Source organism: Mus musculus, chromosome 17 (genome assembly GCF_000001635.26).
Source record: "Mus musculus strain C57BL/6J chromosome 17, GRCm38.p6 C57BL/6J".
NCBI lineage: Eukaryota > Metazoa > Chordata > Mammalia > Rodentia > Muridae > Mus > Mus musculus.
In genome coordinates, this window is record NC_000083.6 from 94625308 (window position 1) to 94697396 (window position 72089).

The following is a 72089-nucleotide window of genomic DNA, read 5'->3' on the forward strand; positions in this document are numbered from 1 at the left end:
ATATTGGAACAAAGTGAGTTATCAGTGTAGAGAAAGGAGCTCCAAGGAAGCTTTAAGAAAAATGAATTGAAAAATTATGTCAGGTAAAGATTGAAATTTTGAAGTAAACCACTATCTGGATGGGCTTAAAAATAGATTGGACATAGCAAGATAAAGAATGGTGAACTTGTAGATAAACCAAGAGGATTACCAAATATGGTGAACCCAGAGATCAGACAATCAGCAATAGATTATACCAAATACTAGAGTCCTTTGAAAGAATAACATGGGATTGGAAAAGACAGACTACGAAAGGAGAAATATGAAAAGACAATAGGCAGGGCACAGAGTTGGCAGGCTCCCGCAAGGTCTTCTAGAGGACTCTCCATGCGATCTTTGGACCACCTGTGAGTGGAACACAACTTCTGTTCCAATCCAATCGCACAGGACCTGAGAGAGCATTAGGGAAGCAGAAAAGCTGACCTGACCAGGGTCACAAATCCCTTCCGGTCTGCTGGAGTCGGCAGACACCCCCAAGGTCCCTAGAGGACAACTTCTGAGGCAGACCCCATTTTGGGTTCCAGACATCCGGGCACTTTCCCTGCCAGAGGAGAGGTGTCCAGCCCACCCAGGAGGGCTTTGCCAGAGCACCTGGGGGCACTACCTTGGTTCCCAAATCCCTCTGAGACTAGTCTGCGCAGGTGAGAGTGTGGAGTACAAAAGCTAACAGCTTCTGAGACAGACAGAAGCGACACAGCTTCTGGGACAGACCCTGTTTCAGGCCTTTGTCTTCTGCCAGGAGGCAGGTCTGAACTCCAGATATCTGTGCACCTTCCCTTTAAGAGGAGAGCTTGCCTGCAGAGAGTGCTCTGACCCCTGAAACTCAGAGGTGAAAGCTAGTCTCCCAGGTCTGCTCATAGAGGCTAACAGGATCATGAGAGGAACAAGCTCTAACCAGAGAGAAATATAACAACTAACTCCAGAGAATACAAGATGGCGAAAGGCAAACACAAGAATCTTACTAACAGAAACCAAGATGACTCACCAACATCAGAACGCAACACTCCCAACTCACCCAGTCCTGGGCATCCCAACACACCCGAAAAGCTAGACCCAGATTTAAAAGCATATCTCATGATGATGGTAGAGGACATCAAGAAGAACTTTAATAACGCACTTAAAGAAATACAGGAGAATACTGATAAAGAGTTACAAGTCCTTAAAGAAAAACAGGAAAACACAACCAAACAGGTAGAAATCATTAAAGAAAAACAGGAAAACACATCCAAACAGGTGATGGAAATGAAAAAAACCATACAAGACATAAAAAGAGAACTAGACACAATAAAGAAAACACAAAGTGAGGCAACGGTGGAGATAGAAAACCTAGGAAAGAGATCTGGAACCATAGATGCGAACATCAGCAACAGGATACAAGAGGTGAAAGAGAGAATCTCAGGTGCAGAAGATTCCATAGAGAACATCCCCACAACAATCAAAGAAAATACAAAATGCAAAAAGATCCTAACTCAAAACATCCAGGAAATCCAGGACACAATGAGAAGACCAAACACACAGATAATAGGAGTAGATGAGAATGAAGATTTTCAAATTAAAGGGCCAGCAAATATCTTCAACAAAATTAAAGGAGAAAACTTCCCAAACCTAAAGAAAGAGATGCCATGAACATACAAGAAGCCTACAGAACTCCAAATAGACTGGACCAGAAAAGAAATTCCTCCTGACACATAATAATCAGAACAACAAATGCAATAAATAAAAATAGAATGTTAAAAGCAGTAAGGAAAAAAGGTCAAGTAACATATAAAGGCGGGACTACCAGAATTCACCAGACTTTTCACCAGAGACTATGAAAGCCAGAAGATCCTAGACAGATGTTATACAGACCCTAAGAGAACACAAATGCCAGCCCAGGCTACTGTACCCAGCCAACCTTTCAATTACCATAGATGGAGAAACCAAAGTTTTCCATGAAAAAAAAAAACAAATTCACATATTATCTTTCCACTAATCTAGCCCTTCAAAGGATAATAACAGAAAAAAACCAACACAAGGATGGAAACCACGCCCTATAAAAAGCAAGAAAGTAATCCCTCAACAAAACCAAAGAAGACAGCCACAAAAACAGAATGCCAACTCTAACAACAAAAAAAATAGAAAGCAACAATTACTTTTCCTTAATATCTCTTAATATTAATGGACTCAATTCCCCAATAAAAACACATAGACTAACAGACTGGCTACACAAACAGGACCCAACATTCTGCTGCTTACAGGAAACCCATCTCAGGGAAAAAGACAGACACTACCTCAGAGTGAAAGGCTGGAAAACAATTTTCCAAGCAAATGGTCTGAAGAAACAAGCTGGAGTAGCCATTCTAATATCTAATAAAATCGACTTCCAACCCAAAGTTATCAAAAAAGACAAGGAGGGACACGCCATACTCATCAAAGGTAAAATCTTCCAAGAGGAACTCTCAATTCTGAATATCTATGCTCCAAATGCAAGGGCAGCCACATTCATTAAAGAAACTTTAGTAAAGCTCAAAGCACATATTGCACCTCACACAATAATAGTGGGAGACTTCAACACACCACTTTCATCAATGGACAGATCATGGAAACAGAAACTAAACAGGGACACAGTGAAACTAACAAAAGTGATGAAACAAATGGATTTAACAGATATCTGCAGAATATTTTATCCTAAAACAAAAGGATATACCTTCTTCTCATCACCTCATGGTACCTTCTCCAAAATTGACCATATAAATGGCCACAAAACAGGCCTCAACAGATACAGAAATGTTGAAATCGTCCCATACATCCTATCAGACCACCAAGGACTAAGGCTGATCTTCAATGACAACATAAATAATAAAGAGCCAACGTTCATGTGGAAACTGAACAACACTCTTCTCAATGATACCTTGGTCAAGTAAGGAATAAAGAGAGAAATTAAAGACTTTTTAGAGTTTAATGAAAATAAAGCCACAACGTACCCAAACTTTTGGGACTCTATGAAAGCAATTCTAAGAGAGAAACTAATAACTCTGAGTGCCTCCAAAAAGAAACTAGAGAGAGCACACACTAGCAGCTTGACAACACACCTAAAAGCTCTAGAAAAAAAAGGAAGCAAATTCACCCAAGAGGAGTAGACAGCAGGAAATAATCAAACTCAGGGGCAAAATCAACCAAGTGGAAACAAGAAGAACTATTCAAAGATTCAACCAAATGAGGAGCTGGTTCTTTGAGAAAATCAACAAGATAGATAAAACATAGCCAGACTCACTAGAGGGCACAGGGTCAGCATTCTAATTAACAAAATCAGAAATGAAAAGGGAGACATAACAACAAACCCTGAAGAAATCCAAAATACTATCAGATACTTCTGCAAAAGGATATACTCAACAAAACTGGAAAACCTGGACAAAATGGACAAATTTCTAGACAGATACCAGGTACCAAAGTTAAAACAGGATCAAGTTAACGATCTAAACAGTCCTATATCCCCTAAAGAAATAGAAGCAGTCATTAATTGTCTCCCAACCATAAAAAGCCCAGGACAAGGTGGGTTTAGTGCAGAGTTCTATCAGACCTTCAAAGAAGATCTAATTCCAGTTCTTCACAAACTATTCCACAAAATAGAAGCAGAAGGTACTCTACCCAATTCATTCTATGGAGCCACAATTACTCTGATAAATAAACTACAGAAAGATCCAACAAAGATAGAGAACTTCAGACCAACTTCCCTTATGAACATCGATGCAAAAATACTCAATAAAATTCTCGCTAACCGAATCCAAGAACACATTAAAACAATCATCCATCCTGACCAAGAAGGTTTTATTCCAGGGATGCAGGGATGGTTTAATATATGGAAATCCATCAACGTAATCCATTATATAAACAAACTCAAAGACAAAAACCACATGATCATCTCGTTAGATGCTGAGAAAGCATTTGACAAAATCCAACACCCATTCATGATATAAGTCGTGGAAAGATCAGGAATTCAAGGCCCATACCTAAACATGATAAAAGCAATCTACAGCAAACCAGTAGCCAACATCAAAGTAAATGGTGAGAAGCTGGAAGCAATCCCACTAAAATCAGGGACTAGACAAGGCTGCCCACTTTCTCCCTACCTATTCAACATTGTACTTGAAGTCCTAGCCAGAGCAATTAGACAACAAAAGGAGATCAAGGGGATGCAAATTGGAAAGGAAGAAGTCAAAATATCACTTTTTGCAGATGATATGATAGTATATATATATATGTGACCCTAAAAGTTCCACCAGAGAACTCCTAAACCTGATAAACACCTTCGGTGAAGTAGCTGGATATAAAATTAACTCAAACAAGTAAATGGCCTTTCTCTACACAAAGAATAAACAGGCTGAGAAAGAAATTAGGTAAACAACACCCTTCTCAATAGTCACAAATAATATAAAATACCTTGGCGTGACTCTAACTAAGGAAGGGAAAGATCTGTATGATAAAAACTTCAAGTCTCTGAAGAAAGAACGTAAATGAGATCTCAGAAGATTGAAAGATCTCCCATGCTCATGGATTGGCAGGATCAATAGAGTAAAAATGGCTATCTTGCCAAAAGCAATCTACAGATTCAATGCAATCCCCATCAAAATTCCAACTCAATTCTTCAACGAATTAGAAAGAGCAATCTGCAAATTCATCTGGAATAACAAAAAACCTAGGATAGCAAAAACTCTTCTCAAGGATAAAAGAACCTCTGGTGGAATCACCATGCCTGACCTAAAGTTGTACTACACAGCAATTGTGTTAAAAAAAAAAAAAAAACCCTGCATGTTACTGGTATAGCAACAGACAAGTAGACCAATGGAATAGAATTGAAGACCCAGAAATGAACCCACATACCTATGGTCACTTGATCTTCGAAAAGGGAGCTAAAACCATCCAGTGAAAAAAAGACAGCATTTTCAACAAATGGTGCTGGCACAGCTACTGGTTATCATGTAACACAATGCAAATTGATCCATTCCTATCTCCTTTTACTAAGGTCAAATCTAAGTAGATCAAGGAGTTCCACATAAAATCAGAGACACTGAAACTTATAGAGGAGAAAGTGGGGAAAAGCCGCACAGGGAAAAAAATTCCTAAATAGGACAGCAATGGCTTGTGCTGTAAGATCGAAAATTGACAAATGGGACCTGATAAAATTGCAAAGCTTCTGTAAGGCAAAAGACACCGTCAAAAAGACAAGAAGGCCACCAACAGATTGGGAAAGGATCTTTACCTATCCTAAATCAGATAGGGGACTAAAATCCAATATATATAAAGAACTCAAGAAGGTGGACTCCAGAAAATCAAATAACCCCATTTAAAAATGTGGATAAGCGCTAAACAAAGAATTCTCGCCTGAGGAATACCGAATGGCTAAGAAGCACCTGTAAAAATGTTCAGCATCCTTAATCATCAGGGAAATGCAAATCAAAACAACCCTGAGATTCCATCTCTCACCAGTCAGAATGGCTAAGATCAAAAATTCAGGTGACAGCAGATGCTGGCGAGGATGTAGAGAAAGAGGAACACTCCTCCATTGTTGGTGGGATTGCAGGCTTGTACAACCACTCTAGAAATCAGTCTGGTGGTTCCTCAGAAAATTGGACATAGTACTACTGGAGGATCCCGCAATAACTCTCCTGGGCATATATCCAGAAGATATTCCAACCAGTAAGAAGGACACATGCTCCACTATGTTCATAGCAGCCTTATTTATAATAGCCAGAAGCTGGAAAGAACCCAGATGCCCCTCAACAGAGGAATGGATACAGAAAATGTGGTACATTTACACAATGGAGTGCTACTCATCTATTAAAATAATGAATTTATTAAATTCCTAGGCAAATGGTTGGACCTGGAGGGCATCATCCTGAGTGAGGTAACACAATCACAAAAGAACTCACATGGTATGTACTCACTGATAAGTGGATATTAGCCCAGAAACTTAGAATACCCAAGATATAAGATACAATTTGCAAAACACATGAAACTAAAGAAGAACGTAGACCAAAGTGTGGACACTATGCCCCATCTTAGAATTATGAACAAAACATCCATGGAAGGAGTTACAGAGACAAAGTTTGGAGCTAGACAAAAGGATGGACCATCTAAAGACTGCCATACCCGGGATTCATCCCATAATCAGCCTCCAAACGTGACACCATTACATACACTAGCAAGATTTTGCTGAAAGGACCCTGATACAGCTGTCTCTTGTGAGACTATCCTGGGGCCTAGCAAACACAGAAGTGGATGCTCATAGTTAGCTATTTGATGGAACACAGGGCCCCCAACGGAAGAGCTAGAGAAAGTACTTAAGGAGCTAAAGAGATCTGTAATCCTATAGGTGGAACAACAATATGAACTAACCAGCATCCCCCAGAGCTCGTGTCTCTAGCTGCATATGTATCAGAAGATGACCTAGTTGGCCATCAGTGGAAAGAGGGGCCCATTGGTCTTGCAAACTTTATATGCCTAAGTACAGGGGAACGCCAGTGCCAAGAAGTGGGAGGGGGGACGAGAGTGACAGGGAGGGCATGGGGGACTTTTGGAATAGCATTGGAAATGTAAATGAAGAAAACACCTAATTTAAAAAAAGGCGGGGTGAAAGACGATAGGCAATCTTTACTCTGTTAAAATAATTTTAAACATTCATAATGCTTAATAAGCATCATCCCAGAATATATAGAGAATATTTATGGGTATCATACTGAAAACAAAATAAAAATTGAAAATCTAAAAAGCATCCAGAAGAAAGACACTAAGAGAACCAATGACATAGGAGTAACATCAGCAGCTACGAAAAACTATAGAGGAGGTGTGGACAGAGCTGGGTATCAAACATAGATCCACACAAGTATTGAGTCCTAGGGTCTTAGCTACTGTGATGAGCTGTCTCTCTTCTAAAAAAAACCACTTAACACATAACATGATACATCAAAGACAAGAATACAGCTAGAGTTCTCATGCTGTGGCAGACATCAAAGTAAACTTCTGTGAGGTGATCAATAGTAAAACACTGTAAGATTTTTCAATAGGAGCACTTGAGCAGGATGTAAAGTGAAATGAATAAATAAATAAATAAATAAATCCAAGGTCTTTGTTGTTACTGTTTATTTTTTACGTGTGTCTCAAATCTACTAATGAAATCCTTTTTGTTATTATCTGTCAACAATTATTGATATTGACATGAGATTTTTAGAGGAATAAATGTGTTTTGCATTACTGCGGAATTAAATTGATTTTGTGCTCATCTTTTTTACAATTGGCCTTGGGTGAACTTACCATTGGGAAAGCCTATACTCAAATAGGCTTATACTAGACATCAAAATAGTGATCAATAGCATCAGCTTCCTTTGTTTTAGTTGTTAATAAAGTGGCTAATATAAACCATATCTGTATAATAGGAACATTCACAATGAAATAATCTTAGTAACATATCTATACACATATATGTTGGGTATTATGCTCCAATTATTCATATATCAAATTTATACATTGGTGTGTTGATTCCATTTCTTACCTCGTTAGAAACCATCTGAAACTAGTTGATTTTTCAACTCTAAAACTGGTATGGTTTACTACATGAACTTTTGTGGGCCTCATTTATAAAATAACCTTATTAAAATCAGATTTTTAAAAACTTAAACTTTTAATCTAATTGGACTCTAAGCAGTTATTCGTTGGGATTGAATGAATGTGGGAAAAATTGCAAGATTCAATCAGTTGATTCAGAAAAAGGTCATCTTAGGTGGGATTAAAACAAGAAAAACTATAAACATGCTAATCTTCATAAAGAAAACAACTGTTTAATATTTTTAATTTGTCCTAAGAATGCTTAATAAATATTTCATTGAAGGCTTGATGTTTGTACCAGCTCAAGGACACAGGAAAGCATATTTAGTTAATACAAAGAAGTGAAACAATCACCAATAACTTCTGTTTAATTCCATTTGCAATTTATGAATAGTTAATCTCTGGCTTTGATGATTGAACCCTTTCTTATCACAGTAGCGACAGTGTTTTTATTTCCCTGTGTGTGTGTGTGTGTGTCTGTGCTCATATGTATGCACACTTTGACACATCCAGACTTCAGTTGTGTGTGTTCACATGTGTGCTCACATGGATTCACATGTGTGCTCACTTTCACACAACCAGTCCTCAGTTGCCCTTGGGTGTCTTCCCCAGTTGGTCTCTGCCCTACTTTTTGGGATATTGTCCCTCACTGGAGCTCACTCACTTGGTTGAAGCAGGACTCAGGTAATCTCCTGTCTCAACATCCTTAGCTCTAAGATATTTTAGGCACTCAACACTCTGCCTAGCTTCTTATGTAAATTCTGTGACTCCAAACTCAGGTTCTCATGGTTACATACCAAGCACTTTTCCAACACAACAGCTAGTTTTAAACTTGAACTTCAGTTAATCACGTAGCTAAGAAAACTAAGATTGAAAAATGCAATGAAAGCAATCATTAAAAATATGTTTCTTATAGGAAAGAAAAGAGATGAAAGACATTCTGAAAAAAATAAACTTTAATTTCAGAGAACAAGTAGAAGAAGGGGTTCAAACAATAATAAAAGAAAAGCACTGGAGGGGCTGGTGAGATGGCTCAGTGGTTAAGAGCGCTGCCTGCTCTTCCAAAGGTCCTGAGTTCAAATCCCAGAAACCACATGGTGGTTCACAACCACCGGTAATGAAATCTGATGCTCTCTTCTGGAGTGTCTGAAGACAGCTACAGTGTACTTATATATAATAAATAAATAAATATTTTTTAAAAAGCACTGGAAATCTACAAAATTAAAAAGAAAAGTGCTTTAGTTTCTTCTTGGTCAGATGACCCATTTGTACTTTTATTTTATTTTCAACTAAGTATTAAAAAATACAGCTCTTTAATGTTGAAATAGAAAAACATCCTATATTTATTATTAAATAATCAAAAAACACATGTATTTGTGAACATTATTATAGGAAATTACTTTAACCAAACCAACTTATCAATGCAAAGATAAATATCTGGCAGAATGTACACTCAGCTATAAGAAACTTTTTTTCAAAGAAGAGAATCTGGATCACTGTAATAAAGCGAAAGTTCAGTGCTTACTCTAGGCAATTCTTTTTTATTTGACTTTTCAATAGAACTCTTTTATGTAATTCCTACCAATTTACCTAAAAATTCTAGGTGTCTAAATGTGTGATGAATGTGCTCAACCTTTTTGTAAATGGGTAGTGCTATCAGCTAAAGGTCACCAAGGCTACATTCCAGCCCACTGCAGAGCTGTTTAGAATCCAGTCCCAGACCACGTAGGCATATGCATGTGTTATCAGATCAAGATCTACAAAACTTCAAAGTCATGCTTAGAAAAATAAAGTTAATGAATTCAATAATATCATTGACTTTTCTGCATACGTTTTACTACAGAGAGGAAGATTCCAGTAACTTTTCCAGCTACTGTTTTCTTAAGGAATTTCAAATCCTTTTAAATGGTTCATAATTATTTTGATAATTTAAAATGTTCCAATGCCTTTTATGTGTATGAGTGTTTTGCCTTCATGTATATCTGTGTGCCATTTGTATGCCTAATAGCCAAGGAGGCTATAAAGAACAACAAATCAGCCAGAAATTAGAGATACAGACTGCTATAAACTTCCATGTGCATTCTGAAAATCAAAGCTGTGTCCTCTAGAAGAGCATCTGGTGCTCTTAACTACTAAGACATTGTACCATCCCAGTCCCAACTTTTTATACACACTTAGAGGAAACACATATATACATACTACCTTCTGCACAAACTTAGAGGAAACATACATATACATACTGCCTTCTACACACACTTACAGGATGTACATATATACACTGCCTTCTAAACACACTTAGAAGATGCATACACACATACTCCTTTCATGAAGACCTTGAGATCAAGATCACCTTCTAAAGCCTCCTGCAGCCTTACCTGCAGGACTTACAGAATTTTTTATTAAACTGGTTTAGATAAAGCCATCTTTATTCAAGTGCATCATATCCTTGAAGCATACTCCCCAACCCCACAACACTCCCATCTGTCACTTCTCCTTTCATGACACTCCATTCTTCCATAGGATGACTTTACATTCATTATCACATCATTTGTACATGCGTGATTTTTTTTGTAATTACATAAACGGAGGACTCGCAAATTAGAGAACTATGTGACATTTGTCTATCTGACACACTGTAAATATGAAGAATATGTATCTTTTTTTAGAAATATGTTGATGCTTGCAGCTATGAATATGATGATAGATAGATAGATAGATAGATAGATAGATAGATAGATAGATAGAGATAGATAGATAGATAGATCTCACAATGGATTTTTTATTGTGTTCATTATAAAGAAATAACTCATTTGAGGTGACAAACGTTGATTTTATGATTGCACAATAGACTAGCAATGTGGCTCAACAGGTAAAGGCTCCTGCCTCCAAGTCTGATGACCTTATCCCTGGGACCTACATGCTAGAAAAACAAAACTGATTCCCACAAGTTGTCCCTAACCACCACCTTGGTACACATTCGCACATTAAATCAGCAGCAGTAGCAACATCGCCATCACCATCATCATCTTCATCATACTAATAATAAAGTTGAGCATAGTGGTCAATACCTTGAATGCCAGCATTTGGGAGGAAGAAGAGTTAAGCAGATCTCTGAATTTGAGATCAGCCTGGTCTATGGAGTGAGTTCCAAGACAGCAAGGGCTATACAGAGAAACACTATCTCCAAAAAAACAAGTAATAATAATAATAATAATAACAACAACAACAACAACAGCAATAATGCTGCTGATGTTTACGATAATGACGGTGGTGTCCAATCAGTGAGACCACTTCAATGTGAGAGCCTGTCTCAAATAATAAGATAGAAATCAATCAAGAAAGAGACCCAACACACACACACACAAACATACACACACACACACTCTCACACATACACACACACATAAACACACAAACATACACACACACTCACACATACACACACAAACACATAAACACACAAACATATACACATACACTCTCACACATACATACACACACTCACACATACACACACACACACTCTCACACATACACACACACACACAAACATATAAACACACAAACATACACACACTCCCTCTCTCTCTCTCTCTCTCTCTCTCACACACACACACACACACACACACACACACACACATATACACATACTCCTGCAAACATTATATACACAGAATGAAATAGGATTCAAAAGAAGGTTCAGGACACCCTCAGCTACATAGCAAGTTCAAGACCAGCCTGCATTACACAAAATCCTGCCTCAGATAGCACCAACTTCCAAGTTAAATGGCAGACAAGAAGCTGCATCTGAATGAATAGATTAATGCAGAAAAGTAAAAAAAAAAAAAAAATGCAAAAGATCCATAGAGAAAGACAGAAGCAGAGAAACAGAGAGGGGCAGGAGAGAAGGAGGGCAGGAGGGAGATACAATTAGTAAAGTGCACAAGACTTGCACAAGTTCAAGCCACACAAGGTCCCAGCATCAGATTGGAGAGTGGACACAGGGTTCCACCTCTAGCCACAAATTTATTTGCAACTGATACCAGCTCGCAAAAGTAAAATCAGTTTTCTCCAATGGAGTGCCACTGGGGATATTACCCACACTCAAGGCAGGTCCCACATCCCACAGGAGTCGGCCAACAAGGTAAAATCCATGTTTGTTGGTTGGTTTGTTAATTTTGTTTTGTATTTTTGTGAGGGTTTTTTTTTTCCTGAAAGAGAGAACATAAGAACATAAAGGGAGGGAGGGAGGACAGATCTGGGAGGAGTTGGGAAATGGAAAAACATGATCAAAATATATCACATGAGGGACTTGAAGTGCCAGGATGAGTGAATAACCAAGGGAAGGCACCCACTCAGAGGAGAAGGGGAGGGGAGATGGAGGAAGGATTGTGGGAAGGGGTGACGAGGATGAAGGGCAGTGAGTGGATATAAAGTAAATAAGTAAAAAATAAAAATACACACACACACACATTGTATGGAAATTTTTAAATGAAAACAAATTTTTACAAGAATTTTTTAAAAGGGTAGGGTTTTTGGGTTTTGGGTTTGTTTTAAGTATATTGTTGTACACAGTAGAGCATGCTTGTCATCACAGCACTCAGGATCCTGAACCAAGATCATCATATATTTAAGGCCAGCCTGGGCTACAGAGTATAGAGTGAGATGCTAGCTCAAAATACCAAAAAAAAAAAAAGAAAAGGGAAATTAAAAATAAAGCATCAGCCAGACCTGATGGTATCCCAACACTGGATGCAGAGGCAGTTAAGTAGGGGAAAGCCTGAGGTAGAAAAATTATGAGTTTGTGATCAGCTTAGCCTCCATAGCAAAACCCTATCTCAAAAAAAAAAAAAACAAGCCAAAATATATATAAATACCTTGCACATAACAGGCCTAGAACTGTTAGCTCCATGAATGTAAATTCATTTTCCCTCTCCTACATTGCTGAACGCTAGTAAATAAATAATGTGGAATTTTAAATATTTTTTTAAACATCAGTCTTTGCTATAGAATTTTAAACAGTATGCTAAAACCTCTATTGATTGCAAAATAAATAATTCACAAATGGAAAAAAATCATTATCGTTATCCCTATCCCATAAATGACTTTCTTAGCCAGGACTTCCAGTTAAGGTAGAATCATAAAAGTATTCACCTCACTCAAAATCACAGTCGCAGCAAATCCCATTCATAGTATATGAGTTTCAACGAAATTCCTTGCTCAAAGAAGCAAATTCCTTTGGTTGTTCATGGTGTCTTAAGAATATAAGACTGTAAGGATCCAGCAATACCTCTCCTGGGCATATATCCAGAAGATGTCCCAACCGGTAAGAAGGACACATGCTCCACTATGTTCATAGCAGCCTTATTTATAATAGCCAGAAGCTGGAAAGAACCCAGATGCCCCTCAACAGAGGAATGGATACAAAAAAATGTGGTACATTTACACAATGGAATACTACTCAGCTATTAAAAAGAATGAATTTATGAAATTCCTAGCCAAATGGATGGACCTGGAGGGCATCATCCTGAGTGAGGTAACACAATCACAAAGGAACTCACACAATATGTACTCACTGATAAGTGGATATTAGCCCAAAACTTAGGATACCCAAGATATAAGATACAATTTGCTAAACCCATGAAACTCAAGAAGAATGAAGACCAAAGTGTGGACACTGTGCCCCGTCTTAGAATTATGAACAAAACACCCATGGAAGGAGTTACAGAGACAATGTTTGGAGCTGTGACGAAAGGATGGACCATCTAGAGACTGCCATATCCTGGGATCCACCCCATAATCAGCTTCCAAACGCTGACACCATTGCATACACTAGCAAGATTTTGCTGAAAGGACCCAGATATAGCTGTCTCTTGTGAGACTATGCCGGGCCTAGCAAACACAGAAGTGGATGCTCACAGTCAACTATTGGATGGATCACAGGGCTCCCAATGGAGGAGCTAGAGAAAGTACTCAAGGAGCTAAAGGGATCTGCAACCCTATAGGTGGAACAACATTATGAACTAACCAGTACCCCGGAGCTCTTGACTCTAGCTGAATATGTATCAAAAGATGGCCTAGTCGGCCATCACTGGAAAGAGAGGCCCATTGGACTTGCAAACTTTATATGCCCCAGTACAGGGGAATGCCAGGGCCAAAAAATTTGGAATGGGTGGGTAGGGAAGTGGGGGGGAGAGTATGGGGGACTTTTGGGATAGCATTGGAAATGTAATTGAGGAAAATACGTAATAAAAAATATTTTAAAAAAAAAGAATATAAGACCGTGTTTACACAAACAAAAGAAGCAAAAAATAAAATAAAATAATAGTGGCAAGCGGCCAGACCTAGCTCAACACTGAAGTCTCTGGAAAGAGGACACAAATCACTAAGGCTTGGGGTTTAGTAAGTCCTAGACAATGAGGAAGAAAAAAGGCATGAGGAATGATGGGAACACAATGAATCTTTAGATGACAATGAAATGAGAGGAAACATCTGGATGAAGGTGTGAATGAAGGGAGACAGAGGCAGGCAGATTTCTGAATTCGAGGCCAGCCTGGTCTACAAAGTGAGTTCCAGGACAGCCAGGGCTATACAGAGAAACCCTGTCTCAAAAAAACAAAATATAAATAAATAAATAAATAAATAAATAAATAAATAAAGAGTTAGGTTCAAATTGAGGTGTGCCTTCAGTGGGTCGGTAGACAGCTGTGGACTATAGCTCACAAACTTAGCACTCAAAAAAAGCCTGGGATCCAAAGGAGAGAGGTGTGTTTACAAGTCCAGACCCGAAGACCCCCAGCAACAATGAACTCCCAGAGTCCACAGGCAAGAAACACTGAAACCACCCAAGAAAACAAATTCAATCTGTGTTTTCTTCTAAAGAAATACCTACAGTAAAGGGGAGAAAAGGAATCTTGCTCCAGAGTAGCAAGCAGCTGGTCTGTGACCTTCTGCTATGAGCTACTCTAGTCTATCGAAGCTGATCACAGAGGTGACTCTTCATTACATTTCGTTTCCTAAGTGCTTTACAAGCACTGTATTAGCTAATTAATGGTGGTAACCTGATGTTTCTTGGAAAAGACTTTTTTTTCCCAGCTTTTAGGTGAACATTTCTTTTTAAACTTTGAGATATGAAATGTATATTAGTGGATGATATTTTAGTGTTTCAAACTAATGATTACAGCAAGAAACTCATTCTGCTGGTACCTCTAGAGTTAGGCTCCAATTAATAATGACATGAACAAACCACCTGAAGAGAGAAGCAGTCTCACTCCAGCTCATAAAAGCCCAGGTGTGAGGATCAGTGAGTTCTTCAAAAGATGAGCAACGGCAATCTGGAGGGTGTCATTGTTGCCATGGTGGCCACATCCTCCAGAAGCATATGGAGGAAAGATGTCTATCCCCACCTGTAGTGAGAAATCTAAAATTTTGGTTTCTTTTTTTTTTAATATTTTTTATTATTATGTATTTTCCTCAATTACATTTAGAATGCTATCCCAAAAGTCCCCCATACCCACCCCCCCACCTCCCTACCCACCCATTCCCATTTTTTAGCCCTGGCATTCCCCTGTACTGAGGCATATAAAGTTTGCATGTCCAATGGGCCTCTCTTTCCAGTGATGGCCGACTAGGCCATCTTTTGATACATATTCAGCTAGAGTCAAGAGCTCCGGGGTACTGGTTAGTTCATAATGTTATTACATCTACAGGGTTGCAGATCCCTTTAGCTCCTTGAGTACTTTCTCTAGCTCCTCCACTGGGGGCCCTGTGCTCCATCCAATAGCTGACTGTGAGCATCCACTTATGTGTTTGCTAGGCCCCGACCTCATTTTCAAAATTTTGGTTTCTTAAAAAAAAAAAAAAAAAAAAAAAACACGGGCCCTTTCAGTCAGCGCCAGCACCGGGTCAACCTTGGGCGCGGAGTTGGCAGACACCCCCAAGGTCCCTAGAGGACTCTCCACGCGACTTTAGGACCTCTGGTGAGTGGAACACAACTTTTGTTCGAATCCAACCTCGTGGGACCTGAAACAGCATTAAATAGGGAAGCAGAAAATCCGGCCTGACCAGGGTCACAAGTCCCTTACCAGCCATGGGGCACCTTGGGCTCGGAGTCAGAAGACACCCCCAAGGTCTCTAGAGGAATCTCCACACCATCTTAGGACCTCTGGTGAGTGGAACAAAACTGCCAGGAGGCAGGTTCGAACGCCAGATATCTGGACACCTTCTCTGCAAGAGGAGAGCTTGCCTGCAGAGAGTGCTCTAACCACTGAAACTCAGAGAAGAGAGCAAGTCTCCTAGGTCTGCTGATAGAGGCTAACAGAATCACAAGAAGAACAAGAACTAACCAGAGACAACTATAACAACTAACTCCAGAGAATACCAGATGGCGAAAGGTAAACACAAGAATCTTACTAACAGAAACCAAGATGACTCACCAACATCAGAAAGCAGCACTCCCAACTCACCCAGTCCTGGGCATCCCCACATACCCGAAAAACTAGACTTGGATTTGAAAGCATATCTCATGATGATGGTAGAGGACATCAAGAACGGCTTTAATAATGCACTTAAAGAAATACAGGAGAACACTACTAAAGAGTTACAAGTCCTTAAAGAAAAACAGGAAAACACAACCAAACAGGTAGAAGTCCTTAAAGAAAAACAGGAAAACACATCCAAACAGGTGATGGAAATGAACAAAACCATACAAGACATAAAAAGGGAAGTAGACACAATAAAGAAAATCCAAAGTGAGGCAACACTAGAGATAGAAACCCTAGGAAAGAAATCTGGAACCATAGATGCAAGCATCAGCAACAGAATACAAGAGGTGAAAGAGAGAATCTCAGGTGCAGAAGATTCCATAGAGAACATTGGCACAACAATCAAAGAAAATACAAAATGCAAAAAGATCCTAACTCAAAACATCCAGAAAATCCAGGACACAATGAGAAGACCAAACCTACGGATAATAGGAGTAGATGAGAATGAAGATTTTCAACTTGAAGGGCCAGCAAATATCTTCAACAAAATCATAGAAGAAAACTTCCCAAACCTAAAGAAAGAGATGCCCATGAACATACAAGAAGCCTACAGAACTCCAAATAGACTGACCAGAAAAGAAATTGCCCCCGACACATAATAGTCAGAACAACAAATGCACTAAATAAAGATAGAATATTAAAAGCAGTAAGGGAAAAGGGTCAAGTAACATATAAAGGCAAGCCTATAAGAATTACACCAGACTTTTCACCAGAGACTATGAAAGCCAGAAGATCCTGGACAGATGTCATACAGACACTAAGAGAACACAAATGCCAGCCCAGGCTACTATACCCAGCGAACATTTCAATTACCATAGATGGAGAAACCAAAGTATTCCACAACAAAACCAAATTCACACATTATCTTTCCACTAATCCAGCCCTTCAAAGTCTTGGAAAGATCAGGAATTCAAGGCCCATACCTAAACATGATAAAAGCAATCTACAGCAAACCAGTAGCCAACATCAAAGTAAATGGTGAGAAGCTGGAAGCAATCCCACTAAAGTCAGGGACTAGACAAGGCTGCCCACTTTCTCCCTACCTCTTCAGCATAGTACTTGAAGTCCTAGCCAGAGGAATTCGACAACAAAAGGAGATCAAGGGGATGCAAATTGGAAAAGATGAAGTCAAAATATCACTTTTTGCAGATGATATGATAGTATATATATGTGACCCTAAAAATTCCACCAGAGAACTCCTAAACCTGATAAACAGCTTCAGTGAAGTAGCTGGATATAAAATTAACTCAAACAAGACAATGTCCTTTCTCTACACAAAGAATAAACAGGCTGAGAAAGAAATTAGGGAAACAACACCCTTCTCAATAGTCACAAATAATATAAAATATCTTGGCGTCACTCTAACTAAGGAAGTGAAAGATCTGTATGATAAGAACATCAAGTCTCTGAAGAAAGAAATTAAAGAAGCTCTCAGAAGATGGAAAGATCTCCCATGCTCATGGATTGGCAGGATCAACATTGTAAAAATGGCTATCTTGCAAAAAGCAATCTACAGATTCAATGCAATCCCCATCAAAATTCCAACTCAATTCTTCAACAAATTAGAAAGAGTAATCTGTAAATTCATCTGGAATAACAAAAAACCTAGGATAGCAAAAACTCTTCTCAAGGATAAAAGAACCTCTGGTGGAATCACCATGCCTGACCTAAAGCTTTACTACAGAGCAATTGTGATAAAAACTGCATGGTACTGGTATAATGACAGACAAGTAGACCAATGGAATAGAATTGAAGACCCAGAAATGAACCCACACACCTATGGTCACTTGATCTTTGACAAGGGAGCTAAAACCATCAAGTGGAAGAAAGACAGCATTTTCAACAAATGGTGCTGGCACAACTGGTTGTTAACATGCAGAAGAATGTGAATCGATCCATTCCTATCTCCCTGTATTAAGGTCAAATCTAAGTGGATCAAGGAACTTCACATAAAACCAGAGACACTGAAACTTATAGAGGAGAAAGTGGGGGAAAGCCTCGAAGATATGGGCACAGGGGAAAAATTCCTGAATAGGACAGCAATGGCTTGTGCTGTAAGATCAAGAATTGACAAATGGGACCTCATGAAACTGCAAAGCTTCTGTAAGGCAAAAGACACCGTCAATAAGACAAAAAGGCCACCAACAGATTGGGAAAGCATCTTTACCTATCCTAAATCAGATAGGGGACTAATATCCAATATATATAAAGAACTCAAAAAGGTGGACTTCAGAAAATCAAATAACCCCATTAAAAAATGGGGCTCAGAGGTAAACAAAGAATTCTCACCTGAGGAATACCGAATGGCTGAGAAGCACCTGAAAAAATGCTCAGCATCCTTAATCATCAGAGAAATGCAAATCAAAACAACCCTGAGATTCCATCTCACACCAGTTAGAATGGTTAAGATCAAAAATTCAGGTGACAGCAGATGCTGGCGAGGATGTGGAGAAAGAGGAACACTCCTCCATTGTTGGTGGGATTGCAAGCTTTTACAACCACTCTGGAAATCAGTCTGGTGGTTCCTCAGAAAATGGGACATAGTACTACCAGAGGATCCCACAATACCTCTCCTGGGCATATATCCAGAAGATGCCCCAACTGGTAAGAAGGACACATGCTCCACTATGTTCATAGCAGCCTTATTTATAATAGCCAGAAGCTGGAAAGAACCCAGATGCCCCTCAACAGAGGAATGTATACAAAAAATGTGGTACATTTACACAATGGAGTACTACTGAGCTATTAAAAAGAATGAATTTATGAAATTCTTAGGCAAATAGATGGACCTGGAGGGCATCATCCTGAGTGAGGTAACACAATCACAAAAGAACTCAAATGATATGTACTCACTGATAAGTGGATATTAGCCCAGAAACTTAGTATACCCGAGATATAAGATACAATTTGCAAAACCCATGAAACTCAAGAAGAACGAAGACCAAAGTGTGGACACTTTGCCCCTTCTTAGAATTGGAAACAATCACCCATGGAAGTAGTTACAGAGCCAAAGTTTGGAGCTGAGACAAAAGGATGGACCATCTAGAGACTGCCACATCCAGAGATCCATCCCATAATTAGCCTCCAAACGATGACACCATTGCATACACTAACAAGATTTTGCTGAAAGGATCCTGATATAGCTGTCTCTTGTGAGACTAGGCCGGGTCCTAGCAAACACATAAGTGGATGCTCACAGTCAGCTATTGGATGGAGCACAGGGCCCCCAATGGCGGAGCTAGAGAAAGTATCCAAGGAGCTAAAGAGATCTGCAACCCTGTAGGTACAACAACATTATGAACTAACCAGTACCCCGGAGCTCTTGACTCTAGCTGCATATGTATCCAAAGATGGCCTAGTCGGCTATCACTGGAAAGAGAGGCCCATTGAACACACAAACTTTATATGCCCCAGTACAGGGGAATGCCAGGGCCAAAAAATGGGAATGGGTGGGTAGGGCGGGGGGGGGGGGTTATGGGGGACTTTTGGGATAGCATTCTAAATGTAATTGAGGAAAATACGTAATAATAAAAAATATTAAAAAAAAAAAAAGAGCAGCACTAATCCTACCAGTGGAAAGATGGAGCAAAGACAGGAAAATTCCAGTTCTTGCCAGCTAGGTCAGCCAAAACCGTGGACTGAGTACTGCAGCAGTAAAGGAACATCCCAGAATTCAGCCCCTGATGTCTACATTTGTTCTCACAGCCAAACACTCATGTGACTGTAAGTCACACACACAGAAGAGGGAGACAGAGAGAAACAGACAGAGAGAGACAAAGAGACAGAGAGAAACAGAGAGAGACAGAGAAAGGCAGAGACAGAGGAAAAGAGAGACAGAGAGAGAGATCAAGGTACTCCCTTTGAACACAAACATCTGGTAAGATGGCTCTGTGGGTAAAGGTACCTACTGCCAAGCCTGAAGTCTAATCCCTGGGACCCACATTGTAGGAGAAAACCAACCTCTACAAACTGTCTCTGACTTCTATAACCATGCTCTGTCCTACAGGCACCCACACACATACACACAAACATGAAACAGCAAATAAAATGTAATTTGAGGGCAAATGAATTTGTGCAAATGTCTATTAAAGGCTCAGTAATGAATAAGATTGAGGCGGTCAGGGACACTCATTCCAACTAGCATAGACTGAGGTTTACAATGGCAAGGTCCCATAAGCAAGGATGACACTTGTTTAGTATAAGGATGGTCATCTGTCTAATATAAGAGCTGGGTGATTATCAGGCATGCCTATACACCTCCTCTCTGCTCATAAAACTCCTGTCTGTCAAGGCCAAGTTCAAATCCCCATTGCAGAGAAAAGCTTCATCAGATACAAAAGACAGCCTTGAGATGGGCTCTTCACATAATGCTGATTCAGTACACACTTAGGAAGGTTTTCTTTTTACCCTTGTGAACTTGATTCCTTATAGAAAGTGGAAACAATGTTTCAATAGCTGTATAAGAAGAATCTGTATGTAGAGTAGGACTGACTTTGTTCCTTGCTCTGTTATCTTGTGCCTTTAATTTAAAAAAAAAAGTTTTTCATTGTTATAATGCTAATGTGGTAGCTACTGCTGAAATGTCAAGTCTGGCAACAACTTACTCAATTATTATAGATATTAAACAAAGTACTATAATTTAAAAATGCCAATGATGCACTGTATATATTAGATTTAGAGTCAGGTAGACCTGGTAGAAATCCTCACTATAGCGGGGTATGGCACATACCTTTGATCCTAGCACTGGGGAGGCAGACACAGGTGGGTGGATCTTTGTGAGTTTGAACTCAGTGCACATAGTGAATCCCAGTACAACCAGGGCTTCATGGAGAGACCCTGTTTCAAAAACAAAAAACAAAAAACAAAAGGAGAGAAAGAAAAGAAGGGAGGAAAGGAGGGAAGGGAGGGAGGCGAGGGAAGGGGAAAGGGAAAAGGGGAAAGGGGAAGGGGAAAGGGGAAAGGGGAAGGGGGAAGGGGAAGGGGGAAGGGGAAGGGGGAAGGGGGAAGGGGAAAGGGGAAAGGGAAAAGGGGAAAGGGGAAGGGGAAAGGGGAAAGGGGAAAGGGGAAAGGGGAAGGGGAAAGGGAAGGGAAGGGAAGGGAATCCTTGTCATTTCTGGATTGTGGTGGTACACAACTATAACTTCAGTACTTGGGAGGCTAAAACAAGAGGATCATACGTTTGAGACCAACTCATCTCCAAAAATAAAAACAAAAATAACTTTGCAATACTTAGTGAACATGAGCCATGTATCCGCACCATGCTCCATTGATTTTCCCCTGCATCATTCATAATGTTTAATATATACAAATATTAAATATTTGCTCAGTGACATTGACTTACTCTCATAAGTATACATTACATATGTTTATGCATGCATAGGACAAGATTGGAACTCAAATACTCTGTAATCTGCCTCCTCCAGCTGTATAGAAACAATCAAGTTCTAGAAGAGCCTTTGAGATCTTGGTAAAATTAGCCCTCAAAAATAATCGGGGCATATAGATATTAATTTAACATCTGTGAAGTATACCCATTATGGGCTCAGCATCTTCACAACTCAATGCTAGGGATAGTATTAAACCTGCCCTTACCCCATGACCTTAGCTTTAAAAAATAGGTACAGTGAGCCAGCAAGATGGCTCAATGGGTAAAAAGCATTTAGAGCCAAACCAGACAACCTGAGTTAAATCCATGAAACCTATGTGGTAGAAAGAGAAAAATCTACTCCCAAACACACTCCTCTGATCTCCACATGTATGCGATTATATACACATGTCTATACATCTGCATGCATAAACATATATACACACAAAATAAATGTTTTTTAAAAAAGAATACAGGTACAGCAAGCTTTAGAAATCTTGGAATTCTCTTTATCTCAGGTTATTTATATGCATGTCCAACTTCTTATTTGTGTGTATGAGTGTTTTGCTTGAATGTACATCTATGTACCTCACTTGTAGACCATCACTGAATCACTTGTAGACCAGAAGAGAGTGTCAGATTTTCTGCTGCTAAAGTTAAAGGTGATCCTGAGCCACCATGTGGGTTCTCAGCCAACACGGGCTTTCTGAAACAGCAGCAAGTGTTTCTAACTGCTGCGCCATCTCTCCAGGCCTGCTATTCCAATTTTAAGGAACATTCATTCTGATCTCTGCTTCTGCACCCTTCAAGAATTTATTCCAAAGGCCACAACAGCAAACACAATGAACATAGTAAATATTTTCCCAGAATAGCTCTTTTTCTCAGTCTGCCCAGTCATCCTTTAATCAAAACGAGGCCTGAGCAAATATGCACAAATTCCAGTTTGCTCTATTCAGGCAAATGTGAAATCCCTCTTGACTATTCCTAACTTTTTTATTTATATTTATGATACAATATTAGTTATATTTGTATACATATAGAAAAGAGCAATTGCAAAAAAAATACATCAGGAATTCTCTTTGGAGAACTGTTCTCATAATAAGCAAAATTGCTAGCATCTATCACCTGTGATGTAATCGTATAAAAGCCTCTTCTAGCTTTATCCCCAGAAGGTACTTCTCTCTATTCCATTATCATGACAAATGGAGAGGTGTTTGCACAACACTGGGCCATTACAGAATTCTACAGGGACTACTAGAACAGCACCAATGGCTCCTGATACCTACAACTAAGTCAGCCTCATGTGCAACCGATGGCCTTCACTCACAGTATTTCTTTCTGGAAAAACAACCCACAACTAAATTCAACTGTATCCTAAGGTCATCACAAACATGGGTCCAGGAGTAAATAAATCACTGTGTGTTAGAACAGATAGTGGTCAAATATTCATCTTTGGGGATGAATTCGACAGTTTGTCTCAGGTTACAAGAGTCATGTTAGTCTATCCTGCCATGTAGCAAACTCCTGATGACACCTCACGATCACATAAGAGCAATTAGGATTTGGAGGTGAAGCTCAAATGTGTATTAGCTTACAATATAATCCAATCATCCTTTTTTTTTATCACCTCTGGTAAATACAAATGTTGACTACTTCACCTTTCAACCTGTGTCCTACTTTCTCCCACCCTCACATTATATATCATTCACTCTTTTCCGAGTGATATTCTTAGCTCTAGATGCAATAGTGTGGCATGCTTCTCTTGGTTACAAAGAATAAATTTTTATGCTAAAACAAAATATTTTGTGCATTCCTTTAGAGAATTTTCTCTGGGTCTTTATTAGTTTTCGTTTTTATAATTTAAGAGTGAATCCTTATCTTTCAGAAACTCTTTTTATCCACTTGATGGTTTTTATACCTTTCCTGGGGCTCTTGTCTGTGAAGAGCTGCAAAATCTGCCATACCCAAATCTGCCACTTTGGTATAAGCATTATTTTTGATGACAGTTGAGAAGAAATAGATACAAAAAGAAGAAGGTCCCAGGTACCCTTCTACTTTGCAGCCCAAAAGCACAACAAAAGTTTGTTAATGTGTCCCTCTGCATCCATCAACACAGGAGGGCAAAGTTTGGTCACCTAACTCAGTATTCTCAGTCTGTAGATGATGTCACAGAGAGTAATACAGAAAATAGTGCCAAGTAGCCTGCATCCACTTAGTTTCCAAAGTACTAACCCTCCCACATCACTGGCCCTGAGACTCAGGACTTCTTTGCCTTATCACTTACCTGTAAACATATTGTTCTTTATTGAAGACTGCACATAAACCAGAATCTTGGGCCATCTCTATGAAAGGAGCTCATTCTGTGCATACTTCAATCCTCGTGCTAATGACTCTGTTTCTTGCCATCTCATTTGTCTTTTGTCACAGGGAATCCTAAAATCTACACATATTCCCCAAGACTTAAGTTCTCCATGATAGCCTTATAATAGCTAGCATCTGTGGGATGTTTAACCTGAGCCATCCATGATGACTCACTTGCTGGACGCATGTGAAGACCAGAGTTGAGATCTCCAGAACTCACACAAATGCCAGGTGGGCATGACAGCCTCTGTAATTATAGCGATCAAACAGTTCAGACAACTCCCTGGAACAACTCAGCTAGCTAGACTAGTCCACATCCATGATCTCAGTGTTCATTTGAGAGATTGCCTCTATTAATACAGTAAAGAGTACCTGAAGATAACTCCTCATGTCAGTCTTGGGCCACCACCTGCTGACACATACACATATACTCACACACACGCAAACACACATACTCACATGTTGACCATACATATATACACATGTTTTTAAAAGTTTTAAAAAATATGTATCCGCTTATTAGACAGAGAATTAAATGACCTCCTCCAGATGCTGAGAGAAAAACAACTGAAGTACAGAAGCGAATGAAGGTGAATCCATTTCTAATCTTACTGTTTGAACCTTTTCTGTGCTTGGTATGCCTTAGTAGCTTACCTGCTTTGAGTGTAGCTTGATCTCCCAGATAAGTATCACTGGCATGCAAAAAACCAAGTCATGTATTAAAGGTAACATAAGTAGGGCTCAGAAACACAACTGTATGGGCAAAAGCGGCTGGGACCAACCCTGATATCCTGAGTTCAATCCCTGAGACTCATGTGGTAGAAGGAGAGAGTTGACTTCCCCTTGTTGACTTCTGATTTATACACGTGCTGTGGTACAAAGCACATACACATGCTCACACACAGACACACATGCAGGCACACACACAAGTAATAATATAGAAAGAAAATATATCTAACATACCTACCCTTCCCATGCTATAGCTTAGCAATGTAGCTTGATGTAGAGAGTACCAGCTGTTTATCCTGTGATTATGTGACTGGCTGCAATTTTCTACTGATAGTACCCAGAGGCACAGGAGATATTGTGCTGTATGTCAGTACCAGAAAGCAGACAGACTCAAAATGTAAATTCTTGTTGCTTTGGAAACAATACTTAAAATCTTAAATCAGACCATCACAAGTCAGGAGCTAACTGATTACTCATGGCATATATATATATATATATATATATATATATATGTATAACACATGAGTATCTAAATATACATGATAGATACAGATGTATCCAAGTGCAGGGATAAAGTGCCCTCCAGAGGGGTAACTGTTGAGAACAAAGGCTTGTGCCCTGGTTCTGGGATACGACACTATGAATAGTTACAGCCTAAGTTCTAGCCCATCCCTAATCATTAATCCATATAGTATATAGAGATAGGCACTAGCCCATTAAAATTATATCTAAGAGCTTCAATAGTTCACTTGAATTTCAAAGCCTCTTGCTATGCTATTCATCCCCTAAAAATAGGAACCCTGTTTGTGCTGAAGCCCTAACTAGGCAGAAAAGCAAGGCCTCTGGCAACTCCTCTCGTAGTGAGGACATGACAAAGATGACAAGGGACCCAAATGGAGTAGAGAACGACAGGGGTAGAGCAATTTAGAAGGTTTTAGGCAAGAAGAGAGTTTGGAAGGTAGGAATGGCTCCCAGCTACTAAAATCTTGCTTTAAAGGCCATAGGCACTATGCTTTCCATAGGAAGGTACCCTGTCCCAGATCATTTCCACTCCTCCTCTCTTCCTGATGATCCTATTATAGCTCCTCCTCACATCCAGTCTTTGCATCTCTCTTTCCAACCTCTGACAATACAAAGCAATGCTTTTTAGTAAAAGGAGCTACACACTGCACTGTAGAACATCAGAGGGGGTTGAGGGGTGGTTTTTTGGGTTTGGGGGTTTTTGGGGTTTTTTGTTTTGGTTGGTTGGTTTTGTTTGATTGATTGATTGATTTTTTTTTTTTTTTTTGCTTCAGTGATTTTAACTATGCCAAACTCCAGCCAGGAGGTGTGGCACACTGCTGCAGACCCTCTCGGTCCCTTGTCTGCATAGAACGGGTCTCTGGTTACAGGTGGACAAGGAGTCAAATGAATGACAGACAGATGCAACACAGGAGATTATGTAGAATCTGAATGTAATTTGTCAAATCGAGCATCGAACTTTTTATACAGAAGAATAACAAGAAACCAGGCGAGATACATCTGCCGAGTTACAGTGACACAAAACATAAGGAATGTATACATCAAAAGAAGGTGGGGACCAGGCCACTGCCACTAAGAAGGGGGCCAGGTATAATGCTAGTCTATTGTTAAACCCACCACCAGGGGTTCTTAGTAAATGCCTGATTTATGCTGTTTCTTTGGGCCTAGTGAAGAAACCTGTCTCAGGGGGATTCCCTAACTCTTTCATGGTAAACCCACCTATTCGCTAGGCCATTGTGAATTCCTTTGTCCGGGTAAGACTGGCTATTGTCTCAAGTAAACACTCTGCAGACCAGCCCTGAGCTATTCCCGCTCAGTTCTTTGCAGTGCCTAATTAGTTTCACCTTCTCTACTAGAAGTAAATTTGAATGTTACTGAATAGGTAACCTTCTTACTGAATTCCTACTGAATTCCAAGTTTGTTGGCTTCAAGGATTTTTCTGGGACATTGGAACACTGGCAAAGACTTAACTATGTCAGAATTCAATCTTAAAAGGCACTTATAACAAAATAATACTAAAAGAGAGCCCGTGGATCCATACACCGACTAACTCGGGGATAGCGTATGAGTATACAGGTTATGAGAATGCCAAGGTTCCAGGAGGTGAGTTTTTCTGAAACTCTTTGCCTCGTGAGTGCTCCCAGGCCTCTCAGCCTGCCAAGCAAACTACACTGGAGCGTGTGTAGCAGCACACCAAAGCATCAAGTATAAAAGCAACAGCTACTGAAAATCATCCTGCAAAACAGATATGCGTTTCATGTATGTGCTCAAACAGCATTGGAATGTACATGTTTTTCTGTTCGCAAGTTTTCACAATCCTAGTTCTGATCTTACTCAAGCAGCAGGGGTGGAGAACAGGATTGAAAAGTTTTTCTGAAGACCAATTTTTCCCAGCCAAAAAAGAAACAATAGGAAGAGCTCTGCTTCTCCTCCTGAGGTGACTGAAGGATCTCCAGAAGAAAGATGGGTGCAGAGCAATGCAGACTGAAGAGTATGCTAAAGGGGAGATACACATCAAGAGCCCACAGTGGAACCAGGGATCAGAAAGCACTGGTGTAAACACACAGACACAAGCCCAGAAACCTCCACAAAGGGAGCACCTGTGGTCACAGCTGAGCTGCATCCTGTAGGAACTTGAAATGTTTGAGTCCAGGAAAGCTTCTACTGCCAAGTAGCTTACAGTGTAAAGTACATACACGTCCAAACATGCTTCATCGCAAACCCTTTCCCAGAGCTACTAAACATCACTTCCCAATCTTCTCCATCTTTGTTTTCAGAAGGCATCCTTGAAATGTGTGGAAAGGAACATCTCTACTTACACCTTCTACTGGCTCCTTGGGATTCTGCTATCATGTTAAATGTATTACTCTGTTTAATGCTAAAAGAATCGTGTCCCTCCCTGACTCCAGTCTTGCTATTAGGCTCAGGCTTGCATCAAACTTGGAATATTCCTACATCTGTGATGCAAGTGCTGGGATTATAGGCAAGTGCTACTACTTTACCCATTTCTTTAAATAAGGAAGACTGTGTGAGTGAAGATAGAATTAAAATGCCAATAGAATTTGCCTCTTCTCCATTTACCATTTTGCTCCAAGTCAAGAATTCCAACATCAATAGATAGAGCCTCTGCTCATTTCCACCCTTGATTTTTATTTTTTTTTCTTTTTTGTCTACTGCCAAAATTTCAAAGCAAAAAAAAAAAAAAAAATACAGTTAATGAAAAGTTATTCAGTATCTCCAATTATTTGTGGACTGGCAAATCAGTAGTTAAATTTTAATGATTACACAAAGCACCAAGCACTTCCAGTTTGCCACTAGCCATTGTTTGTTCCTAATAATTCCTGCACTAGAACCCCAACATTTCAACTCTTTTCATCCAAAAAAAAAAAAAATATCTTCACTACCTCCCCCACTTAGGAGCAAAGAAAAAAAAAGAATCTTTGGCAAAGTCATGAAATATAAGAATCAGAGATTTTCTTTTCATATCCCACCAAGACTCATGTTAACGGGACATCTAATTTTCTGGAACTCAGAATGTGACCGTACTTGGAAATAGGTACTTTACAAGGGTAATCAGTTGCAATTCCAGGTGACTGTAGATTATGTTAAATTGACAAAAACTAACCAGCACATTCACAAATATACTCAAGATATGGGGGAAATGTATCGATAGGTAAATGAATAGAAAAATGTATCAGATATTTATTGTGTGAAAATTGCTTAGTTCTTAAAAAGGAAAGAATCTTTTTATTTACAACCACAACAATCAGCCTGGGGAACATGATAACTAAGTTAGTCACAGAAAGATAAATATGTGATAATCTCCTGTGTATGTGTAATCATAAGAAGATATAGTTCACAAAAACAGAACACAGAATGACAGTTATCAGGGCTTGGAGGGTGACAGAAAATTGAGAGGTGTAACCAAAAAATAGAAACTTTTAGCCAAAATGCTTCGGTTCTTGTGACTTTGACAAACTGTAGTGAAACAGTTAAACCTACATTTCCTAAGAGTATGGATAGGACCTACAAAATTATACATATGTAATATTTTTAACCTAAAATCTATCATTAAACTAACTAGCTTGAGTGTGATCATCATTGCAAAATGCATATACATATCAAAGCATCATTTTGCAAAGAAATCAGAAGAAAAGGCATCACTTTGTATACCTTAAATATGTACAAATTTTGTGTATTAATCATAACTCAATAAATTATAAAAAGGAAAATCAAGTTGTGTAATTACAGATTTAGAGCTAGAAAGATGAGCCCAGGTGGGAGGATGGGTGTGTATGTGCACTTTTACAGGTTAAACACGTGCAAATATTTAAGCAAAGGCTCACATTCATATCACAATCATCACCACAAGGGTCAATTACATACTCTGCTTTTTTGGATCCCAGCATTTCCAATAGGAAACACTTGTTAACCTAAAGGTGTGCATGTTTCACAAACAGACCCTGAGAGAGAAAAAAAACCAAATGGCTTTGTAGAAGATGGCAGTACCTGTCCCTTTGGGAAGCACCAATACTTTAGCCTCTTGTTCCTGTTCCCTGAGAAACTGTCAGGACTAACATGTGAAAGGTCCTCCACCCACAACTCACCTCTGTCCTAATCATAAAGTAACCTTAGCATTAGTCCCTCTCTGCTTCCACAGAGCAGACACGATGCTGCCACACTCCTGCTGCTGTGTATTTTGTACCCTCAAGCCATGAGCCACAGCAAACCTTGCTCTCCTTAGTTTCTTTTGTCACATAGATGAGAAAAGAACCAGCAACTCCTTTTCCCTTCCGAAGAGCGACACGCTATTTCACTGACAGCCCTACGCTGATCAAACTGAACAAGCTCTACCTGTGTGGCTAAGGCATTTGGCACCACTATTCAGAGTGGTGAATAATTTTGTTTAAACATTTCTATCCAGGCATGTTGGCATATGCCTACAATTCAAGCACTCAGCTATAAACACTTGAGATAGGAAGACTTTGAGTTTAAGACCAGCCTCGGTTGCATAGCAAATTTGAAGTATATCTGAGTTATCTCACAAGTCTGAGGCCAGCTTGGGTTGTAGAGTGAGTCTCATAGAAAATCAGTTAAATTCCTAGCAGTCCAATAGTGTGGGACATGTCGAGTTGTCCCTCCAAGGCGAAAATGCATAGCTGCATTTGACCCTTCTAAATGCCAAAAGGGAGGCCTAAGGAATAATGACCCCAATGTATTCTGCAGGAGTCAATGTTTTCCTCCTTTGTATATGGTACTGTGATCCACTTACCAAGGAGCCCACGTAGCTGCAACGTTTGAATAAGGCAGAAGGCTCTGAAGTAGGTCCAGGCATGTTCTCCAACAAAGTGACTGAGCCATGAGGAGGCCAGGTGTTTTGTCAATTATATTGTCATGGTGCATCTGTAAGGATGTTGCTGGGTGAAGTGAACATTTGAGTCAGTAAACTGAGTAAAACAAGACTAATCTTTGTAGTTTTAATGAGCTTTATCAAGTCCTTTGAGGGAGTTCACAGACAGAAAGGCAGAGTGTGGTAGAATTTATTCTTTCTGCATACTACCTTAAAGCTAGGACATCGACTCTTTTCTAAAAATATATTTTATTTCTATTTTATGAATATGAAGTCTTTGCCTACCTACCTGTGTGTCTATGTACCACATGAATGCACTGCCCATGGAGGCCAGAAGAGGGCGAGAGATACCATGAAATGAAAGTTACAGGTAGTTGGGAGTCCCCATATGGGTGCTTATAACTGAACTTGGGTCCTCCTTGAGAGTAAGGAGTACTCAACAGCTGAGTCATCATCTCTCTAGCCCCTTTTTCTCTTTTTTTACAGCTCTTGTGTATTCTGTAGTTAGTCCCTTTCATACAGTAGATATTTATTAAATTCTTCTCTGTGAGATTGGGGGGGGGGGGGCCACAGAGGAATGAAATAATGTTTATTACCTCACCCCTAATAACTACTTCATATAAATGTCATTGATGCAAACTAAAGAGATGATACTGAAATTAAATCGTAAACACCGGAGCCAAAAAACCAAAAAACAAAAAACAGATCTTACAGTATTCATGGCTCTGTGTGACATGGTCCCCTTCTCTATTCCTTCCAGTTTCTGCTTTGGGCTTTCATTTTAGTCTGCTGTTCATCTGTGCCGTCAGGGCTTGGGATCAAATTCAGGATTGCTGCTGTAAAATGGAGCTTTTTGTCCTCATTTATCTCCTAGGAAAGATAGTTCCTCTTTCACTGAGTCAAATAGTACACTCTGCCTAGACATTGGTCTCTAAAGGTTTGGGCTCTGGAAAGTGGAAGAGTCACATTCGTCTTCTCTGAAAAGGTTAAACCGCATGCTACTGGGGAGTGATTTATTAGAGACTTGGATTCTGAATGAAACAAAGTCAGGAAACCAAGCCTGGGGACCCTGGGAAAAGGGCAGGATAGGGCAGAATCTCCAACAAGGCTCATTCTGATTCCTCAAAAAGATGTCAAATGAACGGAGCGAAAGAAACACCAGATGTGTGCACAGTGCCCAAGGACCAAATGTGTGCACAGTACCCAGGCACCAGATGTGTGCACTGTGCCCAGGCACCAGATTTGTGCACAGTGACCAACGACCAGATGCATGTGCTATGTTCTGGCACCAGATGTGTGCACTTTGCCCAGGCACCAGATTTGTGTACTGTGCCCAAGCAACACTGCATTACATCACCTCCAGGGTATTTCACCATATCACAAAGACACTCTGTCACATTCTCCAAATACAACAGCAGAGGGGCAAATTAAAGTCAGTAGTGAAAACAGGGAAAGAACACAGAAGGGTCCTTGATTTATCTGTGAGTAGATACAAATGGCATCTTTTCCAGTAAGGGGTGTTTATGAAATTGGTTTTTAATGAGAACAAACCTTTTATTCTTCTACCAAAAAAAAAAAAAAAACTTGAAAGTAAATATGACCCAGCCATGGGGGACAGCCCTTTAATCCTAGCACTTCAGAGTCCAAAGCAGGTGGATCCCTCTATGAATTGGAGACTAACCAGGGATTAAAAAGCCTGACTCAAAAATGTCAATATTCAAACAGAAATAAGTCCATGTGTTATGGATAGATGTTAATGATATTCTTTCCTAGTGGCAAGGATATATATTTTTTGTTTATGTGTTTCTGTTTGGTTCTTTCTTTGTTGGTTTCCTTTGGCTTGAGTTTCCTGGGGGTGTTGTTTGTTTGTTTGGGTTGGTTTTTTTTGTTGTTGTTGTTTTTGGTTTTTTTTTTTTTTTTTTGTCTAATGTTGCCAAAATTGGTCTTAGACCCCTTATCTCAAGTAATTCTCATGCCTCAGCTTCCCACGCAGCTGGAACTACAGGTGTATTCCATACCACCTGCTCAAGAGCAGGCCTAGATTAAGGCATGGGTTATTAATGAAAATCTAAGTGCCAGGCACAGGCTATCTCCTTATGAATTGTTTCTCAGTGAAGTCCAGCACCTCTACAGGTTATTCCCATTGCTCTTAGTTTCCCACATTAACTATGTGGTAAGACTCTATTGTTTCCATTCCTCTGTTGAGGGGCATCTAGGTTCTTTCCAGCTTCTGGCTATTATAAATAAGGCTGCTATGAACATAGTGGAGCATGTGTCCTTCTTACCCATTGGGACATCTTCTGGATATATGCCCAGGAGAGGTATTGCGGGATCCTCCGGTAGTACTATGTCCAATTTTCTGAGGAACCGCCAGACTGATTTCCAGAGTGGCTGTACAAGCTTGCAATCCCACCAACAATGGAGGAGTGTTCCTCTTTCTCCACATCCTCGCCAGCATCTGCTGTCACCTGAATTTTTGATCTCAGCCATTCTGACTGGTGTGAGGTGGAATCTCAAGGTTGTTTTGATTTGCATTTCCCTGATGATTAAGGATGCTGAACATTTTTTCAGGTGCTTCTCAGCCATTCGGTATTCCTCAGGTGAGAATTCTTTGTTTAGCTCTGAGCCCCATTTTTTATGGGGTTATTTGATTTTCTGGAGTCCACCTTCTTGAGTTCCTTATATATATTGGATATTAGGCCCCTATCTGATTTAGGATAGGTAAAGATGCTTTCCCGATCTGTTGGTGGCCTTTTTGTCTTATTGACGGTGTCTTTTGCCTTACAGAAGCTTTGCAATGTGGTACATTTACACAATGGAGTACTACTCAGCTATTAAAAAGAATGAATTTATGAAATTCCTAAGCAAATGGATGGACCTGGCATCATCCTGAGTGAGGTAACCTAATCACAAAAGAACTCACATGAAGAGCTGGTGAGATGGCTCAGCGGTTAAGAGCACCAGCTGCTCTTCCTAAGGTCCTGAGTTCAAATCCCAGCAACCACATGGTGGCTTACAACCATCTGTAATGAGACCTGACTCTCTCTTCTGGAGTGTCTGAAGACAGCTACAGTGTAATAAATAAATAAATAAATAAAGCCGGGCGTGGTGGCGCATGCCTTTAATCCCATCACTCGGGAGGCAGAGGCAGGCAGATTTCTGAGTTCGAGGCCAGCCTGGTCTACAAAGTGAGTTCCAGGACAGCCAGGGCTACACAGAGAAACCCTATCTCGGAAAAAAAAAAAAAAAAACAAGAACTCACATGATATGTACTCACTGATAAATGGATATTAGCCCAGAAACTTAGAATACCCAAGATATAAGATATAATTTTCAAAACACATGAAACTCAAGAAGAACGAAGACCGAAGTGTGGACACTTTGCCCCGTCTTAGAATTTGGAACAAAACACCCATGGAAGGAGTTACAGAGACAATGTTTGGAGCTGAGATGAAAGGATGGACCATCTAGAGACGACCATATCTGGGGATCCATCCCATAATCAGCTTCCAAACGCTGACACCATTGCATACACTAGCAAGATTTTGCTGAAAGGACCCAAATACAGCTGTCTCTTGTGAGACTATGCCAGGGCCTAGCAAACACAGAAGTGGATGCTCACAGTCAGCTATTGGATGGATCACAGGGCCCCCAATGGAAGAGCTAGAGAAAGTACCCAAGGAGCTGGGGGGATCTGCAACCCTATAGGTGGAACAACAATATGAACTAACCAGTACCCCCCAGGGCTCGTGTCTCTAGCTGCATATGTATCAGAAGATGGCCTAGTCGGCCATCAGTGGAAAGAGAGGCCCATTGGTTGTGCAAACTTTATATGCCTCAGTACAGGGGAACGCCAAGGCCAAGAAGTGGGAGTGGGTGGGGAAGCGTGTGGGGGACTTTTGGGATAGCATTGGAAATGTAAATGAAATAAATACCTAATAAAAGAAGACTCTATTGTTAAAGACACCACATGTTTTAGTTATTGGATACAGGGAAATAAATCTTGAACTGACCCCGCTGAATATCCCAGTGGCAGAAGGTGCTACCATGCAGGTTCTTTGAGGACAAAAGACATCAATAGTTTTATCCAGCACTTTAATACCAACCCATAATACCCTATGCACTTTAATACCAACCCACCACACAAGAGGTGCCCACTGGTATGATAGTCACATGACTATGTTACCACCTGTTTTCTTGATTGGATTTGAGTCACACTTTTAAGGCAAGAATTTACGCATAATATTATAAGCAAAGTCAAAACTCATGGCTAGGCCCTAAAGAAGAACCTATTGAAGTTCTTCTCTAAGTCACGGTATTATCAAAATACCTTCTAAATACATGTGCATGGATTTGTGAGTTTCCTAGTTTGAGAATGTTCTATTGAAGTGATTAATACAGAGACTCTTACTGTTGAAAGTTCTGGGAAAACATGACAAGTGAATGTTCAGCCTATAACATGCTGTCCCCTTGATATGACATAACTGCTGTACACATGAACTCACAACACTATGGCTATCTACACTAGATAAAGCCAGTTAAAATTCCAGCACAGAATGGAAAAGAAATTTCTAAGACACGACTCCTAGTTGAGAATCTATTTGCAGTTGATGGTTGCTGAGGAAGGGAGAGTCATTTTTCTTTGGGGGTGTGTCCACTGCTATGTTCCTCAAACCCCCCCTTATAACTCCTCACCCATAAGCATACAGATATCACTAATGAGACTCAATAGATTAATTAATTTGTTAAATTTTTAAGATGATTTTTGTTTCATTGATAATATTGTTTTTGCCTGCAAGTATGTAAGTGCACTGTATGTATGCAGTGCCCATTGAAACCAGAGGAGGATCCCTGAATTCTTGGAACTGAAGTTCCAAATGGGGTAACATGTCTACTCCTAGTTAGTTAATGTTAAGAGGATATGAAGTTTGGACAGAGATGAAACAGCAGGACGGGAAATTCTTAGAAGGATTTAGGAACAAGTGAACAGTGGATATGATCAAGATGCATCTTATAATGATACAAGATTATATACTGTATAACATTTTCAAGAATTAAAAGAGAGCATGTGACCTGTCCTAGGTATAAAAAAATCACCTTTACTTTTTTGGAAAAAATTGAAGAAACAAGAAAAAAACTGATAGACTGCAACAATATATGGAAAGGAGAAAAGGTTTCCTTGCAGCAGGGAATGTGCTTGGTGATCAGTAGTCCAGAGTGTTTGGATTTCATGCTGAATTAGTCCATGGAGAAGAAGAAGCAGCTGGTACTCAGTACATTCAGGGAGCAGGTGCTGATGAGGCTGATGATGCTGTGAGTACAAATGGCATCCCAAAGGATGCAGGCAAGACAGGTATTACATAGACAACCATGCAATGCTGGACACACACACTTCAGATAATGATGAGAACCAACTAATGGTGAAAAGGATGTCGGATAACGAAGAGGACTGAGAAGAAAATGGAGCCATTGGGCCACTCTTCTTGATGAAAAATTCTTTTTACTGTGGAAGATTTAGATGAACTAGAAGAATAATTAATCTCATTGGAGTTAGAAGAATAGCACAAATTCAACATGAGTCGAAACTAAACTACATCAATCTCTTCCCCACCAGGAATGAACAGGATGCGTTTGTCTCATACCAATTGTGGTGCTATTGCTCTCCTCTAAAACAGAAATAATTTCCCTAGGTCTTCCTTCTTGAATCTGAATACATCTCATAGTAAGCCTAGGGTAGTTCGTGGGCAATTAAAAATGGCCATAACAGAAAATGACTGATTATTGTGACTGTCAGTCGTTGAAGACTGTAACTGCTTTTCTGGCTTTTGATTTTCAGTAGGCATGTGCTGTTAGGAACAACATATAGGTATATGAAAATTCTGTTTTAATGTTCTTTTCTTTTAGTTTTATAACTCACTGAGTCCAGTTGTGCTGCCCATAAGCACACACGTGTAGATTCATTCACTAGAGCATGGGCAACCTGTCAGTGGTCACAGTGGTCATACCCCTGAAGAAAAATTACTCCACCTCCCCAGCATCCATTTAACTTCCACTAGCTCCTTAGCTAGAAAGGAGTCCCATTAAGCCCTGTCCAATTCATTAATACCAAAAGATCCAACTAACTTTTGACAAGAGCAAAGTTAATTCATTCAAGACATTAGTGATTTTCAACAAATATTTCTAGAATAATTTGACATTCACATGAAAAAAATCTACACACAGACTTTATTCTAAACAAAATTAACTCAAACCCTTCATATACTGAAGTCAGCCTGAATTACTTTAATAAGTTCCAGGCCACCCTAGACTACACAGCAAAATTCTGTATTTTATTTTAATTATAACTGTTATGACTTTTAGAATAAAGCATAAGAGAAAAGCAGGGCAAGCTGAAGTTTATCAATGAAATTTTTGTTGTTGTTGGATACTTAATAACTATTGTTTTTATTATGACCCAATCAGCCCCCCCCCCAATAATCAAGGCAGAGGCCTATCTGTTTCTTTAATCAGCTTTAGCACAATTACTGGACAATTGCCCCTAAACTATGCTAGCCTGGCTCTTTCCCAGCTGTGTTCCCCTGGTTTCTTGCCAATAGCCACCATATCTGTGCTGGATTCACTCCATCAGGCCATTTCCTGGTTCTCCATTCTCTCTTTCCCTCTCTCCCTCTCTCTCCCACTCCCCAGCCTCATGGTCCCTACCTGTGTCCCACAGCCCAGTAACTGAAGCCCTGTCTATATATATATTCACCTCAGGAATTGGCTGTCAGACACTTTAATTTAACCAGTCAGAGAAATTGGCAAAAGTTTACCCAATATCATTTGGTGTGTGTGAGAATATGTTCATTGAGACTGCAAGTCTATCTTAGGGCCAGTGTTTAGTATGTGAATATACAGCAGCACCAGACCAAACACAATGGTTTTTAGTACAGTGAAAGTACAATGAGAGAGATGTCTCAGTGGCTATGAGCATTTGCTGCTCTTGTAGAGGACCCAAGATTGGTTCCCAGCACCTACATTGGGTGATTCACACCTGCCTATAACTCTGGCTTCATTGGTTCAGTGCCTCCCTCTTCATCCCGGGATACACACACAATGAAAAAAATCAAACAGACTTTGTTGAAATTACAAACTTCTCCATAAGAGAAGCAGAAAGGGGCAAGGGGCTAAAGCTTGCTCACCTCATAACAGCTGGAAGCAGAGAGGGGCAAGGAGCTGAAGCCCCAAGAGCCTTCTCAAAAAGCTAACTTCCTTCTGCTAGGCTATACCATGTGAATGCCCCACCTCATCCCACCAGCTTAACTATACATGGACTCGGGGGGGGGGGGGCATTTAAAATCTAAGAAGAATACCCCATATATAAGGAGAAACTCTTATGAAATGAATAATTGATAAAAAGCCTGGAGTTAAAACACATTGGGGATTACTAAAATGCAGCATAAATAATACGATGTTGCAAGTGTTTCAGATGGGCAAAACAAGCTGAACACATGTAAATACATGAAAAACTGCCCTGCATTGTAATAAAATGTCACAAGTATTTCAGATGGGCAAGAGAACTGAATAGATATAAACCTATGAAAAACTGTCCCGCACTGAACATCATTAAGAAAACTCAAACCAATCTTAAGGTGTCACAACATGTCTCTAATAGATGACAAAATTCCAAATACTGAGACCATCAAGTGCTACCACTTGACATGAAGCAACTGGTCAGCAGAAAGAAGAAACAAAATGTCAGGCCCTGAGAAGTGGAAAATCCTTCAAGGCACTAAGTGAAAGAAGCCAAGTTGAAAGGACTCACCATGTATGATTACAACTAATCATACTCCTGGATGGAATTCTGGGAAGGCAAAACTAAGTAGGGAAAGAGCAAAAAGACTCTTGGCTGTCACAGGCTGAGATGAACAGAGGGATAAATACATAAAAAGCGGGGTATTTTAGAACAGTGAGAGCGTGCTATAGAACTGTAACAGAAGGAATGTGTCATGCATTTGCCAAAATTTATAAAACATAGTGAAAGACTAAACCATGGAGACTTAATTAATAGTAAGACATCAATATTGGGCCAGCAAGATGGCTTAGCACAGTAAAGGTGCTTGTTGCACAAGACTGCTGGCCTGAATTAGTTCCCAAGAAGAAGGGGGAGAACCAAAAATGACTGGCTCTCAAAAAATATCTCCTATCCTCCTCATCAGTGCCATAGCACACTTACACACATGCAGGATTGCAATAAATAACTTTAAAAGAAAAATACTGCATCAGTACTTGTGGAGGAACTTTAATCCAGCATCATGGCTGCTCTGATCACATCCAAAGATCTAGGTCTCTGAGATCTGGGTAGAAGACAGACATGCCCTTAGAACACACCTTCAATCCCAATGAAGGTAAAGTTAGTTTGTAGACAGAAGCACCCATATTCGAAAGTAATGTCTAATTGAAAGGTAAACAAAGTGACAAATCAAAGAACAATTTGACAGGATAGGATATCCCCAACTCTCATGAGATCAGAGAAGAAAGAGAGGCAACAAAAGGGAGCAGCACAGAGGGAGAGAAAGAGGCATTTTTACTGGGACAGTTGTTCAGAGACAGGGTGCAGATGAAAGACTCCGAGAGGAGCCCCTCGCTCAGGCCTCAGGACAATAGCAGACACCCAAGAACTCACGACAGACCGAGCTTGTTGCAAACCACATGAGGCTTTATTCAGGGAAAGCCAGAGCTCTGGGGACGACTCATATCCCACGCAGGGGTAGAGGAGTCGTCCCCGAGGGAAAAGAGTTTCCAGTTTTTATAGGCCCTCGGGGGGAAAGGAGAAGGGGGAGATTAGGGGATTTCCAGATCTAAACAATATCTATTCTAAAATGATTGATTCCTCAAGAAATGGGTATGGGAGGGAAACAAGGAAAGAATCTAATGAAGGTACAGCAATGGGCACACACCTGGTCAGAACATTGGCAGACACACAGGTTCGAGGAGTGGCCAAAGCATTGTGCACCTCTATTTTTCTAAATCAATGAAGCCAGTTCTACTAACAATAAAATCTATTTTACCAATTTCAGGGCTTCTATGACCTTTTACATTCTGCCAGAATCTTTCATTCCCCACTTCTTCTAGTTACTAGTTCTAATCTTAGAACTAGACTGCAACCTCTTCAAGGGTCTATGAAGACTGATATTGTTGTCTTAATACTAACAACTGAACAACACTAATCCTCTCTCTAACAAAGGTCATTAGTTTATTAAGGATTAGTGGGCCACATGTCAGCAGTAAAAGCAAAATTATTAGAGGGCCCATCAAGGTAGAAATGAGGGTGGTCAACCAAGGGGATTTATTAAAAAGTCCTTCAAACCATCCAGTCTGTGCTTCTCGGTCTCGTTTTCTCTTTTCTAGTCTGTCTCTTAACTTGCTCATGGAGTCTTCTATGACTCCAGAATGGTCTACATAAAAGCAACATTCTTCTTTTAAGGCAGCACACAACCCTCCTTCTTTAAGGAAAAGCAGGTCTAACCCCCTGCGATTCTGAAGAACTACCTCTGACAGGGATGTTAAAGATTCTTTTAACTTAGTAATAGACTGTTCTAGGGCCGCAATATCAGTGTCCATTGCTTGTCTTAACTGATTATAATAGCGGGGCACACTGTCTAGGGCCACAGCTCCAGTTCCGATTCCTGCTGCTATTCCTCCTACCCCTAAAAGCACGGCCAAAGTCATAGTCACAGGCTCCCTGCGAAGGCGAGTCAGCCGTCTATCAAACTCATCAACAAAAGTTTCTGAGGGATGGTAGATGACTCTGGGCACTAACTGCACCAGGATGCAATAGTCTCTAATGTCATTAAACACTGACGTCGATATACAGGGGGTCAATCCAGTGCTGCAAGCCCACCACTTATTGGGACCAGGTGACAAATAATAAGTCAATTTGGTCCGGGGGCTCTCATAGGTAACATTACACAAGTGTCGATGACTCAGAGGCACTTTTCCTATGCATGTGCCTCTGCCAGATACTTCAGTGAGGGTGAGTGTGTGGCTACGTCCCCACCTGCAGTGATCATGACTGGTGGTATTATTATAAGTTCCCATTACTGCCATCCCCTCGTAATAGGGAGGTCCAGATGTTAGACACAGCCAGCAAGACTTGGTGGCATTGGGATTGGTACCATTTAACACAGAGAAAGCTCCTTGGAGGAGGCCTAGCAGCCTTTGTCGGGTGGGTGATAGTTCAACTTGCTCTGGGGCTATAGAGTACAGAACAGGACTCGAAACGTTTTTCTGTGGGGAAGACATTTGGTGAGTCTTTTGAGTGTGGGGTAAGGTCGGGGCTGGTCTTGGGAGAAAAGGTCGATTTGGCTCAGGGAGCACCTTATTAGGGCCTACTGGCAGGGCTGGAGGACTTTCAATGTTTAGACGGACATGGAGCAATGAACCAGGTCTACTACCATAATTGTAGAACACAACTCCCCAGCTCATGCCTCCAATCCACTGGGCAAGAGCATATTTCTTTCCCATGTTTGTGAACTGCAGTTTCACACGGTCTAAATCTGTAGGCTTACATTCCTGATTTCTGTATAGCCTCATTACTGCACGCTTGCCTGGCCCCTTATTTTGAAAAGAAAATTCTAATCCATCCCCAGATGGCTCAACGGCCCATTTCCAATCTCCATCGTTTGAGGTAACACAACTCCATTCACTGCAAAAGTACCACCTAGGCCCCCCACACCAGGAGCTCTTAAGGTGCTCGGGGCAGCTATAGAACCCATAGCTTCGAACCACATTAGGAGGAGTAATCCTGGCTGCAGGAATGATTTGGCGGAGGCAAAAATACAGGGTTGGCCACCATGCCCCCGGAGGCTCTAATTTTGAGGTGGCAAATAGTATTTCCCCTGATTGGGATAATACTTGCCAAGTGAGAGTCATAGGCTGGTGTGGGTTGTCATTCTTCTCTTTCAGGATGGCGCCGACGACGTAGGCGTAACTTAAGAGGGTTATCAGTCCTTTCCAATTCCCATTCATCTTGAAGTTCTCCAGGAGCTCGCTTTACGTGAGAGGCGTGAATCCAAGCAGAGATGCCTTCTACTTTGACAGCAGTGGGGGTGGTCAGTAGCACGATGTAAGGGCCTTTCCAACGAGGTTCTAGATTGCCAGCTCGATGTCGTCTGACGAGAACTGTATCTCCCACCTGGAACTGGTGAGGTACCATCAAATCTCCTGGTTCATAGGCCTCCTTGAGCTGCTCCCAGGCAGTGTTTCTGACCACTTCTAGGGCTTTCATGCGTGTAAACAATGAAGAACCAGGGTTAAATTCTAGAAAATCCATCACTTTCCCTACTTCAGTGAGCGGGGGAGGCCCCCCGTACAGAATTTCATATGGAGTAAGCTTAAATTTTCCTGGTGTGTTTCTAACATGGAACAAAGCAAAGGGAAGGAGGGCTGTCCAGTCATTCCCGCCGGTCTCTACTGTCAATTTAGTCAAGGTCTCTTTTAGAGTTCTATTCATCCTTTCTACCTGTCCTGAACTCTGGGGTCTATAAGAACAATGTAATTTCCAATCAATCCCCAGTTGGATGGCCAGTCCCTGACTTACCTGGGCAACAAAGGCGGGTCCATTGTCAGACCCTATTACCTTAGGTATTCCAAATCGTGGAAAAATTTCTTCTAGGATTTTCTTAACCACAACATTGGCTGTTTCCTTTTTTTGTTGGGTAGGCCTCCACCCATCCTGAAAAAATATCTATAAAAACTAAAAGATATTTATTACCATACTTAGCTGGCTTTACTTCAGTAAAATCTACTTCCCAATAAGCTCCAGGGCGATCACCTCGTAGTCTTCTCCCTGGGGGATATCTCGAATGTCCTGCATTTGTCATGGCACACGGTACACAGCTCTTAACTACTGCTTCTGCAACATCAGAGAGTCTTAAAACATAAAAAGCAGATGCTTTTACCAGTGTTTGCAGGTGTTTGACTCCCAGGTGGGACAGCCGATGTATATTTTCAATAAATCTCTTCCCTTCTTTTTGTGGTAATATTATTTTACCATTACTGGCTGCTCGTTGGCCCTGTGAATTTTTTGCAGTAAACCCTAAATTGTCCATTAGTTTTATATCTTCAGGTGTATACTCAAAACTCTGGCTACACAGTTCCAGTTCTGGCAGAGCAACTTTCTGGAGAGGTTCTATCTGTTGAGTCCTGAAGGGCAGAATCTTAGGGCCGAGTGCAGCCTGTTTAGCTTTAACATCAGCCATATTATTTCCCCTTGTCACAGCATCGTGTCCTTTTTGATGTCCAGGACAATGTATAATGGCCACTTTGGCAGGCAGATGAATAGCCTCAAGGAGGCTCAAAATCTCCTCTTTGTTTTTTATGTCCTTGCCTGCTGACGTCAGCAACCCTCTTTGTCTATAGATGGCACCGTGGACGTGGGCTGTAGCAAAAGCATACCTGCTATCGGTGTAAATGTTGATGGACTGCCCCTCAGCCATCCAAAGGGCCTGGGTCAGGGCAATTAATTCAGCTTTTTGAGCTGATGTACCTTCTGGCAGGCTGCCAGCCCACACGACTCGCTTACCATCTACCACCGCTGCCCCTGCCATCCTCTTACCTTCTACTAGGAAACTGCTTCCATCTGTGTACCAGTTTGGAACACCTGGCCACGGCTGGTCACATAGATCACTTCGGATCCCAATTTCCTCTGCAAGGATGTCTGCACAGCAGTGAACGGGTGAGGAATCATCCGTTTCAGGGAGGAAGGTGGCAGGGTTGAGAATAGCAGGGGGAGCAAACACGACCCGTTCAGTCAGCAGCAGACTCTGATAGTGAGTCATCCGGGCATTTGTCATCCATCGGTCTGGGGGCTGACGGATAATGCTTTCAAGAGAGTGGGGGGCTACCACAGTTATTTGCTGTCCCAGAGTTAATTTGTCAGCATCCTTAACGAGTAGGGCTACTGCAGCAACGGCCTTTAAACATGTGGGCCATCCGCTGGCCACTGGATCCAGCTTTTTAGACAAATATGCCACCGGCCTCTTCCACGGCCCTAGAGCCTGAGTAAGAACTCCTCTGGCCACCCCCGCCCTCTCATCAACATAGAGGATGAAGGGCTTGGTTAGATCTGGCAGTGCCAAAGCTGGCGCAGTCAGCAGGGCCTTCTTAATATTTTCAAAGGCTTTCTGATGTTCTGATGTCCATCTAAATTCTCCACTTTCCTTGGTCAGGGGGTACAGGGGGGCAGCCAGTGTTGCAAACCCAGGTATCCAAAGTCTGCAGAACCCAGCTGTGCCCAAGAATTCTCTCACCTGTCTTGGAGTAGCCGGTGTTGGTATTTGAGTCACAGTCCTTTTTCTAGCCTCTGTCAGCCACCGTTTTCCATCCCGGAGGATATATCCCAAATAGACTACCTCCATCTGACATAGCTGGGCTTTTTTAGCAGAGGCCCGGTAACCCAACTCACCCAGTTCTACTAGCAATTTCTTGGTCCCCTGCCAACATTCTCTCTCCGTGGTTGCAGCAAGGAGCAAGTCATCAACATATTGGAGCAGGGTTACCTGGGAGTTTTCAGCTCGGAAGGAGGCTAAATCTCGATGTAGAGCCTCATCAAAAAGGGTGGGGGAGTTTTTGAACCCCTGGGGTAACCGTGTCCAGGTCAATTGTCCCGTTTGTCCAGTGTCAGGATCTCTCCACTCAAAGGCGAATATGGGCTGGCTGAAGGGATGTAACTTCAGGCAAAAGAAAGCATCTTTTAAATCAAGTACTGTGTACCATTTTCGCTCTGGAGGGAGTGAGCTGAGGAGGTTATAGGGATTAGGAACAGTTGGGTGAATATCTTGGACCCTCTTATTGACCTCTCTCAGGTCTTGGACTGGTCGGTAGTCACTCGTGCCAGGTTTCTTTACCGGCAGTAAAGGAGTATTCCAGGGTGACTGGCACGGTACCAAAATACCTAATTGTAATAGTCTCTGAATATGTGGCCTGATTCCATCTCTTGCTTCACGGCTCATTGGATATTGGCGCACTCCTATAGGGGTTGCATCTGTCTTCAGTCCCACAACCACAGGGGGAACTCTGACAGCCATTCCCATGCCTCCAGTCTCTGCCCATGCTCTAGGGAAAGCAGTCAACCAGTCTTTTAGGTCTGGCACCTCTGTTTGCTTTATGCCTTCATGCAATCGGTATTCTTCCTCAAGCTGCAGGGCTAAGACTACGGAGGTGGGAGATTCCCAAGTTACTCTCGGCCCCTCTTGGGTAAATCTGATCTGGGCCTTTAATTTAGTCAGAAGATCTCTTCCTAGAAGTGGTGTGGGACACTCAGGAATGACCAAGAAGGAATGATTCACTTGGCCTTTCCCCAGATCTACAGTGCGTGCAGTGGTCCAGGGGTATTGTTTCTGACCAGTGGCTCCAATCACTATGGTTCTTTTATTTTTTATTTTTCCCAGTGGATGTTTCAGCACAGAATGCTCTGCCCCTGTGTCAATTAAAAAGTCCGTGGGGGTCCCCTCCACCATCAGGGTTACCCTAGGCTCGGGGAGGGGGTCCGAGCCCCGTCTCCCCTATTCATCATCTTTCAGAGTCAGGGCCTTAGGGGCCCTTCCCTTCTTTGGGCATTCCTGTGCCCAATGTCCTCTTTCTTTGCAATAGGCACATTGGTCCTTCTCTAAAATCTTCTGGACAGATCTTCTTCCTCCAGATCTGGATTCCTTGTTGCCCAGGTACCCTATCTGTCTATTCTCTGGCCTATTCCTTCCTTCACGTTCCCCTACTACTGTGGCCAAAATCCTGCTTAGATTCCTCTCCTGTCTTCTTTCCCTCTGTTTCTCTCTTCTTCTTCTCGTTTTTCCCTCTCTCTCTTCTCTTCCTCTGTTTCTCTCTTATGATACACCTTCTCTGCCTCCTTAACTAAATCCTGTAAAGCCATGGCATGTAATCCTTCTAGTCTCTGTAACTTTCTCTTAATATCTAATGCTGATTGTCCTATAAAAGCCATTGCAACTGCAGCTTGTTGGCTCTCAGAGGTCGGGTCAAAAGGAGTATAGCGTCTATAAGCTTCCATCAATCTTTCCAGAAAAACAGATGGGGGCTCGGTAGGGCCCTGCATCACTTCCCTTACCTTAGCCAAATTGGTGGGGCGTCTCGCCGCTCCCTTTAGACCTGCGACCAGAGCCCGGCGGTAAACTGCCAGCCTCTCCCTACCTTGAGCCGTGTTGTAGTTCCAATCTGGTCGATCCAGAGGGAACCCAGCATTAATCTCATTAGGTAGGTTGGTTGGGGCTCCATTCACTCCAGGAACATTTTTCCGAGCCTCCAGGAGAATGCGCTCTTTTTCTTCAGTAGTAAACAGAACCTGGAGGAGCTGCTGACAATCATCCCAAGTGGGTTGATGAGAAAACATAAGAGACTCTACCAGCCCCACAAGGCTGGTTGGATTCTCAGAAAAGGAGGCATAGTTAGCTTTCCAATTATACAGATCAGCCGATGAAAAAGGCCAATATTGGAGGGTCTGCAGAGACTGCGGGTCTGTGGGCGGGTCACCCACAGCCCGTAAAGGAAAAGCAGAAGTAGTGTCAGGAATTCTATTTGCTGGGGGACTCTGGGCTCGTCGGCTCCGGGTCCCAGATGCTGGCCCTCCGGCTGCACTGGCAGCAATCCCAGAGCCTGGCGCAGGGACCTGCGGAGGCAGAGGATAGGGAGGAGGGGAAGGGGACTCTGGTCACTCAGGAGGCCCTTCAATTTCAGGATAGATCTTGGGGGGAGCTGTGGGTTGAAAAGGAGGCTCCGTTTCGGGTGGAGCCTGTGGTTTCATTTTTGCTTCTCATAGAGTCAGGGCTCGGGAGCCTGACCTATGCTGGGGAATCCATGGTTTTATCCAAGGCAGAGGATTCTGGACGAGGTCCTGCCAAACAGTAATGTAAGGCTGTTGAGCTGGGTGGGACCCAGGTCCATTCTGAAAGACAATGGCTTTAACTTCAAAAATAAGAGTCAAATCAAAAGTCCCCTCCGGTGGCCATCCTACATCAAAAGCTGGCCACTCGGAGATGCAAAAAGTCTGCCAAGGTCCTTTCTTAATTTCTACTGAAAGATTATGGGCCCTTGATCTAACTTCAGTCCAGTGGTCTAAAGTCAAACTTAGGGGGGTCGTTATAGTCTGTCCCATTGTTGATACTACGTAAAACACAAAACAAACACAAAAAACACACATACATACACTGACAAGTACCTGAAAACAGACACAAAAAGCAAACACACACTGACAGATGGTCGAGGGAGTACACTCCCCGCCCCAGACGGACTCCTAGAGTCCTTCCCCTCGATCAGGGCTTCAGAAATACAGATGGTCGAGGGAGTACACTCCCCGCCCCAGACGGACTCCTAGAGTCCTTCCCCTCGCTCAGGGCGTCCCCAGAGCGAGCAGCAGCCAGTGATTCCAGAACGTCTGCTGTTCACACTCAGTGCCTCATCCCGAGGCAAAGGTCTCTGTTTCTCACGAAACGTCGTGGCTGCAAATTTCAGCACAGAACCTAGCCGGCTTACAGAAATATTTTTGGACAAAAAAATCTCACCTCCAAGTGGGTCTTCGGAGACGTGGGTGGTCACGCCAATCCTGGGGCGAGCCCCCAAATGAAAGACTCCGAGAGGAGCCCCTCGCTCAGGCCTCAGGACAATAGCAGACACCCAAGAACTCACGACAGACCGAGCTTGTTGCAAACCACATGAGGCTTTATTCGGGGAAAGCCAGAGCTCTGGGGACGACTCATATCCCACGCAGGGGTAGAGGAGTCGTCCCCGAGGGAAAAGAGTTTCCAGTTTTTATAGGCCCTCGGGGGGAAAGGAGAAGGGGGAGATTAGGGGATTTCCAGATCTAAACAATATCTATTCTAAAATGATTGATTCCTCAAGAAATGGGTATGGGAGGGAAACAAGGAAAGAATCTAATGAAGGTACAGCAATGGGCACACACCTGGTCAGAACATTGGCAGACACACAGGTTCGAGGAGTGGCCAAAGCATTGTGCACCTCTATTTTTCTAAATCAATGAAGCCAGTTCTACTAACAATAAAATCTATTTTACCAATTTCAGGGCTTCTATGACCTTTTACATTCTGCCAGAATCTTTCACAGAGACAGAACAAACTAGACAAAGATGAAAGCAGAACAAGCCAGAAATGAGAAGGAGCCAGAAGATTAGAGCATATTGCCAAAGTTAGTATGAGGCCAAGCAGAGCAATTCAATCAAAAGCTGAAAGAAGCCAGGTTGAAACAGTCAGCTTGGAGAGGAGTTTGAACTAAAACAGCTGAGCTGACCAGCCAACAGATTTCAAAAAGGACAAGAAAGAGTGCCATATTCAGCATTAAGTCTCAAAGGCTGAAAACATTCTAGGCCTAGATACGATTGCATGGAGGCTAGAAGATTCCAGGACTTGTTCTAGGTGAGCAGAGGCTTGGGGAGCTTTAAGTCTGGAGGTGACAATTACATCAAGCAAATAAAAGTTACTTTAACAAGCACTGGTTCACAGGTTGTAACAATGTACCACAGCAATGCAACATTGCTCTGGAGGGAGACAACCAGGCAAGGAGGAGGCCTATGGCAAATACATAATTTCTGTGAAATTTTTCTAAAAAACAAGTAACTCTAAAAAAAAATCGGTTAATTTTTTAAATCTCTGATAAAGGCAGTGCTTTAATTTGAGTCTCAGAGCAAAACCATTGATCAAGCCAAATGATGTCTATGTGTAATTTCCCAGCAGTGGGTTTCACTAAATAGTGGTAAACACTAAATAGTGTTTTCTCAGACTGGAGTAAGTAAATAAGTCGACTTTGGGCTGTGGCCTGTGTTTCATCCTGGCCTATTTTCCTTAGAAGAAAAATCTCCCTGCCAGCTCCTTCTCTGGGTCGTTTCTATGTCTCCACATCCCCAGAGTCCTTGGAACCAGATGCTTTCAAGCTTTATCTGCCTGGCATTCATCCCTCCACTATCCATGTTTTGTTAGCTCAGTGTTTTTCTCCTGAAAAACCCAGCTCCCACTCTCTTGAGCCCTGGGTGTCCCTGTGTGTTCCTAGGATAGCCCTAAAAAATTTCATGCTCCATATATTTCTTACTGTCTTGCTACTCTAGCTTCCAGAAATCATTTCTCCTTTCAAATCTTTTCCTAAATCCTTTCTCTCTTTTATGGACTCTCAAATGAGTCAGCTCATTGAGCAAGGATCAGACATCCAATTTGGGATATTACTAACAAAGAATATAGGCCCAAAATTTACTGCTGGGTTAAGTAATTCTTGTTTTAATATTATTTGATTATTTATTACATTTTACTTAGTGTGTGTGTGTGTGTGTGTGTGTGTGTGTGTGTGTGTGTGTGTGCACGCGTGCACACGCACGCACAACACACATGTGTTTGGATGGTCTCTAGGAACAACCCCCTCCCCAAGAGGGAGGTATATATATATATATATACCACACAATGTGTGCTTTGGTTTAGGGTCAGGACCCCCGAGAGCTTGTTCTAACACTCTCAGTAGCTAAATGAGGAGATAAAAACTACTTAGTTTGCCTCTAGCTGTTCATCTATAAAGTATACCTGTGGGTATGTTTTTATCTGCATGAATGTGTATGTGCATGTGTGTATTGAAATGAGAAGAATTAGCATTCTCTAAAGCCCTGTCTATATCTAAAACAAAAGTGTTCCACTATCCAACACTTTTATTTTGGAGTCATTAAAAAACCATCCTGCAGAAAAGACAGACCAAGGCCAAACAGCACAGCTGTTCTGTACAGCTCCCTTAGTTACAAGAAGCTATACCACCATTTAATGATGTCATTAAAAATACATTGTCACCATAGTAACCACAACACTATAGATACCAAATCTCTCCCTGCAACGCACACACTGCATGGTTTACCTTTGCACATTTCCTTTCTTATTCATCATGCATACTGCTTCCTCCTCCAAGCCCCAACTTTTCTATAATTAAAAAAAAAAAAAAAAGTCATCAAGAGTCTGCTTTTAAAAAGTAAAGAAACTGCCTGACACCTGGAAATGTGCATCCTCAGTGGTCAAAATGCCACTCTTTATGGACTGAGAGGCAGAAATGATCCCACCGAAAACAGAACTGCTGTCATTCTGCCATGACCTGTTTAGACCTTTCTCCCTTCCTGGCATTTTCTCTCCCAGGTGACCCTTTGGCTCTGTTGTATCACTCACCCACTTATGACACCAAGCTGCTTTACATATTCTGTATCTTTCTTTGAGAAATAAATTCAAAGGACTATTTGCACTTCAGGTGGGGGACCTTGGAAGCTACACATTTTACAAGACTTGAAAATGCCAATGTTCTAAGTCATGGTATGGGAACTAGGATTAGCAAATAGAAGCAATTTGCAGTACATACAGCAGCTCAGGCCCAGGCTATCCTCAGCTTGCTTCAGACAAATTTTTCTCAATACAATCTAGTTTGCAGGTCTCTCTGTTATCCATTATGCAGGGTTTGCTAAGTGTGTACTAAATTTTGTCTTAGGCATAGTAGATATATTAGCCAATGATTTTTTTAAAAATTAAGCACACATCCCCTTGTCTAGTTCAAGGTGTTTTGTTGTTGTTCTAAAACAAGAACAACAACAAAAGGTATGGAAGGAAGAGGAAATTCTCACAGTAACCAACCTGCCTTCTGAGGATTGGAAAGAGCTTTCCATGCACAGGAACCTCACTGTACCAAGTTCTGAGACAGTGAAGATTTTCACAAACTTTTGAAAGAACAAAAAGCCATGTGTCTGGTAGGCAGTGCCTGAAGTAGAAAAGTGTTCAGAACAAGATCAGAGAAGGAAGTTATATATGGGCCAGTTCAAGTAAGATCTTAAAGAGAAAAATGGGGAATTTGGATTTCACTCTCAATGTAATAGAGTTACAAGCCAAAGTAAAAACTGTATTCCTTAAGATGCATTCTTTATAGAGCTGTCTTCGTGCTATATGGTGAATCACTATAGAACAAAAGGAGGAAGGAGATGGTGAAGTCTGCTACAGTGAAGGTTGAGTTGCATCAGAAAGAGTGGTCACTCGGGCGCTGGAAATGTCTTCACTATTGCAAAGAGCCTTTTGCTGGGACATTTTAAATTTTTATTTGCTTTTATAGCTCTCCAAAATACCATCGTGGCTGATGTTATTATATCCAGTTCTGACAACAGATGAAAGGAATACAGTCCTTCCTCTTCTATTCCATGGCTTCTGGTCAGGCTCTGCTTTAGCCAAATATTCAAGTGAAGCACAAATTGTGAAGTATCTCAGAACTTTTAACAAGCCACAGGGAAAGCAATAAATACGCTATTACACAACAGGGTTAGGGCAGGAGCAGAAACTCAGCATTCTTTCCTCCCACTTATGGTTTCACCTGCTAGCCCATAGTTCCAGAATTCCAGATTTGTTTCATTTTATCTCTTAATACTTCCTCCAAAAGTACTGATCCGTGCAGCAGTCATCCAGAAAGAATGCAACAAACAAGTGAGAGAAATAATTAGTGGCTAATTAACCTTAAGAGGTTGTAAGAAACCTTAGCAGAAGTTTTCCTGAATATTTTGTGCTAATTGAACCTGTCCCTCATTAGTGTCTGTGTTGCCTGCTACTTCTGTGATGAATCATGGGGAGCAGACAATGGAATCTTAGTGTAAGACATTGGTAGAAACATATGGTTTATTCTAATCTAACTCTCCAATTGTATAAGCTACATATTTAGGTAATTTCCCCCCATATAACTTAACAGTATCTGATACAAAGGAAGACACCTGGGTTACCTTACTTCACAAGGCTAACTGGGGTGCACTTGTCTGACCACTGTCTCCAACTCCTCGTCTCCTCATGTCAGCACCCCACACACACTTCAGGGGTTCTTATTCTTGCCATCAGTTATTGTCTATTGCAACCACTCCCCTGCATGGGTGCTCAACTATCTTGATATATTATAATCTACAGTCTCTATCATGAGTAAACCCAACCTTCTATCTCTACCATGCCTCTACTCTAATTATGAATGAGGAAAAGCATATGATTGGCAGGCTCCATTAAGTGTGAAAACAGTGACTTCCAAGACCTCTGGTTTTTTTCCTGTAATGCTGCTTAATTGTTTTCTCACTCTTGAACAGCCCTCACCTTTAACATCTACCTCTGCAGGTCCGTAACACCATAGTATCCTCACACTAAGGAAACAGAAGCCACTGGAAGAAAATTACAGAACTTCCCACCAAATCTCCTCTCCCACCTTCCAAAATATATGTAGAATACACAACACTGGCAAATTCTCTATTTAGACTTGTTGAAAGTGGATTCTGGGAGCAACAAGGCCCTCCCCAGTCTTAGCCTCGCAGATGTTTATGTCAAGTGCCCTCCAAAATCCAATGTCCTGGATCAGACTGGCCATTGCCTCTGTAACAGAGAGAAAAGAAGCTAGATGTTCTTGAGAACAGCCAGAAGACACCCCATCTTTAACAGACATAACTGTAGTTTACCCCTGGTATAAAAATGTCCATGTGGGAACAGGAAGCACAAAGCTCTTGATTGGGAAATCAAGCTGACCGCCTCAATGCAACTTCCCTGGTTAATTTTTGATGGATGTTATACATCTTAGTGACATCATCTCTGTTTGCTCTCTCAGTCAGACCACCCAATCCTTGGTTCATGATTTGACTATGTTGACAGGACCACCTACCTGCTACTTGCTAACTTCTTTTACATTTGTTTGCTGCATGCTTAACAAATTTATCTGAAACTGTACACATATCTTAGATCATTCTCCAGGCCACACAAAGCAATGCCACACATACCTTACTTACATGCTTCCCTGCTATGAAATAGTTCCCTTCCTGTGTTCCTTTTTGGAGTAGACTTCTCCAGCGTTTCTTTCCTATTGTGGAGTATGGTTCTTACATGGGCCCTATACCCTCTAGTACCTATCTTCTCTTCCTGGTAAGTAGCAGAGAAATTATGTTGATGATGCTGGGATCTGAGCTGATTTCAGTGGGCAGTTTTTCACATTCTCTCTCTCTCTCTCTCTCTCTCTCTCTCTCTCTCTCTCTCTCTCTCTCTCTCTCTCTCTCTGTCACTCTTATGTATGCTACCATCTGTCAGTTCATTCAACTTCACTTGTAACCAAAGCTACTGGCTAGAGTTATTCTGTCCTCTTCTGCACAGGATTTATGACTGGGAAGATCCAAAGTTAAGCATAGTAGAAGACCATTCCAACTGGGAATGAGCAGAAACTACAAGATCTGTGGAGACACTGTGGAGAACATCATCACTTTCAATGCAAGATACAAAGCCAGCTCAGATTTAGGAGATGGAAAAGAGACTCCAAATCCTTTTTGGAGAGGCTGCAAAGAATTTGTGGTCATGCTGTGCATGCTTAAAGTCTACTATATCATGTAATAAGTTTACATATTTAGGGAGCATATCCATTATCTTACTTTGGCACCTTGGCTGTCTTTGATATGACAACAATCAAGAGAAATTGCGAACAAGTAATGTCTCATTTGCTGAAAATCCAAAGAAGCCTACTTAAACTCTACACTGATTAGTTCATGGTGCTCCTGTGTCCATGTCAAGTGTTCTGAGTAAGAGCTGGGCCTCTTGCTGTATTGTCTATTCTAACCAACGCTCTTCAGAGTTCTCCTCATGTAACACTGGAAATCATCTAAGAAAGACTCTTCCTCCTAGCTTCGCACATCTCAATTTTGACAGCAAAGTCATTCCTGAGAATATCTGTGAAGGGTGAGGAAGAGGGGAGTGAGAGAAGGATGGCTGAGTACTGAGCGCCTGCAAGAAGGACATTTATTCTCAGCAGGATCACACATCATTTCAAACACTCATTCAACTAAATTATAAAGTATGTGGAAGTGGCAGGGTTTCAAAAATTCTTCAGTGAATATAAAAGAGGATTTAGATTTTATTAGTCAGCTTTGGAAGTAAGTGGGAGAATCTGAAGGGAGGTGTGTCTAGGTTTACCTAGGAAATTGGGTAGAAAAAGAAAGTAATAGATAACAAATTAGCTATTTAGGAGAAAAGGTGCTGAGATGGGGCTTTGGAAATGTCAGGAGGCGGCTTATCTAATGAGGGGAAAGATCTAAAATAATGTACATATTCTAATGTGGAGAAAATTGTCTTCTCTTACTGGTCTGCTCAAAAATGCCTTTGTAGAGAGAGCATTGCCTTCAAGATTCCATTGCAAACTTGTTAACTGTAGGAACAGGTTAACTGGGCTTAGGTTTGTTAGAGGAAGAGGGAAAGTACTCAGCACTCAACATATTTTTTTTTTGAAAAGAAAAATGTTTTATATGAACAGAAGAAAAGCAGAGGAGACTTGGTATATCTAAGGAAGACACTAAACTCCTAAGGAAGGGGAAACAGTGGTTGAAAAAATTGCATATTGGCTATAAAGTATTCTTGCCCTAAAGAATGTTAAGGTTGGGCTAGAGAGGTGGCTCAGCAGTTAAGACCACTGACTGCTCTTCCAGAGATCCTGAGTTCAATTCCCAGCAACCACATGGTGGCTCATAACCATCTGTAACGGTGTGTCTGAAGACACAGCTACAGTATACTTATGTAAATAAAATAAATAAATAAAAATTTTTTTAAAAATAAAGTATAAAAACTGCATGAGGGCAGTCCCATGCATACATGTACACATACATCTATACACACATGTATACAAAGAGAGCCATGCATAAAAACACATACATACATACCCATATGTATGCTTATGAACATATGCTGACAAAAATCTACCTAAGTGTACCAAAATTCATGAAATCTTGAATACAAATGAGCCTTCCTTATAAATTCCTTGTTATATGTGGGGGGAAAAAATCAAGTAATGTCAGAAAAATAAGGAAACATTCCAGAAAAATGGTTGGAACCAAGAATCATAAGGTCTCTGTGCTCTGTCTCTCCGTTACTAAACACTGTCCTTGGCACCTCAACTTCCTTGCTGGTGGCATAGAACTTGGCACCCAACACTTCCAGGCCTCACAACCCTTATCTCTACCACACACTGAGCCAAAAAGGACCCTGCTGCTGGCTCAGCATGAGCCACATGGCCACTCTCCCACAAGAGGTACTGTCATCAAAGAGATGTTACCTCTCATCACATGAGAGAGAATGGTCCGAATGAAAAAGGGAAAAATAAAAAATAAAAAATAAATAAATAAATAAAAAGACATGGGCCATAATCATTGGCTCAACTACATTAAAAAAAAGAAAAAAGAAAAAGGGAAGGATTCTGACAAATAAGCAACCAGTGTCAGAAGATGGAATGTTTGAATCCCTCCACTGAAACATCACTCACACACCAAAGTATTTGAAGGCAAGGAAGACTCAGCCCTCAGGAATGGGGTTAGTACTCCTACTAAAGGGGTACTTGCTCCTTTTCTCTCTTTCCTTCCACCACAGAATGACACAGTACTAGGTGTGGCACCTTGATCTTGGACATCTCAGCCTCCAAAAGCAATATTTTGCTGTTGTTTTAGTAATTTACCCAAATTAAGGTATCTTATTATAGCAGCAGAAACATGCTAAGAAAATGTACATTACAAGTTGTATGAGGAAAATACTAAGGGGCCTAGCTCTGCAGACCAATTAGTGACAGAGTAAAATCAAGTCACCCACCATTCCAGTTACAGAGCCAAAAATACAGCTACATTTTTTTTTCTGGTGCTATGAATTGAACCCAAGGCTTCACATCCGCTAGGCAAGAGAGCTACCCTGCCTCCATCTCCAGTAAGTTTTGAGAAACAATTTAACCACATAATCACTACTTTCTCCTTTGTCACCAAGTATGTTATATCATTTGTTTCATTTTGTTTGTCTGTTTTTTGAGGCAGAGCTCATTATATTGCCTAGGATGCCCTTAACCCTGAGAGCCTCCTACTAAGCCCATGAAGTACTAGAATCACAGTCTTTTTCTCCCAGAAGGGTTTTTAGCAAACAGATTAGGGTTCCATATGAGTAAATATTAACCAATAAATTTGAAAAATTAATTCATTTTCATTTCTTTTTTATTTATATGTTCACTTTACATCCCAATGACAGCCCCACCTCCAGCCTCTCCTCTCAGTTCTACCCTCACATGTCCCTCCCGCATTACCCTTTCCCTTCTCAGAGAAGGGGAAGCCCCTCTCAATGGGAAATCAAGTCTCAGCCAGGTTAACCTCATCCTCTCCCACTGAGGCCAGACAAGGGACCTCAGCTAAGGGAAGGGGATCCAAAGGCAAGCAGCAGAGTCAGAGACAGTTTCCAATTGTTAGGAGACCCACATGAAGACCAAGCTGCACATCTGCTATAAATATGTAGGGGCCTAGGTTCAACCAGTTCATGTTTTGTTGCTAGTTTAGTCTCTATGAACCCCCATGAGCCCAAGTTAGTTGGTTCTGTAGGTGTCCTTGAGCCCCTCTCCAGATCCTTCAGTCCTTCCCACACTCTTCCACAAGACTATCCAGGCTTTGCCTAATGTTTGGCTGTGGGTCTCTACATCTGTTTCTATCAGCTGCTAGATAAAGCCTCTCAGAAGACAGTTATGCTAGGCTCCTGTCGGCAAGCACACCAGAGTGTCAGGGGTTGGCTCTCTCCTATGGGATGGGTCTCAAGTTGGACCAGTCATTAGTTGTTCATTCCTGCAGTCTCTGTTCCATTTTATCCCTGCATATCTTAGAGGCAGGATAAATTTTGGATCAAATATTTTATGGGTAGGTTGGTATCCACCTCCATCCACTGAAAGTCCTGCCTGGCTGCAGGAGGTGACCACTTCAGTCTCCATATCCCTAGCTATTAGGAGTCTCAGCTAGGGTCACCCCTATAGACTCCCAGGAGCCTCCTCCATCCCAAGTATCTGTCTCTTCCCAGAAATGCTTCCCACTAATTTCTGTTCTATCTAAGCCTTCTCCCAACCCCCTCTTCCCACACCTGATCCTCATCCCCATTCCCCTTCCTATTCTGTCTCCCATTCAGTTCATTCCCTCTATCTACCTCTGGTGTCTCTCTTACGTCCCATTCTGAATGAGATTCAAGCATCCTCTCTTGGGCCCACCCTTTTACTTAGCTTCTTTAGGTCTGTAGACTGTAGCATGATTATCCTGTACTTTTTGGATAGTATCCACTTATAAGTGAGTACATACCATGCATGTCTTTCTGGGTCTGGGTTGCCTCACTCAGGATGATACTTTCTAGCTCCATCCATGTGCCTGCAAATTGCATTATGTCATTGATTTTAATAGCTGAGTAGCAAATCATTGTGTAAATGTACTACATTTTCTTTATCTATTCTACAATTGAGGGACACTTAGGTTGTTTCCAATTTCTGGCTATGAACATACTTGAGCAAGTGTCCTTGTGGTATGTGGTCCCTGACTTCAACTTGTACTACAGAGCAATAATAATTAAAAGAAAAAAAACCACTTGTTACTGACATAAAAACAGACAGGTTGAGCAATGGAATAGAATTGAAGACCCATAAATAAACCCATACACCTGTGAACACAGATTTTTGACGAAGAACCCAAAACCATACAATGGAAAGAAAGAAAGCATCTTCAACAAATGGTGCTGGTCTAATGAGATGTTTTCATGTAGAAGAATGCAAATATATTCATATTTATCACCGTGTACAAACTCAAGTCCAAGTAGGTCAAGTACCTCAACAGAAAACTAGACACACTAAATCTAATAGAACAAAAAATGGGAACTGCCTTGAGCACATTGGTACAGGAGACAAAAGAACACCAATAGCTCAGGAACTAAGACCAACAATTAATAAATTGGATGTCATGAAACTGAAAAGCTTCTGTAAGACAAAAGACACAATAAATAGAACAAAACAGCAACCTACAGAATAGAAAAAGTTCTTTACTAACCTTATGTCTAGCAGAGGTCTAATATCCATAGTATATAAAGAACTCAAAAAGTTAGACATCAACAACCCAAATAACCCAATTTTAAAATGAGGTACAGAGCTAAACAGAGAATTCTCAACAGAAGAACCTCTAATGGCTGAGAAGTACTTAAAGAAACGTTCAATGTTCTTAGTCATCAGGGAAATACAAATAAAAACAACTCTGAGATTCCATCTTACATCCATCAAAATGGCTAAGAACAAAAACTCAAGCAACTGCACATGCTGGTGAGGATATGGAGCAAGGGGAACACTCCTCCATTGCTGGTGGAAATGCAAACTTGTACAACCACTGTGGAAATCAATCTGGCAGTTTCTCAGAAAATTGCCAATAGTTCTACCTAAAGACGTAGCTATACCACTCCCAGGCATATGCCCAAAATATGTTCCACCATATGTTAATTTTCTTATGGAGCCTTAATTGTATGAGTGTATACATATATTTATTTCATATTGTTCATACCCATATATGTTCAAAGAAAATATTTTGGAGGCGCCACGGTCCTCTACCCCTGCGTGGTGTATGACCATCCTCTTGCAATTTGCAGCAAGACCCATTTCTTGTGGGTGATTTTGGGGTGTCACCTCTCCTGAGTCAGAATGTGGGGGAGTCCTCACGTTGTGAGACTTTCATTTGGTGCGTTGGCCGGGAAAAGCGACCACCCCTCACACCCGAGAACCGACTTGGAGGTATGGGGATCCCCTCTTGTGTGCATGCCGGCCGGTGTCTCTGTTCTGAGTGTCTGTTTTCTGAAACGAACATTGGAACATGTGCTTGTTGTGTTGGGTTGTTTGTATCTTGTCCTATGTTTCTGAAACACGGCAAAATCTGAGTTTAGATCCATCTGAGTTTATTGAATTTGTGTCTTGGTTTCAGGGTTACGAGATCGTGGGTTCGAGTCCCACCTTGTGCTTTGGTTTTACATCTGGCAGAGTGAGGAACAAGTGTGCTTCTCTGGTTTTGGTCGTCTAGGTAGAAGTGGACGACGGTGTTTGTAGACGATGGGGTGATGGGGTTTTCTGAAATGCGCCGTCTGTATTCGCAGCTGTCCTTTTGGGCCGTGGGACTGTGGTCGGCAGACGGGCTAAGAGGACCACAGGCTGTGGCCCTGGGGGACGCCCTGGGAGGTAGGGAGAGTCAGGGACGCCTGGCTGTCTCCGGAGATCGGTCAGAGGGACCGAGTTCTGTTAAAGCGGAAGCTTCCCCCTCCAACATCGTCTAATTCTTTTGCCTGCTTGTGGAGGACAAGAAAGGGTCGAGTGTGTCTGGATCTGTTGGTTTCTGTTTTGTGTGTTTTTGTGTATGTGTTTAGAGCTATGTGAAAATCTAAAAAAAAAAAACAAAAGCAAAGGTAATTCTCATAGGTGCTTTATACCCTGACTAGAGATAGTTTACACCTGAGATGTGAGAGAATGGGTTTTAAGAAAAGTAGTACTCTCCGACTATCTGGGGGTAATTTGGTAATAAAATAAAATAAACAGTATTAATTGATCTTTGGAGCCCTGCATCTGTAGTTAGGAATCTAGTGTGGCTGGAGAAGCCCTGCTAGGTGCTGATTATAAACGCTGCTCTTATAGGGACGAGCAGCTTCTCAAGTTCTATGGTAAGGGAACAGATGGCTGCTTTTCCTACAAAAATCTCTGTGCTTGTGATTATTGGATTCATCAGGTGACAACGTGCTCCTCTCTTGAAATTACAGCTAGAAAAATTAAGAATTTTGTTTGGTTTAAATGAGCAAATGTATACGGCCATTTCATTTTTGTTTCTAAATAGTTTCAAAAGTATAAATATGTTTTATATGTCTTGGTTGTAGATTAGTGGCTCATAAGTTATTGGTTATGATTAAAAATTTGTAACATTGGTAACAAAAAGTTGACTTAAAACTGGTAACTCTGGGTTAGAGTAATTCAGAACATGTGGCATGAGCCAACCCATGGGAACAGGTCTCTAAAGATACGCCTGAATTGGGTAATATTCTGTGTAATTCTTATCCTAGAAACCCGATTATAATAGATATATTGGCGGCTACACCTTCTTGTGTTTGTGTGCAGGAACAGACAGCCAAAACTTTGTAGCAAGTAATGTTTTTGGAGTTCAGTTTTAAAGAAAATAGATTTTTTTCATTGTTAAAATTGGGTTTTGCTTCTCAAAATTGTAGTTGTACTCTCATGTTACAAGAAAAAATTAAAAGCTTCTCCCGAACCAGAGCCACCAGCTAAATCGGCTCCTCCAAAATCTATAAAGCCTCCTGAGTGGCCTAGTCCACAACCTTTCCCCTTATCCACAGCCTCAATCCCCGCCGATGGGAACCCTGAACCCCTCAGGGTGACAAGAGGAGGACCGCTGCGGGAACATGAAACTGCAAAACACAGAGTCCTGGCGGACTCTGGTAGACCCACCCAAACTTTTAACCCTTCAGTACTGATCATTTTCCTCTGCTGGTATTTATAACTGGAAAATTAACCACCCCCTTTCTCAGGATCCCCAACGCCTCACAGGGTTGGTGGAGTTCCTTATGTTCTCTCATCAGCCTACTTGAGACGACTGTCAACAGCGGTTGCAGATGCTCTTAACAACTGAAGAGCGAGAGAAAATTCTGTTAGAGGCTAGAAAAATAGCCCGGAAGCCAACGGCGGTCTACACAACTACAAAATGAGATCGACATGGGATTCCCTTTGACTCGCCCCAGTTGAAACTGCAACATTGCTAAAGGTAGGGAGAGCTTAAAAATCTATCGCCAGGCTCCGATCTCCAAAGTGTCTCAAAACAGGCCCACTAATTTGGCTAAGGTAAAAGGTAATGCAGGGGCCAATTGAACCTCCCTCAATGTTCCTTGAAAGGCTTATAAAAGCCTTCAGGCGGTTCACTCCCTTTGATCTTACCTCAGAAGTCCAGAAGGCCTCATTGGCCATGGCCTTTCATAAGGCAGTCAGCTCCAGATATCAGAAAGAAACTTCAGAGATTAGAAGGTATATTACAAGAAAGAGACAGTTATGCGATCTAGTAAAAGAGGCAGAGAAAGTGTGTGTGTGTGTGTGTGTGTGTGTGTGTGTGTGTGTGTGTGTGTGTGTGTGTGTGTGAAAAAGAGGCGGGAGGCAAAAGAAAGAGAAAACAGGAGGGATCGTAGACAAGAAAGAAATTTGCCACAGTGGTAGGAAAAAAAGAAAAGACAGGATCTAGACAGGAAACCTGGGCAACTGAAGACCGAACCTCAGCTAAAGAGGCTCAGCTGTGTCAGACTGAAGTGACTTATTTGGGATACACCCTTCGAGGTGAAAAGCAGTGGCTAAAAAAAGCCAGAAAAAGACTGTAACTCAGATCCCCACCCCAACTACACCAAGGCAAGTAAGAGAATTCTTGGGTACTGCTGGCTTCTACAGACTCTAGATACCTGGGTTGGCGACCTTAGCTGCCCAGTTGTACCCCCTAACCAAAGAAGGGGAGGTGTCTGTGTGGACCCCAGATCACCAGAAAGCCTTTAAAGAGATTAAAGAGGCCCTACTGATGGCCAGCCTATGCCTGACCTAACCAAGCCTTTCACTCTTTATGTGAAAGAGAGAGCAGGGGTCACCAGAGGAGTCCTTACTCAGACTTTGGGACTTTGAAAAAGGCCAGTGACTTACCTATCCAAGAAGTTACACCCTGTTGCCAGTAGGTGGTTTTCTTGCCTGAAAGCTATTGCTGCCATAATCTGCTTGTCAAGGATGCTGATAAGCTCACTCTGGGACAGCAAATAACTGTAGTGACATCCCACATTCTTGAAAGCATTACCAACGCTCCTGTGACACATCAGAGCTTTTTGTTGTCTAAATGAGTGACCTTCGCTTCATTCCACCTGCTGTCCCACTGTGTGAGACTGCACCTACTCATCACTGCACTGACATTCTGGCAGAAGAAATGATCTGAATTATCAGATCAGCCTTGGCCTGAGGGTACGAGCTGGTACACTGATGACAGTAGCCTCGAGGTTAAAGGTAAGCAGAAGGCGGGGACAGCAGTATGGTGGTGAACAGAAAGCAAGTGATCTAGTCCAGCAGCCTTCCTGAGGGACGTCTGCCCAGAAAGCTGAACTTGTGACTTTAAGACAAGCTCTATAAATGGCAAAAGAAAAGTCTACACTGACAACAGGTATGCTTTTGCCACTGTACCGGACAATATACAAAGAGGGCTGTTGACATCTGCAGAAAAAGACCTAAGATGCTGTGGCTAAAGAAAATCAGATGGCAGATCTAACCGCCAAGCAGGTGGCTCAAGAAACAATGATCCTGGCAGTCAAAGAGTCTAAAGATTATTATGACATCAGAGAGACCAGCTTTAGATACACCGCTGAGCACTATCAAGCTATGGACAGTATTTGGCTTGGCCTGGGGGCCAAGAAATTCAAAGGTGTGGTTAGGTCCTTTGACTACTATGTTACAGGACTCTCTGACTTGGCAGAAGAAATAGTCAAAAGCTTCAAGGCCTGTGCTATAATGAGGTAGAATTTCTAAAAGAAAACTTCCCAAGGTAATGGACCTGCCTTTGTTGCCCAGGTAAATCGGAGACTGGCCAAGATATTAGAGATCGGTTAAGAGTTACATTGTGCATACAGGTCCCAAGGCTCAGGACAGGTAAAAAAAATTAATAGAACCATTAAGGGATCCTTACCAAATTGACAGCGGAGACTGGCGCTATGATTAGATAGCTCTCCTACCCTTTATGCTCTTCAGGGATAGAAACACCCCTGGACAGTTTTTTAGACTGACCCCCCCTATAAATTACTCTACAGGGGGCCCCCCTCCACTGATAAAAAATAGCCTTTGTACATGGTGCTGACATGCTGCTTTCCCAGCCTTTGTTCTCTAGGCTCAACGTGTTCCAGTGAGTGAGACAGCGAGCGAAAAAGCAGCTCCAGAAGGCCTACTCAAGAGAAGAAGACCTGCTACATTAGACGTCTCCACGCAAAAAACCTTAAGACTCCGGTGGAAAGGCCCTTATCTTATACTCTTGACAGCCCTACTTTCTACCTTTATGGGACCCTTTTGATTTTGCTTCTGCTTTTAATTATAGGTCCATGTGTGTTAAATAGGCAAGTCACCTTTATTAAAACAGAAATTAGTGCAGTGTGGCTTTTAGTTTTAAGACAACAGTACCATGCCCTAAAGTAAAGGATCAAGTATGTCAGGAAAAAAATAGTGTCTAGTTCTAAGATTAGAACTACTAACAAGTAGAAGGGGGGAATGAAAGTATAACAACGTAAAAACAGAATTCTAGGCCTTTAGGCCCAGGCTTGGGAATGTGGCCTTTGTAAAGGTATGCTAATCATAAAAGAGATAGCGACATTCCTCTACCCACCCGCTTCCTGGGTTCAAAGAGTGCTCATTCAAAAAAAGTCACCCAGAACCTGCAATGCAAATGTGCTATTGTTAGGGGCTCTTAGAAGCTGTCTTGAGAGTTAACAATTACCAGGTATTCCTTGTGACTCTTGTAACTTTACACTTCCTTGTGACTCTTAACTGGTATCTTTGGTATCTTCCAACAACGCCCTCCCCACTTCCTTGAGTTTCGGTTTCTTCCTTTAAATACCCCCTTACCCAGCCACGGTCCTCTACCCCTGCGTGGTGTATGACCATGGGCCCGAAAGTGCTCTTGAATAAAAATCCTCTTGCAATTTGCAGCAAAAAAAAAAAAAAAAAAAAAGAAAAGAAAAAAAAAGAAAATATTTTGGAGAAATTTATTGGCATCTGAATGAATCCCAAAAGTGTAGGAATCTTCTTTTATACAGTTAAAACAAATGCAATTAAAATTTTGCCAAGTTAGTACATTTCTGACCTAGATGGTACAAAATCATTTAAGTATTTTTCTAAGTTTATCTACTAAACCCAAGCATTTCATATTTACTTTTATCTTAAGAGAGAAACCAGTTAGTTCTGGAAATCTGCTAAATATTTAAAAGACGCAAAGTCAACCAATATCTGTCTTTGATAGTGATTCCATGTAACAACTGTCACTAAAAGATATCCCTCCAGCTACGAGCTTTGTGTCTTCCATAACTCAGTATGAATTTCCACACACCATACTGTCCAGGAAGAGAGGAATCAACTGTGTCTTATATCTTGGTCTTACTGCTTAGAATAGGGAGGGCCATAATCACAGGTGGCACTTGTCATTGCTGGAAAAGTAGCAAGGAAAACAGGTTACCTTTTTTAGACTTTCCATGTTGGGAGCAGTTAGGAACTCTTCTTGTTCTACCCTTGTTGGCTCTTAGCAAAGGAAACCAAAGTGAAAATAAAATCGTACTGTGAGAAAATGAAGAAAGACTGTTTAGATACATTTCAAACTGGGTCTGTATGCAAGTCTTCATACAGAATTGTCTTATCCCCATCACATGAGCCTATCACCTATCTGTCAAGTGGTAGCTTTCAAGAGGCTCCAAACACAACACATCAGCCCAGAGAGTCCTAGGAAAGAAGCCCATATGCCTGCAATACTATCCCATCAGACGGCAGCCTGAAGATCTGAGACGATGTTTCCTACAGGTCTGATGTCATCTGGCCTTGTCCTATGTTATCTTCATTCTCAAGCTCAGGCACTGTTGAACACCAGTACAACATGAAGTAGGGGACAACTATTTGCTAAATAAATCAATCCTATTCAATGATGATACTCATTATATGCCAAGGCTCTTCTTTAATTTGAAACTTTTTAAACTTCAGGACTAGAAAATAGAGAATAGTAAACTCTTATAAAACCATTGACTGTAATTAGGTAAACGTAACATATTTTATATGGTTTGACTTACACACACATTTTCAGGACAATGTCTACTAAATGTGATGGGGTGTGGTTGGGCTGATGTCTCTGAAAGATACACTGCTCTGTTAAACTCTTCTAAATTCTACACAACTTGGGAAAATTAGTTGTCATCTAATTTCTCAGTGTTTTGATGATGAAGCTGCTCAAGGATCATAATCTGCATTTTTTATATTTTTCTACTAGTGTCATTTCCTTGAGTTTCCTTTAGAGATTCTACTGATGTTAGCAGGGATTCAGCACATGTTTGCTCATAAACCACCCAAGAGGGAGAAAACAGAAGCCTCTGTCTTCCCCCTTCACCAAAGCTTGTGATGATTTACCTAGTGGGTTACCTTGGCCGTTCTTCACACCCATTATTTCTGAGAATAGTTAAGCTAGAAAAGCTTCCAGAACCTAAATTTTAAAATAAAAAAGGACATCTTCCAAGAAGAGGCATTTGAAAGCAGTACTTTGATTGCAAATCCCTATCAGTGGCCAAGGGAAACATGAAAACTTCTGGATTCATCTTATAAATTGCATTTTTCAAAAGGTTTTGGAACCTTCTCTTTAAAAGGGAAGTGTGGCCCTTGCTATATACAGTTAAGGCTTTATATTGTTCATGAAAATAGTTTATTTCTTTCCTTGAAGTTCTTGTTGCTTTTTTTAACCTTCACTTTCTAAAAACACCAGACCACCTAAAAAACATAGTCATTTTTATGTTAATTTTGACTATACTACCTCAAAAATCAAAACTTGATTCACAACTATGTTCTATGTCATTTAACAATACAGGCAAGTGATGGAGCTGTATGTAGCTCGGGGATATAGAGCATTTGCTTGGCTAAGCCAAGGCCCTTCATTTGATCTTAAAAAAAAAAAAAAAAGGCAGCAAGGAACACTATCTTTTGTCTCCAACAAAGACACTTAGCTAGCACAAGATGCACAAAAACTGAGTACCAAAGGATGAAGATCAAGTTACCAAGCTTACAGTACCTCTAAGAAGATGTGGCTATTCTTATATATGGTGTATCCCTCAAAACTAATCAGAAGAAATGAAGAGAGCAGCATATATTTAAAACGAGGACAAGACAACAAAAAGACATAACAAGTGTGAATATTTATGCACCAAATATGAGAGCCCCCAATTGTGTAAACAAACACTAAAATCCATAAAAGATTACATAGGTCCTGACATAATAATAATTGAAGATTTCAATTCCCCAGTTTTATGTGAGAGTCTATCTTTCAAGCTAAAAGTCAGCAAAGAAACTTCAAAGTTAAATTACACTGTAAACCAACTAGACTTAACATCTATATACAGAACACTCTAACCAACACATAAAGCACACACATGCTTCTCAGAAGCACATAGAACCTGCTCCAAAATTGATCGCATGGGTCACAAAGGAAATCCTAACAAGTGAAAAAAGAAAATAAAAAAGAAAGTCAAGATAATTCCTTGCATCCTATCAGATTATAACATAAAACATTAAAAATCAACAGCAAAGAAACCATTACAATACAGAGATGAGTGGAGACAGGACAGCACACTTTTTTTTAATATTTTTTATTAGGTATTTTCCTCATTACATTTCCAATGCTATCCCAAAAGTCCCCCATACCCTCCACCCCACTCCCCTACCCACCCACTCCCACTTTTTGGCCCTGGCATTCCCCTGTACTGGGGCATATAAAGTTTGCAAGTCCAATGGGCCTCTCTTTCCAGTGATGGCCGACTAGGCCATCTTTTGATACATATGCAGCTAGAGTCAAGAGCTCCGGGGTACTGGTTAGTTCATAATGTTGTTCCACCTATAGGGTTGCAGATCCCTTTAGCTCCTTGAGTACTTTCTCTAGCTCCTCCATTGGAGGCCCTGTGATCCATCCAATAGCTGACTGTGAGCATCCACTTATGTGTTTGCTAGGCCCCGGCATAGTCTCACAAGAGACAGCTACATCTGGGTCCTTTCGATAAAATCTTGCTAGTGTATGCAATGGTGTCAGCGTTTGGAAGCTGATTATGGGATGGATCCCCGGATATGGCAGTCTCTAGATGGTCCATCCTTTCGTCACAGCTCCAAACTTTGTCTCTGTAACTCCTTTCATGGGTGTTTTGTTCCCACTTCTAAGGAGGGGCAAAGTGTCCACACTTTGGTCTTCATTCTTCTTGAGTTTCATGCGTTTAGCAAATTGTATCTTATATCTTGGGTATCCTAAGTTTCTCAGCTAATATCCACTTATCAGTGAGTACATATTGTGTGAGTTCCTTTGTGATTAGGTTGCCTCACTCAGGATGATGCCCTCCAGGTCCATCCATTTGCCTAGGAATTTCATAAATTCATTCTTTTTAATAGCTGAGTAGTACTCCATTGTGTAAATGTATTGCGTCCCGCTCAACCGGCAAGAAGCAACAAACCAGAATCTTCCGCGGCAAAAGCTTTATTGCTTGCTTCTCAGGAAGATTCCGAACCGGGAAAATGGCGCTGCTTTTATAACCCGCAGTGTGACGTTTCAGCACCTGATATGGCGTGACAGCTCCCGATTCGTTGCTTGCCCATCACCCCACTATTACACCCCGATAATGGGAGTGACTAGGAGTGAATTCACTCTTGCACCTGCGTACAAGGCTTGTTTACTAGTTAGGCACAACGGAGGCCCGCGCCATCTTATAATGGCGATTGCTCGCAGCACACACGGCTCTCCTCAGAGATTACTGGCGGCACACATGCGATTGCTCGCAGCACGTACCGGCTTTCCACATAAATGTACCACATTTTCTGTATCCATTCCTCTGTTGAGGAGCATCTGGGTTCTTTCCAGCTTCTGGCTATTATAAATAAGGCTGCTATGAACATAGTGGAGCATGTGTCCTTCTTACCGGTTGGAACATCTGGATATATGCCCAGGAGAGGTATTGCGGGATAGTGTGTCACTTAAAAACACTATGAAAGAAAATTTAAAAATTTGTAGAGTCAAGTGAAAATAAGAGTACATCTACCAGAACCTCAGGGATACAGTCAAGATAGCCCAAAGAGTAAAGTTTCTATCAAGTGCTCATATTCACAAAGAAAGAGAGATTTCAAGTAAACAACCTAGTAATGTACCTCATAGCAGATGAGACTGGCTAGGGTAGAAGTTAATGAAACAGAAACTAAAAGAAAAGTATATCCGAACAAACACAGAGTAAGTAATTTGAAAAAAATAACAATATTAACAAATCTTTACCCCCAAAGGAAAAGACCCAAATAAAATATAATATAAAACAAATAAAAAACAAAATATAAAGATAAAAGGGGGTGTTAGTATAATGAATGCCAATGAAATCCAGAACATCATTACTTTGGGAAACACTTTGAAAACTTATATTTCAAAAAAATTGGAAAACCTACAAAAAAATGGGTGAGTTTCTAAATGCCTGTGACCCACCAAAATTAAAGGCATCAAAAATAAATAACTTATACATAATCATTAGAAGCAATGAGGTTTGAGTCTACAGAGACTCAGCAGGTAAAGGTCACATATGTTTAATGACCTGAGTTCAATCCCTGGAACTTACCTAAAGTTGGAAGGAAGGAACCAACCTGATGGAGTTGTCTTTTGATCTCCACATGTGTCCTGGCATACACACACACACACACACACACACACACACACACACACATTTAAAAAAAAAAAACTGAATACAGTCAGCTAGGTCTACCCACATGACTAAAGAGAGCTTCCAGTATTTGCTGCTTGTACCTAGCAGCAGATGTATCTGAGGTTTTTAATCAACCCAAAGGACTCAAAGCAGAAAAACAAATTGTATCACTGGTTATCATGAGCTCTGTTCTCTTGTTTGAATCCCCAAGACTTAGGTATAGCATGAAGAATTAAGACTCACCCCGGCGGTTACCGTGCAGACATGGCCAAGTCTAAGAACCACACCACACACAACCAGTCCCGCAAATGGCACAGAAATGGCATCAAGAAACCCCGGTCGCAAAGATACGAATCTCTTAAGGGGGTTGACCCCAAGTTCCTGAGGAACATGCGCATTGTCAAGAAGCACAACAGAAAGGCCTGAAGAAGATGCAGGCCAACAATGCAAAGGAAGTGAGTGCACGCATGCGCAGAGGTCATCAAGGCACTGGTGAAGCCTCAGGCCATCAAGCCTGAGATGCCCAAAGGTCCCAAACTCAAGCTGCTGGCTTTCATCACTCACCCTAAGCTTGGGAAGCAGATTTGAAGCTACATGGCCAAGGGGCAGAGGCTCTACAAACCGAAGCCTAAGGTTCAAACCAAGGCAGGGGCCAAAGCTCCAGCTAAGGTCCAGGCTTCAGCTCCAGCCCAGGCCCCCAAAGGTGCCCAGGCCCCTGTGAAGGCCCTTAGAAAAGGCTCCTGCCAGTGTGAAGACAGATGGACTGCTGTGACACGCCTCCCCACACACTATTTGCAGATGACCAGTGTCCTATGCTGTTCTTACAAATAAACTCAGGCAAGATCTGTTAAAAAAAAAAAAAAAAAAAAAAAGACACTCACCCCAGACTCAAGACTAGCCTCACCACTATTGACTACTTTACCAGATATTTTTCTTTTTCTTTGAAATGGAGTGTAGTACCTAGCACAGAAGGTACTGTAATGATTGAGTCAGTATAACAAACACCCTTTGTGCCTTAGCCCACATTCTTTTGGAACATTTTGGATTTTTTGTTCTGGCCATTACATGATAACCAACGTCCTGCAATAGAGTCTTATAGCCCGGTTCCATAACTTGGAAAATCTAGTGAAAATAAAAAGCCAAAGTCTCCGGTAATAAAATCATTTGAAATTTCAAGACACAGAGCCTTGTGAGGTTGTACAGGTTGTGTATCTGACACAAGCCTCTCCCCTTTGCTGTGCCAAAATCATCTCTCTATTTCTGTTTCAGGGCTTCTTTGAGAACATGAGTGATTATGACCTATGAGTCAAGGTTGGTGCAACAGAGGAAGGAAGTCAGTGAATAAATATCACTGTCTGCTCTCATATGGATGGACAATTTAGAAGAGTTGTATAGGAGTTCTCAGTCAAGTAGGGTCGAGCTTCAGCTGTCCACAGCCACAATGAGCCTGCTGATGTCAGGAGTCAATTTCCCTTCTCTCTCTGACCTGCACGCAGGTTTTGGTCTTAAACACTGTCTCAGGCTTAAGTAGACATACTATGGCAACCGATGTGGTACTATGTGGTACTTCTCATCAACCTCATCAACATGATTTTTATCTCCTTCTGTATTGCAAGAGCCAGTGACCAGAGAAGAGAAGTAGGGATCTAATTCTCACCATAAGAGTGAAGAAGAAAACAAGATGTTCACCCTCTCTTCAGGTATACATGCCTTTTGCTTCAAAATCATGTCTTGTCTTTACAGTCTACAATAGAGAGATTGCAGACATTCCATTTATTGAAGTTCTGTTCTCTCTGACATCCAGTTGGCCTTGATCCTATAATAATCTCACTGGAAAAGAAAGGATGATCATGACTCAGGCTCTGAATAGGGCAGGAGAGCAAGATTCATGATCTTACCAATAACACAGAAAACTAATTTAAAGGAAGTAAAGTACTCTCAAGACATCACTTTAAAAGAATAAAGGACAATTGGATACTTGACCAGCTGAAAGCCTCATTCTGATAGCTATTAAAAATTTATAAATCCTACTAGCTTTATATCCTGTATTACAGGATTGTACTTTTCTTTCTCAAAATAGAATCTTTTATCTTGTGTCTTTAATTCATCAGCATGCTTATCCAACAACATATCTCAGAAATGACATGAAAGCAGGAAAACTACATCAAACTCATTTCCTAGTTCAGATCTTGCTACCTGCTGGATGTCTACCCTCAGACTTTAAAAGTTAAGTTCAGAGAGTCTAACCTGAGTTCCCACTAAATCATTAGGTTTTTCTGTACCACTGGTCATCAGGCCAATCACTTTGGGCTTGGGCAATTGATCACAAGGCTTGATCCTGAAGAAAACTGACTTTTGATCCCATAGCAGCTCTTTAGCTGGAGTACGGTCCTTATGAGCTCTTCCAAGATATTCACTGGAGTGTTGATTGGGGTGGCCTTGTATGGGTCTTGTGCAGGCAACCCTAATGTTGAGAGTTCATGGCTACAGCATCCCTGTCATGTCAAGAAAACATTACACATTTTTATCACATAAAAATGGATTATTTACTTTTGCTGAACTATATAACACGTATGTGGTAGAAATTTATACAGGACAAGAGAGATACAATCAATTTACACACTAGCTGTAAAATAATCAAGAAGTTCTGGAACACTCTGTTAGTATATGTAGAAATATATAACTAATTAAATCTTCCTGCAGTAAAATTTTGCAATAATATATACCATATAATCTACCTTTAAACAGAAAGTTCCTTATCTGGGAACTTATCTTTTATATACATTCAAACAACTACTCTGTGTTGAATTACCTAGGGATCCATCTCATATACAGTTACCAAACACAGACACTATTGTGGATGCCAAGAAGTGCATGCTGACAGGAGCCTGAAATGGCTGTCTCCTGAGAGGCCCTGCCAGAGCCTGACAAATACAGAGGCAGATGTTTGCAGCCAACTAGGGGACTGAGCGCTGGGTCCCCAATAGAAGAGTTAGAGAAAGTCTTGCGCGCACCCGACTCGACCAGCAAGAACGACGCTGCAACAGGATCCTTCTGCACACGTTTATTGGGAGAGCTTGATTGCAGAGGCGAAGAGACCCCGAGCCCAGAACTGGTGCTGCTTATATAGGCCTAGGAGAGGCGTGTCTCACACCCGGATTGGTTATGCACTAAGCCTCATTCGCATGTTCCTCATCTGATTGGCTACTCTCTCTCTCTCTGTACCTCACAAAGCCTCATTATCATACCTCATTTGCATGTGTCACATCTGATTGGTTATACTCCCAAAGCCTCATTATCATGCCCGGGCCAGGCAGTGTCTTTGCAAAAAACTTTACTGCATATGTACACATTGGTTGTTTGTCCAAACTTATGCATGGTGGCCAGCAGTAGTCAGTGCCACTCTGCAACGGCACATGTGGCTTCCCAAAGAAAGGACTGAAAGAGTTGAAGGGGTTTGCAGCTCCATAGGAAGAACAACAATATCAACCAACCAGATCCCCCAGAACTCCCAGGGACTAAACCATCAATAAAGGAGTACACATGGCTCCAGCTGCATATGTAGCAGAGGATGGCCTTGTCGTACATCAATGGAAAGAGAGGTCCTTGGTCCTATGAAGGCTCGATTGATGCCCCAGTGTAGGGGAATCAAAGGCAGGGAGTTGGGAGTGTGTGTGGGGGTGGGTGGAGGAACACTCTCATAGAAGCAGTGGGAGTGATGATATGATAAGGTGTTTCAGGAAGGGAGGAAAACCGGGAAAGGGGATAACATTTGGAATGTAAATAAAGAAAATATCCAATTAAAAAAAAAGAGAAAAGAAAAGAAAAGAAAGGTATTTACTACAGCACTATTTGACTTAGCAAAAGTTTGAAAACAACCTATATGTCAATAGATGACTGACTAACTCAGTTTTAATATATCTATCCAATGAAATATTCTGTAACCATAAAATTTGGTGAGTTTTTTTTTTTGTAACAATATGTAATAGTTTTAAAAGTTAAGTGTTTTTCCAGAGACACTGAAACTTATAGAGGAGAAAGTGGGGAAAAGCCTTGAAGATATGGGCACAGGGGAAAAATTCCTGAACAGAACAGCAATGGCATGTGCTGTAAGATCGAGAATTGACAAATGGGACCTAATGAAACTCCAAAGTTTCTGCAAGGCAAAAGACACCGTCAACAAGACAAAAAGACCACCAACAGATTGGGAAAGGATCTTTACCTATCCTAAATCAGATAGGGGGCTAATATCCAACATATATAAAGAGCTCAAGAAGGTGGACTTCAGAAAATCGAACAACCCCATTAAAAAATGGGGCTCAGAACTGAACAAAGAATTCTCACCTGAGGAATACCGAATGGCAGAGAAGCACCTGAAAAAATGTTCAACATCCTTAATCATCAGGGAAATGCAAATCAAAACAACCCTGAGATTCCACCTCACACCAGTCAGAATGGCTAAGATCAAAAATTCAGGTGACAGCAGATGCTGGCGTGGATGTGGAGAAAGAGGAACACTCCTCCATTGTTGGTGGGATTGCAGGCTTGTACAACCACTCTGGAAATCAGTCTGGCGGTTCCTCAGAAAATTGGACATAGTACTACCGGAGGATCCAGCAATACCTCTCCTGGGCATATATCCAGAAGATGCCCCAACTGGTAAGAAGGACACATGCTCCACTATGTTCATAGCAGCCTTATTTATAATAGCCAGAAGCTGGAAAGAGCCCAGATGCCCCTCAACAGAGGAATGGATACAGAAAATGTGGTAC

At 41.3% G+C, this 72089-nt stretch overlaps 1 pseudogene; it reads right to left on the reverse strand.

The window, feature by feature from the left end:
* Positions 1 to 40919: 40919 nt before the first annotated feature.
* Positions 40920 to 46210, reverse strand: Gm41655 (annotated as a pseudogene).
* Positions 46211 to 72089: the final 25879 nt, after the last annotated feature.